This window comes from Calliopsis andreniformis, unplaced genomic scaffold, assembly GCF_051401765.1.
Source record: "Calliopsis andreniformis isolate RMS-2024a unplaced genomic scaffold, iyCalAndr_principal scaffold0111, whole genome shotgun sequence".
Classification (NCBI taxonomy): Eukaryota; Metazoa; Arthropoda; class Insecta; order Hymenoptera; family Andrenidae; genus Calliopsis; species Calliopsis andreniformis.
The window spans coordinates 1,098,831-1,170,919 of record NW_027480520.1 but is presented as its reverse complement, the minus strand read 5'-3'; positions in this window follow the sequence as shown (position 1 = coordinate 1,170,919).

The following is a 72,089-nucleotide window of genomic DNA, read 5'->3' as shown; positions in this document are numbered from 1 at the left end:
CCTCAGACCTAAAACATCAATACTCAACCCTCAGCCCTCGTCCGCAATCCACAACCCTCAATCCTCAATCCTCAATCTTCAATCATCAATATTCAATCTTCAATCATCAATCCTCAATCCTCTATCCTGAGTCCTCAATACTGAATGTTAAATCCTCAATACCCTATCCTCAACCTTCAATCCTCAATCCTCAATCCTCAATCCTCAAACCTCAATCCTCAGTCCTGAAACCTCAATACCGAATCCTCAATCCTGAAACCTCAATCTTCAGCCCTCAGTCCTCAACAATCAATTGTCAATCCTCAATCCTCAATAGAATATCCTCAATTCACAGTTTTCAATACTCAATCCCCATTCTTCAATCTTCAAATCTCAATCCACAAACATCAATTTTCATCACTCAACCCTCAACACTCAGTCCTCAATCTTCAATCCTCAATCCTAAATCCTCAATTTTCAATCCTCAATACTCAATCTTCAATCCTCAATCCTCAATTCTCTCTCCTCAATCCTCAATCCTCAATCCTCAATCCTCAATCAACAATCCTCAATACACAATCTTCAACTCTCAATCTTCAATCCTCAATCCTCTATCCTCATTCTTCAATCCTCAACACCCAACCCTTAATCTTCAATCCTCAATCCTCAATCCTCAATTCTCAATCCTCAATCCTCAATCCTCAGACCTCAAACATCAATACTCAACCCTCAGTCCTCGTCCGCAATCCACAACACTCAATCCTCAATCCTCAATCTTCAATCATCAATATTCAATCTTCAATCCTCAATCCTCAATCCTCTATCCTCAATCCTCAATCCTGAATGTTCAATACTCAATACCCAATCCTCAATATTTAATCCTCAATCCTCAACCGTCAACCCTCAATTCCCAATCCTCAATCTTCAATCCTCAATCCTCAATCCTGAATCCTGAATCCTGAACCTTCAATCCACAATACTCAATCTTTAACCCTGAATCTTCAATCCTCAATCCTCTATCCTCATTCTTCAATCCTCAACACCCAATCCTCAATCTTCAATCCTCAATCCTCAATCCTCAATTCTCAATCCTCAATCCTCAATCCTCAGACCTCAAACATCAATACTCAACCCTCAGTCCTCGTCCGCAATCCACAACCCTCAATCCTCCATCCTCAATCTTCAATCATCAATATGCAATATTCGATCCTCAATCCTCAATCCTCTATCCTCAATCCTCAATCCTGAGTGTTCAGTCCTCAATACCCAATCCTCAATCTTCAATCCTCAATACTCAATCCTCAATCCTCAATCCTCAATCCTCAGTCCTCAAACCTCAATCCTGAATCCTCAATCCTGAATCCTCAATCTTCAGCCCTCAGTCCTCAACAATCAATTGTCAGTCCTCAATCCTCAATAGAATATACCCAATTCACAGTTTTCAATACTCAATCCCCAATCTTGAATCTTCAAATATCAATCCACAAACATCAATTCTCATCACTCAACGCTTGACACTCAGTCCCCAATCCTCAATCTTCAATCCTGAATCCTCAACCCTCAATCCTCAATCCTCAACCTTCAATCCTCAATACTCAGTCTTCAATCCTCAATCCTCAATCCTGAACCCTCAATCCTCAATCCTCAATCCTCAATCGGCAATCTCCAATCCTGAATTGTCAATCTTCAATTCTCAATCCTCAATCCTCAATCCTCAATCCTCATTCTTCTATCCCCAATACCCAATCCTCAATCTTCCATCCTCAATCCTCAACCCTCAATTCTCAACACTCAATCCTCAATCCTCAGACCTCAAGGATCAATACTCAACCCTCAGTCCTCGTCCGCAATCCACAACCCTGAATCCTCAATCCTCAATCCTCAATCCTCAATCCTCAATCCCAAATCCTTAATCCTCAATCCTCAATCCTCAACCCACAATCCTCAGTCCTGATACCTCAATACCGAATCCTCAATCCTGAATCCTCAATCCTCAGCCCTCAGTCCTCAAGAATCAATTGTCAATCCTCAATCCTCCATAGAATATCTTCAATTAACAGTTTTCAATACTCAATCCCCATTCTTCAATCTTCAAATCTCAATCCACAAACATCAATTATCATCACACAACCCTCAACACTCAGTCCTCAATCTTCAATCGTCAATCCTAAATCCGCAATCTTCAATCCTCAATACTCAACCTTCAATCCTCAACCCTCAATCCTCAATCCTCAATACTCAATCCTCAATCTTCAATCCTCAATACTCAATGTTCAACCCTCAATCTTCAATCCTCAATCCTCTATCCTCATTCTTCAATCCTCAACACCCAATCCTCAATCTTCAATCCTCAATCCTCAATCCTCAATTCTCAATCATCAATCCTCAATCGTCAGACCTCAAACATCAATACTCAACCCTCAGTCCTCGTCCGCAATCCACAACCCTCAATCCTCAATCCTCAATCTTCAATCATCAATATTCAATCTTCAATCCTCAATCCTCAATCCTCTATCCTCAATCCTCAATCCTGAATGTTCAATCCTCAATACCCAATCCTCAATCTTCAATCCTCAATACTCAATCCTCAATCCTCAATCCACAATCCTCAGTCCTCAATCCTCAATTCTCAATCCTCAATCCTCAATCCTCAGACCTAAAACATCAATACTCAACGCTCAGCCCTCGTCCGCAATCCACAACCCTCAATCCTCAATCCTCAATCTTCAATCATCAATATTCAATCTTCAATCCTCAATCCTCAATCCTCTATCCTGAGTCCTCAATCCTGAATGTTCAATCCTCAATACCCTATCCTCAACCTTCAATCCTCAATCCTCAATCCTCAATCCTCAAACCTCAATCCTCAGTCCTGAAACCACAATACCGAATCCTCAATCCTGAATCCTCAATCTTCAGCCTTCAGTCCTCAACAGTCAATTGTCAATCCTCAATCCTCAATAGAATATCCTCAATTCACAGTTTTCAATACTCAATCCCCATTCTTCAATCTTCAAATCTCAATCCACAAACATCAATCTTCATCACTCAACCCTCAACACTCAGTCCTCAATCTTCAATCCTCAATCCTAAATCCTCAATTTTCAATCCTCAATACTCAATCTTCAATCCTCCATCTTGAATTCTCTATCCTCAATCCTCAATCCTAAATCCTCAATCCTCAATCTACAATCCTTAATACTCAATCTTCAACTCTCAATCTTCAATCCTCAATCCTCTATCCTCATTCTTCAATCCTCAACACCCAACCCTCAATCTTCAATCCTCAATCCTCAATCCTCAATTCTCAATCCTCGATCCTCATTCCTCAGACCTCAAACATCAATACTCAACCCTAAGTCCTCGTCCGCAATCCACAACACTCAATCCTCAATTCTCAATCTTCAATCATCAATATTCAATCTTCAATCCTCAATCCTCAATCCTCTATCCTCAATCCTCAATCCTGAATGTTCAATACTCAATACCCAATCCTCAATATTTAATCCTCAATCCTCAGCCGTCAACCCTCAATTCCCAATCCTCAATATTCAATCCTCAATCCTCAATCCTGAATCCTCAATCCTGAACCTTCAATCCACAATACTCAATCTTCAACCCTCAATCTTCAATCCTCAATCCTCTATCCTCATTCTTCAATCCTCAACACCCAATCCTCAATCTTCAATCCACAATCCTCAATCCTCAATTCTCAATCCTCAATCCTCAATCCTCAGACCTCAAACATCAATACTCAACCCTCAGTCCTCGTCCGCAATCCACAACCCTCAATCCTCAATCCTCAATCTTCAATCATCAATATTCAATATTCGATCCTCAATCCTCAATCCTATATCCTCAATCCTCAATCCTGAGTGTTCAGTCCTCAATACCCAATCCTCCATCTTCAATCCTCAATACTCAATCCTCAATCCTCAATCCTGAATCCTCAGTGCTCAAACCTCAATCCTGAATCCTCAATCCTGAATCCTCAATCTTCAGCCCTCAGTCCTCAACAATCAATTGTCAGTCCTCAATCCTCAATAGAATATACCCAATTCACAGTTTCCAATACTCAATCCCCAATCTTCAATCTTCAAATCTCAATCCACAAACATCAATTCTCATCACTCAACGCTCGACACTCAGTCCCCAATCCTCAATCTTCAATCCTCAATCCTCAACCCTCAATCCTCAATCCTCAACCTTCAATCCTCAATACTCAGTCTTCAATCCTCAATCCTCAATCCTGAACCCTCAATCCTCAATCCTCAATCCTCAATCGTCAATCTCCAATCCTGAATTGTCAATCTTCAATTCTCAATCCTCAATCCTCAATCCTCAATCCTCATTCTTCAATCCCCAATACCCAATCCTCAATCTTCAATCCTCAATCCTCAACCCTCAATTCTCAACACTCAATCCTCAATCCTCAGACCTCAAGAATCAATACTCAACCCTCAGTCCTCGTCCGCAATCCACAACCCTCAATCCTCAATCCTCAATCTTCAATCATCAATATTCAATCTTCAATCCTCAATACTCAATCCTCTATACTCAATCCTCAATCCTGAATGTTCAATCCGCAATACCCAATCCTGAATCTTCAATCCTCAATCCTCAATCCTCAATCCTCAATCCTCAATTCTCAATCCGCAATACTCAATCCTCAATCGTCAATCCTCAATCCTGAATCCTCAACATTCAATCCTCAATACTCAATCTTCAATACTCAATCCTCAATCCTCAATCCTCAATCCTCAATCCTCAATCCTCAATCCTCAATCCTCAATCCCAAGTCCTTAATCCTCAATCCTCAATCCTCAACCCACAATCCTCAGTCCTGACACCTCAATACCGAATCCTCAATCCTGAATCCTCAATCCTCAGCCCTCAGTCCTCAAGAATCAATTGTCAATCCTCAATCCGCAATAGAATATCTTCAATTAACAGTTTTCAATACTCAATCCCCATTCTTCAGTCTTCAAATCTCGATCCACAAACATGAATTATCATCACTCAACCCTCAACACTCAGTCCTCAATCTTCAATCCCCAATCCTAAATCCTCAATCTTCAATCCTCAATACTCAATCCTCAATCCTCAATCCACAATCCTCAGTCCTCAATCCTCAATTCTCAATCCTCAATCCTCAATCCTCAGACCTAAAACATCAATACTCAACGCTCAGCCCTCGTCCGCAATCCACAACCCTCAATCCTCAATCCTCAATCTTCAATCATCAATATTCAATCTTCAATCCTCAATCCTCAATCCTCTATCCTGAGTCCTCAATCCTGAATGTTCAATCCTCAATACCCTATCCTCAACCTTCAATCCTCAATCCTCAATCCTCAATCCTCAAACCTCAATCCTCAGTCCTGAAACCACAATACCGAATCCTCAATCCTGAATCCTCAATCTTCAGCCCTCAGTCCTCAACAGTCAATTGTCAATCCTCAATCCTCAATAGAATATCCTCAATTCACAGTTTTCAATACTCAATCCCCATTCTTCAATCTTCAAATCTCAATCCACAAACATCAATCTTCATCACTCAACCCTCAACACTCAGTCCTCAATCTTCAATCCTCAATCCTAAATCCTCAATTTTCAATCCTCAATACTCAATCTTCAATCCTCCATCTTGAATTCTCTATCCTCAATCCTCAATCCTAAATCCTCAATCCTCAATCTACAATCCTTAATACTCAATCTTCAACTCTCAATCTTCAATCCTCAATCCTCTATCCTCATTCTTCAATCCTCAACACCCAACCCTCAATCTTCAATCCTCAATCCTCAATCCTCAATTCTCAATCCTCAATCCTCATTCCTCAGACCTCAAACATCAATACTCAACCCTAAGTCCTCGTCCGCAATCCACAACACTCAATCCTCAATCCTCAATCTTCAATCATCAATATTCAATCTTCAATCCTCAATCCTCAATCCTCTATCCTCAATCCTCAATCCTGAATGTTCAATACTCAATACCCAATCCTCAATATTTAATCCTCAATCCTCAGCCGTCAACCCTCAATTCCCAATCCTCAATATTCAATCCTCAATCCTCAATCCTGAATCCTCAATCCTGAACCTTCAATCCACAATACTCAATCTTCAACCCTCAATCTTCAATCCTCAATCCTCTATCCTCATTCTTCAATCCTCAACACCCAATCCTCAATCTTCAATCCACAATCCTCAATCCTCAATTCTCAATCCTCAATCCTCAATCCTCAGACCTCAAACATCAATACTCAACCCTCAGTCCTCGTCCGCAATCCACAACCCTCAATCCTCAATCCTCAATCTTCAATCATCAATATTCAATATTCGATCCTCAATCCTCAATCCTATATCCTCAATCCTCAATCCTGAGTGTTCAGTCCTCAATACCCAATCCTCCATCTTCAATCCTCAATACTCAATCCTCAATCCTCAATCCTGAATCCTCAGTGCTCAAACCTCAATCCTGAATCCTCAATCCTGAATCCTCAATCTTCAGCCCTCAGTCCTCAACAATCAATTGTCAGTCCTCAATCCTCAATAGAATATACCCAATTCACAGTTTCCAATACTCAATCCCCAATCTTCAATCTTCAAATCTCAATCCACAAACATCAATTCTCATCACTCAACGCTCGACACTCAGTCCCCAATCCTCAATCTTCAATCCTCAATCCTCAATCCTCTATCCTCAATCCTCAATCCTGAATGTTCAATACTCAATACCCAATCCTCAATATTTAATCCTCAATCCTCAGCCGTCAACCCTCAATTCCCAATCCTCAATATTCAATCCTCAATCCTCAATCCTGAATCCTCAATCCTGAACCTTCAATCCACAATACTCAATCTTCAACCCTCAATCTTCAATCCTCAATCCTCTATCCTCATTCTTCAATCCTCAACACCCAATCCTCAATCTTCAATCCACAATCCTCAATCCTCAATTCTCAATCCTCAATCCTCAATCCTCAGACCTCAAACATCAATACTCAACCCTCAGTCCTCGTCCGCAATCCACAACCCTCAATCCTCAATCCTCAATCTTTAATCATCAATATTCAATATTCGATCCTCAATCCTCAATCCTATATCCTCAATCCTCAATCCTGAGTGTTCAGTCCTCAATACCCAATCCTCCATCTTCAATCCTCAATACTCAATCCTCAATCCTCAATCCTGAATCCTCAGTGCTCAAACCTCAATCCTGAATCCTCAATCCTGAATCCTCAATCTTCAGCCCTCAGTCCTCAACAATCAATTGTCAGTCCTCAATCCTCAATAGAATATACCCAATTCACAGTTTCCAATACTCAATCCCCAATCTTCAATCTTCAAATCTCAATCCACAAACATCAATTCTCATCACTCAACGCTCGACACTCAGTCCCCAATCCTCAATCTTCAATCCTCAATCCTCAACCCTCAATCCTCAATCCTCAACCTTCAATCCTCAATACTCAGTCTTCAATCCTCAATCCTCAATCCTGAACCCTCAATCCTCAATCCTCAATCCTCAATCGTCAATCTCCAATCCTGAATTGTCAATCTTCAATTCTCAATCCTCAATCCTCAATCCTCAATCCTCATTCTTCAATCCCCAATACCCAATCCTCAATCTTCAATCCTCAATCCTCAACCCTCAATTCTCAACACTCAATCCTCAATCCTCAGACCTCAAGAATCAATACTCAACCCTCAGTCCTCGTCCGCAATCGACAACCCTCAATCCTCAATCCTCAATCTTCAATCATCAATATTCAATCTTCAATCCTCAATACTCAATCCTCTATACTCAATCCTCAATCCTGAATGTTCAATCCGCAATACCCAATCCTGAATCTTCAATCCTCAATCCTCAATCCTCAATCCTCAATCCTCAATTCTCAATCCGCAATACTCAATCCTCAATCGTCAATCCTCAATCCTGAATCCTCAACATTCAATCCTCAATACTCAATCTTCAATACTCAATCCTCAATCCTCAATCCTCAATCCTCAATCCTCAATCCTCAATCCTCAATCCTCAATCCCAAGTCCTTAATCCTCAATCCTCAATCCTCAACCCACAATCCTCAGTCCTGACACCTCAATACCGAATCCTCAATCCTGAATCCTCAATCCTCAGCCCTCAGTCCTCAAGAATCAATTGTCAATCCTCAATCCGCAATAGAATATCTTCAATTAACAGTTTTCAATACTCAATCCCCATTCTTCAGTCTTCAAATCTCGATCCACAAACATGAATTATCATCACTCAACCCTCAACACTCAGTCCTCAATCTTCAATCCCCAATCCTAAATCCTCAATCTTCAAACCTCAATACTCAATCTTCAATCCTCAATCCTCAACTCTCAATCCTCAATACTCAATCCTCAATCGTCAATCCTCAATTCCCAATCGTCAATCTTCAATCCTCAATCCTCAATCTTCAATCCTTAATCCTCAGTCCTCGTCCGCAATCCACAACCCTCAGTCCTCAATCCTCAATCTTCAATCATCAATATTCAATCTTCAATCCTCAATCCTCAATCCTCAATCCTCAATCCTCAATCTTCAATCCTCAATACTCAATCATCAACCCTCAATCTTCAATCCTCAATCCTCTATCCTCATTCTTCAATCCTCAACACCCAATCCTCAATCTTGAATACTCAATCTTCAATCCTCAATTCTCAATCCTCAATCCTCAACCGTCAGACCTCAAACATCATTACTCAACCCTCAGTCCTCGTCCGCAATCCACAACCTTCAATCCTCAATCCTCAATCTTCAATCATCAATATTCAATCTTCAATCCTCAATCCTCAATCCTCTATCCTCAATCCTCAATCCTGAATGTTCAATCCTCAATACCCAATCCTCAATCTTCAATCCTCAATACTCAATCCTCAATCCTCAGTCCTCAATCCTCAATTCTCAATCCTCAATCCTCAATCCTCAGACCTAAAACATCAATACTCAACCCTCAGCCCTCGTCCGCAATCCACAACCCTCAATCCTCAATCTTCAATCATCAATATTCAATCTTCAATCATCAATCCTCAATCCTCTATCCTGAGTCCTCAATACTGAATGTTCAATCCTCAATACCCTATCCTCAACCTTCAATCCTCAATCCTCAATCCTCAATCCTCAAACCTCAATCCTCAGTCCTGAAACCTCAATACCGAATCCTCAATCCTGAATCCTCAATCTTCAGCCCTCAGTCCTCAACAATCAATTGTCAATCCTCAATCCTCAATAGAATATCCTCAATTCACAGTTTTCAATACTCAATCCCCATTCTTCAATCTTCAAATCTCAATCCACAAACATCAATTTTCATCACTCAACCCTCAACACTCAGTCCTCAATCTTCAATCCTCAATCCTAAATCCTCAATTTTCAATCCTCAATACTCAATCTTCAATCCTCAATCCTCAATTCTCTATCCTCAATCCTCAATCCTCAATCCTCAATCCTCAATCAACAATCCTCAATACACAATCTTCAACTCTCAATCTTCAATCCTCATCCTCTATCCTCATTCTTCAATCCTCAACACCCAACCCTCAATCTTCAATCCTCAATCCTCAATCCTCAATTCTCAATCCTCAATCCTCATTCCTCAGACCTCAAACATCAATACTCAACCCTAAGTACTCGTCCGCAATCCACAACACTCAATCCTCAATCCTCAATCTTCAATCATCAATATTCAATCTTCAATACTCAATCCTCAATCCTCTATCCTCAATCCTCAATCCTGAATGTTCAATACTCAATACCCAATCCTCAATATTTAATCCTCAATCCTCAACCGTCAACCCTCAATTCCCAATCCTCAATATTCAATCCTCAGTCCTCAATCCTGAATCCTCAATCCTGAACCTTCAATCCACAATACTCAATCTTCAACCCTCAATCTTCAATCCTCAATCCTCTATCCTCATTCTTCAATCCTCAACACCCAATCCTCAATCTTCAATCCACAATCCTCAATCCTCAATTCTCAATCCTCAATCCTCAATCCTCAGACCTCAAACATCAATACTCAACCCTCAGTCCTCGTCCGCAATCCACAACCCTCAATCCTCAATCCTCAATCTTCAATCATCAATATTCAATATTCGATCCTCAATCCTCAATCCTATATCCTCAATCCTCAATCCTGAGTGTTCAGCCCTCAATACCCAATCCTCCATCTTCAATCCTCAATACTCAATCCTCAATCCTCAATCCTCAATCCTCAGTGCTCAAACCTCAAACCTGAATCCTCAATCCTGAATCCTCAATCTTCAGCCCTCAGTCCTCAACAATCAATTGTCAGTCCTCAATCCTCAATAGAATATACCCAATTCACAGTTTCCAATACTCAATCCCCGATCTTCAATCTTCAAATCTCAATCCACAAACATCAATTCTCATCACTCAACGCTCGACACTCAGTCCCCAATCCTCAATCTTCAATCCTCAATCCTCAACCCTCAATCCTCAATCCTCAACCTTCAATCCTCAATACTCAGTCTTCAATCCTCAATCCTCAATCCTGAACCCTCAATCCTCAATCCTCAATCCTCAATCCTCAATCGTCAATCTCCAATCCTGAATTGTCAATCTTCAATTCACAATCCTCAATCCTCAATCCTCAATCCTCATTCTTCAATCCCCAATACCCAATCCTCAATCTTCAATCCTCAATCCTCAACCCTCAATTCTCAACACTCAATCCTCAATCCTCAGACCTCAAGAATAAATAATCAACCCTCAGTCCTCGTCCGCAATCCACAACCCTCAATCCTCAATCCTCAATCTTCAATCATCAATATTCAATCTTCAATCCTCAATATTCAATCCTCTATCCTCAATCCTCAATCCTGAATGTTCAATCCGCAATACCCAATCCTGAATCTTCAATCCTCAATCCTCAATCCTCAATCCTCAATCCTCAATCCTCAATCCTCAATCCCCAAACCTCATTCTTCAATCCTCAATACCAAATCCTCAATCTTCAATCCTCAACACTCAATCCTCAATACGCAATCCTCAATCCTCAATCCTCAATCCTCAATCCTCAGTCCTCAGTCCTCAAACCTAAATCCTCAACCCTCAACCCTCATCCTCAATCCTCAATCCTCGATCCTCAATCCTCAATCCTCAATCTTCAATCCTCAGTCCGCAATCCTCAATCTTCAATCCTCAATCCTCAATCCTGAATCCTCAATCTTCAGCCCTCAGTCCTCAACAATCAGTTGTCAATCCTTAATCCTCAATACAACATCATCAATTCACAGTTTTCAATACTCAATACTCAATCTGCAATCTTCAAATCTCTATCCACAAACATCAATGCTCATCACTCAACCCTCAGCACTCCGTCCCCAATCCTCAATCTTCAATCCTCAATACCCAAGCCTCAATCTTCAATCCTCAATCTTCAATCCACAATCCTCAATCCTCAATTCGCAATCCGCAATCCTCAATCCTCAGACCTCAAGCATCAATACCCAACCCTCAGTCCTCGTCCTGAATCCACAACCCTCAATCCTCAATCCTCAATCTTCAATCATCAATATTCAACCTTCAATCCTCAATCCACAATCCTCAATCCTCAACCCTCAATCCTCAGTCCTGAAACCTCAATCCCGAATCCTCAATCCTGAATCCGCAAAATTCAGTCCTCAGTCCTCAACAATCAATAGTCAATCCTCAATCCTCAATAGAATATCCTCAATTCACAGTTTTCAATACTCAATCCCCATTCTTCAATCTTCAAATCTCAATCCACAAACATCAATACTCATCACTCAGCCCTCAACACTCAGTCCTCAATCTTCAATCCTCAATCCTCAATCCTCAACCTTGAATACTCAATACTCAATCTTCAATCCTCAATCTTCAATCCTCTATCCTCAATCCTCAATCCTCAATCCTCAATCCTCAATCTTCAACACTCAATCCTCAATCTTCTATCCTCAATCCTCAATCCTCAGTCCTCAATCCTCAATCCTCAATCCTCAATCCTCAATCCTCAACCTTCTATCCTCAATATTCAATCTGCAATCCTCAATCCTCAATCCTCAATCCTCAATCCTAATTCGTCACTCCTCGAAACCCAGTCCTCAATCTTCAATCCTCAATCCTCAATCCTCAAGCCTCAATACTCAGTCCTGAAACCTCAATACCGAATCCTCAATCCTGAATCCTTAATCTTCAGCCCTCAGTCCTCAACAATCAATTGTCAATCCTCAATCCTCAATAGAATATCCTCAATTCACAGTTTTCAATACTCAATCCCCATTCTTCAAACTTCAAATCTCAATCCAAAAACATCAATTCTCTTCACTCAACCCTCAACACTCAGTCCTCAATCTTCAATCCTCAATCCTAAATCCTCAATCTTCAATCATCAATACTCAATCTTCAATCCTCAATCCTCAATTCTCAATCCTCAATACTCAATCCTCAATCGTCAATCCTCAATTCCCAATTCTCAATCTTCAATCCTCAATCCTCAATCTTCAATCCTTAATCCTCAATCCTCAATCCCCAATCCTCAATCTTCAATCCTCAATACACAATCTTCAATCCTCAATCCTCAATCCTCAATCCTCAATCCTCAATCCTCAATCCTCAATCTTCAATCCTCAATACTCAATCTTCAACCCTCAATCTTCAATCCTCAATCCTCAATTCTCATTCTTCAATCCTCAATCCTCAGTCCTCAAACCTCAATCCTGAATCCTCAATCCTGAATCCTCAATCTTCAGCCCTCAGTCCTCAACAATCAATTGTCAGTCCTCAATCCTCAATAGAATATATCCAACCCGCTGTTTTCAATACTCAATCCCCAATCTTCAATCTTCAAATCTCAATACACAAACATCAATTCTCATCACTCAACGCTCAACACTCAGTCCCCAATCCTCGATCTTCAATCCTCAATCCTCAATCCTCAATCCTCAATCCTCAATCTTCAATCCTCAGTACTCAAACTTCAATCCTCAATCCTCAATCCTCAGTCCTCAACACACAATCCTCAGTCCTGATACCTCAATACCGAATCCTCAATCCTGAATCCTCAATCCTCAGCCCTCAGTCCTCAAGAATCAATTGTCAATCCTCAATCCTCAATAGAATATCTTCAATTAACAGTTTTCAATACTCAATCCCCATTCTTCAATCTTCAAATCTCAATCCACAAACATCAATTATCATCACACAACCCTCAACACTCAGTCCTCATTCTTCAATCGTCAATCCTAAATCCGCAATCTTCAATCCTCAATACTCAACCTTCAATCCTCAACCCTCAATCCTCAATCTTCAATACTCAATCCTCAATCGTCAATCCTCAATTCCCAATCCTCAATCTTCAATACTCAATCCTCAATCTTCAATCCTGAATCGTCAATCCTCAATCCTCAATCCTCAATCTTCAATCCTCAATACTCAATCTTCAATTCTCAATCCTCAATCCTCAATCCTCAATCCTCAATCCTCAATCCTCAATCTTCAATCCTCAATACTCAATCATCAACCCTCAATCTTCAATCCTCAATCCTCTATCCTCATTCTTCAATCCTCAACACCCAATCCTCAATCTTGAATCCTCAATCTTCAATCCTCAATTCTCAATCCTCAATCCTCAATCGTCAGACCTCAAACATCAATACTCAACCCTCAGTCCTCGTCCGCAATCCACAACCCTCAATCCTCAATCCTCAATCTTCAATCATCAATATTCAATCTTCAATCCTCAATCCTCAATCCTCTATCCTCAATCCTCAATCCTGAATGTTCAATCCTCAATACCCAATCCTCAATCTCCAATCCTCAATACTCAATCCTCAATCCTCAATCCTCAATCCTCAGTCCTCAATCCTCAATTCTCAATCCTCAATCCTCAATCCTCAGACCTAAAACATCAATACTCAACCCTCAGCCCTCGTCCGCAATCCACAACACTCAATCCTCAATCCTCAATCTTCAATCATCAATATTCAATCTTCAATCATCAATCCTCAATCCTCTATCCTGAGTCCTCAATCCTGAATGTTCAATCCTCAATACCCTATCCTCAACCTTCAATCCTCAATCCTCAATCCTCAATCCTCAAACCTCAATCCTCAGTCCTGAAACATCAATACCGAATCCTCAATCCTGAATGCTCAATCTTCAGCCCTCAGTCCTCAACAATCAATTGTCAATCCTCAATCCTCAATAGAATATCCTCAATTCACAGTTTTCAATACTCAATCCCCATTTTTCAATCTTCAGATCTCAATCCACAAACATCAATTTTCATCACTCAACCCTCAACACTCAGTCCTCAATCTTCAGTCCTCAATCCTAAATCCTCAATTTTCAATCCTCAATACTCAATCTTCAATCCTCAATCCTCAATTCTCTATCCTCAATCCTCAATCCTCAATCCTCAATCCTCAATCCTCAATCAACAATCCTTAATACTCAATCTTCAACTCTCAATCTTCAATCCTCAATCCTCTATCCTCATTCTTCAATCCTCAACACCCAACCCTTAATCTTCAATCCTCAATCCTCAATCCTCAATTCTCAATCCTCAATCCTCAATCCTCAGACCTCAAACATCAATACTCAACCCTCAGTCCTCGTCCGCAATCCACAACACTCAATCCTCAATCCTCAATCTTCAATCATCAATATTCAATCTTCAATCCTCAATCCTCAATCCTCTATCCCCAATCCTCAATCCTGAATGTTCAATACTCAATACCCAATCCTCAATATTTAATCCTCAATCCTCAACCGTCAACCCTCAATTCCCAATCCTCAATCTTCAATCCTCAATCCTCAATCCTGAATCTTCAATCCTGAACCTTCAATCCACAATACTCAATCTTTAACCCTCAATCTTCAATCCTCAATCCTCTATCCTCATTCTTCAATCCTCAACACCCAATCCTCAATCTTCAATCCTCAATCCTCAATCCTCAATCCTCAATCCTCAATCCTCAATCCTCAGACCTCAAACATCAATACTCAACCCTCTGTCCTCGTCCGCAATCCACAACCCTCAATCCTCAATCCTCAATCTTCAATCATCAATATTCAATATTCGATTCTCAATCCTCTATCCTCTATCCTCAATCCTCAATCCTGAGTGTTCAGTCCTCAATACCCAATCCTCAATCTTCAATCCTCAATACTCAATCCTCAATCCTCAATCCTCAATCCTCAGTCCTCAAACCTCAATCCTGAATCCTCAATCCTGAATCCTCAATCTTCAGCCCTCAGTCCTCAACAATCAATTGTCAGTCCTCAATCCTCAATAGAATATACCCAATTCACAGTTTTCAATACTCAATCCCCAATCTTCAATCTTCAAATCTCAATCCACAAACATCAATTCTCATCACTCAACGCTCGACACTCAGTCCCCAATCCTCAATCTTCAATCCTCAATCCTCAACCCTCAATCCTCAATCCTCAACCTTCAATCCTCAATACTCAGTCTTCAATCCTCAATCCTCAATCCTGAACCCTCAATCCTCAATCCTCAATCCTCAATCGGCAATCTCCAATCCTGAATTGTCAATCTTCAATTCTCAATCCTCAATCCTCAATCCTCAATCCTCATTCTTCAATCCCAAATACCCAATCCTCAATCTTCCACCCTCAATCCTCAACCCTCAATTCTCAACACTCAATCCTCAATCCTCAGACCTCAAGCATCAATACTCAACCCTCAGTCCTCGTCCGCAATCCACAACCCTCAATGCTCAATCCTCAATCCTCAATCCTCAATCCCAAATCCTTAATCCTCAATCCTCAATCCTCAACCCACAATCCTCAGTCCTGATACATCAATACCGAATCCTCAATCCTGAATCCTCAATCCTCAGCCCTCAGTCCTCAAGAATCAATTGTCAATCCTCAATCCTCAATAGAATATCTTCAATTAACAGTTTTCAATACTCAATCCCCATTCTTCAATCTTCAAATCTCAATCCACAAACATCAATTATCATCACACAACCCTCAACACTCAGTCCTCAATCTTCAATCGTCAATCCTAAATCCGCAATCTTCAATCCTCAATACTCAACCTTCAATCCTCAACCTTCAATCCTCAATCCTCAATACTCAATCCTCAACCTTCAATCCTCAATACTCAATCCTCAACCCTCAATCTTCAATCCTCAATCCTCTATCCTCAATCTTCAATCCTCAGCACCCAATCCTCAATCTTCAATCCTCAATCCTCAATCCTCAATTCTCAATCCTCAATCCTCAATCGTCAGACCTCAAACATCAATACTCAACCCTCAGTCCTCGTCCGCAATCCACAACCCTCAATCCTCAATCCTCAATCTTCAATCATCAATATTCAATCTTCAATCCTCAATCCTCAATCCTCTATCCTCAATCCTCAATTCTGAATGTTCAATCCTCAATACCCAATCCTCAATCTTCAATCCTCAATACTCAATCCTCAATCCTCAATCCTCAATCCTCAGTCCTCAATCCTCAATTCTCAATCCTCAATCCTCAATGCTCAGACCTAAAACATCAATACTCAACGCTCAGCCCTCGTCCGCAATCCACAACCCTCAACCCTCAATCCTGAATCTTCAATCATCAATATTCAATCTTCAATCCTCAATCCTCAATCCTCTATCCTGAGTCCTCAATCCTGAATGTTCAATCCTCAATACCCTATCCTCAACCTTCAATCCTCAATCCTCAATCCTCAATCCTCAAACCTCAATCCTCAGTCCTGAAACCACAATACCGAATCCTCAATCCTGAATCCTCAATCTTCAGCCCTCAGTCCTCAACAGTCAATTGTCAATCCTCAATCCTCAATAGAATATCCTCAATTCACAGTTTTCAATACTCAATCCCCATTCTTCAATCTTCAAATCTCAATCCACAAACATCAATCTTCATCACTCAACCCTCAACACTCAGTCCTCAACCTTCAATCCTCAATACTCAGTCTTCAATCCTCAATCCTCAATCCTGAACCCTCAATCCTCAATCCTCAATCCTCAATCGGCAATCTCCAATCCTGAATTGTCAATCTTCAATTCTCAATCCTCAATCCTCAATCCTCAATCCTCATTCTTCTATCCCCAATACCCAATCCTCAATCTTCCATCCTCAATCCTCAACCCTCAATTCTCAACACTCAATCCTCAATCCTCAGACCTCAAGGATCAATACTCAACCCTCAGTCCTCGTCCGCAATGCACAACCCTGAATCCTCAATCCTCAATCCTCAATCCTCAATCCTCAATCCCAAATCCTTAATCCTCAATCCTCAATCCTCAACCCACAATCCTCAGTCCTGATACCTCAATACCGAATCCTCAATCCTGAATCCTCAATCCTCAGCCCTCAGTCCTCAAGAATCAATTGTCAATCCTCAATCCTCAATAGAATATCTTCAATTAACAGTTTTCAATACTCAATCCCCATTCTTCAATCTTCAAATCTCAATCCACAAACATCAATTATCATCACACAACCCTCAACACTCAGTCCTCAATCTTCAATCGTCAATCCTAAATCCGCAATCTTCAATCCTCAATACTCAACCTTCAATCCTCAACCCTCAATCCTCAATCCTCAATACTCAATCCTCAATCTTCAATCCTCAATACTCAATCTTCAACCCTCAATCTTCAATCCTCAATCCTCTATCCTCATTCTTCAATCCTCAACACCCAATCCTCAATCTTCAATCCTCAATCCTCAATCCTCAATTCTCAATCATCAATCCTCAATCGTCAGACCTCAAACATCAATACTCAACCCTCAGTCCTCGTCCGCAATCCACAACCCTCAATCCTCAATCCTCAATCTTCAATCATCAATATTCAATCTTCAATCCTCAATCCTCAATCCTCTATCCTCAATCCTCAATCCTGAATGTTCAATCCTCAATACCCAATCCTCAATCTTCAATCCTCAATACTCAATCCTCAATCCTCAATCCTCAATCCTCAGTCCTCAATCCTCAATTCTCAATCCTCAATCCTCAATCCTCAGACCTAAAACATCAATACTCAACGCTCAGCCCTCGTCCGCAATCCACAACCCTCAATCCTCAATCCTCAATCTTCAATCATCAATATTCAATCTTCAATCCTCAATCCTCAATCCTCTATCCTGAGTCCTCAATACTGAATGTTCAATCCTCAATACCCTATCCTCAACCTTCAATCCTCAATCCTCAATCCTCAATCCTCAAACCTCAATCCTCAGTCCTGAAACCTCAATACCGAATCCTCAATCCTGAATCCTCAATCTTCAGCCCTCAGTCCTCAACAATCAATTGTCAATCCTCAATCCTCAATAGAATATCCTCAATTCACAGTTTTCAATACTCAATCCCCATTCTTCAATCTTCAAATCTCAATCCACAAACATCAATTTTCATCACTCAACCCTCAACACTCAGTCCTCAATCTTCAATCCTCAATCCTAAATCCTCAATTTTCAATCCTCAATACTCAATCTTCAATCCTCAATCCTCAATTCTCTATCCTCAATCCTCAATCCTCAATCCTCAATCCTCAATCAACAATCCTCAATACACAATCTTCAACTCTCAATCTTCAATCCTCAATCCTCTATCCTCATTCTTCAATCCTCAACACCCAACCCTCAATCTTCAATCCTCAATCCTCAATCCTCAATTCTCAATCCTCAATCCTCATTCCTCAGACCTCAAACATCAATACTCAACCCTAAGTACTCGTCCGCAATCCACAACACTCAATCCTCAATCCTCAATCTTCAATCATCAATATTCAATCTTCAATACTCAATCCTCAATCCTCTATCCTCAATCCTCAATCCTGAATGTTCAATACTCAATACCCAATCCTCAATATTTAATCCTCAATCCTCAACCGTCAACCCTCAATTCCCAATCCTCAATATTCAATCCTCAGTCCTCAATCCTGAATCCTCAATCCTGAACCTTCAATCCACAATACTCAATCTTCAACCCTCAATCTTCAATCCTCAATCCTCTATCCTCATTCTTCAATCCTCAACACCCAATCCTCAATCTTCAATCCACAATCCTCAATCCTCAATTCTCAATCCTCAATCCTCAATCCTCAGACCTCAAACATCAATACTCAACCCTCAGTCCTCGTCCGCAATCCACAACCCTCAATCCTCAATCCTCAATCCTCAATCTTCAATCATCAATATTCAATATTCGATCCTCAATCCTCAATCCTATATCCTCAATCCTCAATCCTGAGTGTTCAGTCCTCAATACCCAATCCTCCATCTTCAATCCTCAATACTCAATCCTCAATCCTCAATCCTCAATCCTCAGTGCTCAAACCTCAAACCTGAATCCTCAATCCTGAATCCTCAATCTTCAGCCCTCAGTCCTCAACAATCAATTGTCAGTCCTCAATCCTCAATAGAATATACCCAATTCACAGTTTCCAATACTCAATCCCCGATCTTCAATCTTCAAATCTCAATCCACAAACATCAATTCTCATCACTCAACGCTCGACACTCAGTCCCCAATCCTCAATCTTCAATCCTCAATCCTCAACCCTCAATCCTCAATCCTCAACCTTCAATCCTCAATGCTCAGTCTTCAATCCTCAATCCTCAATCCTGAACCCTCAATCCTCAATCCTCAATCCTCAATCGTCAATCTCCAATCCTGAATTGTCAATCTTCAATTCACAATCCTCAATCCTCAATCCTCAATCCTCATTCTTCAATCCCCAATACCCAATCCTCAATCTTCAATCCTCAATCCTCAACCCTCAATTCTCAACACTCAATCCTCAATCCTCAGACCTCAAGAATAAATACTCAACCCTCAGTCCTCGTCCGCAATCCACAACCCTCAATCCTCAATCCTCAATCTTCAATCATCAATATTCAATCTTCAATCCTCAATACTCAATCCTCTATCCTCAATCCTCAATCCTGAATGTTCAATCCGCAATACCCAATCCTGAATCTTCAATCCTCAATCCTCAATCCTCAATCCTCAATCCTCAATCCTCAATCCTCAATCCCCAAACCTCATTCTTCAATCCTCAATACCAAATCCTCAATCTTCAATCCTCAACACTCAATCCTCAATACGCAATCCTCAATCCTCAATCCTCAATCCTCAATCCTCAGTCCTCAGTCCTCAAACCTAAATCCTCAACCCTCAACCCTCATCCTCAATCCTCAATCCTCGATCCTCAATCCTCAATCCTCAATCTTCAATCCTCAGTCCGCAATCCTCAATCTTCAATCCTCAATCCTCAATCCTGAATCCTCAATCTTCAACCCTCAGTCCTCAACAATCAGTTGTCAATCCTCAATCCTCAATACAACATCATCAATTCACAGTTTTCAATACTCAATACTCAATCTGCAATCTTCAAATCTCTATCCACAAACATCAATGCTCATCACTCAACCCTCAGCACTCCGTCCCCAATCCTCAATCTTCAATCCTCAATACCCAAGCCTCAATCTTCAATCCTCAATCTTCAATCCACAATCCTCAATCCTCAATTCGCAATCCGCAATCCTCAATCCTCAGACCTCAAGCATCAATACCCAACCCTCAGTCCTCGTCCTGAATCCACAACCCTCAATCCTCAATCCTCAATCTTCAATCATCAATATTCAACCTTCAATCCTCAATCCACAATCCTCAATCCTCAACCCTCAATCCTCAGTCCTGAAACCTCAATCCCGAATCCTCAATCCTGAATCCGCAAAATTCAGTCCTCAGTCCTCAACAATCAATAGTCAATCCTCAATCCTCAATAGAATATCCTCAATTCACAGTTTTCAATACTCAATCCCCATTCTTCAATCTTCAAATCTCAATCCACAAACATCAATACTCATCACTCAGCCCTCAACACTCAGTCCTCAATCTTCAATCCTCAATCCTCAATCCTCAACCTTGAATACTCAATACTCAATCTTCAACCCTCAATCTTCAATCCTCTATCCTCAATCCTCAATCCTCAATCCTCAATCCTCAATCTTCAACACTCAATCCTCAATCTTCAATCCTCAATCCTCAATCCTCAGTCCTCAATCCTCAATCCTCAATCCTCAATCCTCAATCCTCAACCTTCTATCCTCAATATTCAATCTGCAATCCTCAATCCTCAATCCTCAATCCTCAATCCTAATTCGTCACTCCTCGAAACCCAGTCCTCAATCTTCAATCCTCAATCCTCAATCCTCAAGCCTCAATCCTCAATCCTCAATCCTCAATCCTCAATCCTCAATCCTCAATCTTCAATCCTCAATACTCAATCTTCAACCCTCAATCTTCAATCCTCAATCCTCAATTCTCATTCTTCAATCCTCAATCCTCAGTCCTGAAACCTCAATACCGAATCCTCAATCCTGAATCCTTAATCTTCAGCCCTCAGTCCTCAACAATCAATTGTCAATCCTCAATCCTCAATAGAATATCCTCAATTCACAGTTTTCAATACTCAATCCCCATTCTTCAAACTTCAAATCTCAATCCAAAAACATCAATTCTCTTCACTCAACCCTCAACACTCAGTCCTCAATCTTCAATCCTCAATCCTAAATCCTCAATCTTCAATCATCAATACTCAATCTTCAATCCTCAATCCTCAATTCTCAATCCTCAATACTCAATCCTCAATCGTCAATCCTCAATTCCCAATTCTCAATCTTCAATCCTCAATCCTCAATCTTCAATCCTTAATCCTCAATCCTCAATCCCCAATCCTCAATCTTCAATCCTCAATACTCAATCTTCAATCCTCAATCCTCAATCCTCAATCCTCAATCCTCAATCCTCAATCCTCAATCTTCAATCCTCAATACTCAATCTTCAACCCTCAATCTTCAATCCTCAATCCTCAATTCTCATTCTTCAATCCTCAATCCTCAGTCCTCAAACCTCAATCCTGAATCCTCAATCCTGAATCCTCAATCTTCAGCCCTCAGTCCTCAACAATCAATTGTCAGTCCTCAATCCTCAATAGAATATATCCAACCCGCTGTTTTCAATACTCAATCCCCAATCTTCAATCTTCAAATCTCAATACACAAACATCAATTCTCATCACTCAACGCTCAACACTCAGTCCCCAATCCTCGATCTTCAATCCTCAATCCTCAATCCTCAATCCTCAATCCTCAATCTTCAATCCTCAGTACTCAAACTTCAATCCTCAATCCTCAATCCTCAGTCCTCAACACACAATCCTCAGTCCTGATACCTCAATACCGAATCCTCAATCCTGAATCCTCAATCCTCAGCCCTCAGTCCTCAAGAATCAATTGTCAATCCTCAATCCTCAATAGAATATCTTCAATTAACAGTTTTCAATACTCAATCCCCATTCTTCAATCTTCAAATCTCAATCCACAAACATCAATTATCATCACACAACCCTCAACACTCAGTCCTCATTCTTCAATCGTCAATCCTAAATCCGCAATCTTCAATCCTCAATACTCAACCTTCAATCCTCAACCCTCAATCCTCAATCCTCAATACTCAATCCTCAATCGTCAATCCTCAATTCCCAATCCTCAATCTTCAATACTCAATCCTCAATCTTCAATCCTGAATCGTCAATCCTCAATCCTCAATCCTCAATCTTCAATCCTCAATACTCAATCTTCAATCCTCAATCCTCAATCCTCAATCCTCAATCCTCAATCCTCAATCTTCAATCCTCAATACTCAATCATCAACCCTCAATCTTCAATCCTCAATCCTCTATCCTCATTCTTCAATCCTCAACACCCAATCCTCAATCTTGAATCCTCAATCTTCAATCCTCAATTCTCAATCCTCAATCCTCAATCGTCAGACCTCAAACATCAATACTCAACCCTCAGTCCTCGTCCGCAATCCACAACCCTCAATCCTCAATCCTCAATCTTCAATCATCAATATTCAATCTTCAATCCTCAATCCTCAATCCTCTATCCTCAATCCTCAATCCTGAATGTTCAATCCTCAATACCCAATCCTCAATCTCCAATCCTCAATACTCAATCCTCAATCCTCAATCCTCAATCCTCAGTCCTCAATCCTCAATTCTCAATCCTCAATCCTCAATCCTCAGACCTAAAACATCAATACTCAACCCTCAGCCCTCGTCCGCAATCCACAACACTCAATCCTCAATCCTCAATCTTCAATCATCAATATTCAATCTTCAATCATCAATCCTCAATCCTCTATCCTGAGTCCTCAATCCTGAATGTTCAATCCTCAATACCCTATCCTCAACCTTCAATCCTCAATCCTCAATCCTCAATCCTCAAACCTCAATCCTCAGTCCTGAAACATCAATACCGAATCCTCAATCCTGAATGCTCAATCTTCAGCCCTCAGTCCTCAACAATCAATTGTCAATCCTCAATCCTCAATAGAATATCCTCAATTCACAGTTTTCAATACTCAATCCCCATTCTTCAGTCTTCAGATCTCAATCCACAAACATCAATTTTCATCACTCAACCCTCAACACTCAGTCCTCAATCTTCAGTCCTCAATCCTAAATCCTCAATTTTCAATCCTCAATACTCAATCTTCAATCCTCAATCCTCAATTCTCTATCCTCAATCCTCAATCCTCAATCCTCAATCCTCAATCAACAATCCTCAATACTCAATCTTCAACTCTCAATCTTCAATCCTCAATCCTCTATCCTCATTCTTCAATCCTCAACACGCAACCCTTAATCTTCAATCCTCAATCCTCAATCCTCAATTCTCAATCCTCAATCCTCAATCCTCAGACCTCAAACATCAATACTCAACCCTCAGTCCTCGTCCGCAATCCACAACACTCAATCCTCAATCCTCAATCTTCAATCATCAATATTCAATCTTCAATCCTCAATCCTCAATCCTCTATCCTCAATCCTCAATCCTGAATGTTCAATACTCAATACCCAATCCTCAATATTTAATCCTCAATCCTCAACCGTCAACCCTCAATTCCCAATCCTCAATCTTCAATCCTCAATCCTCAATCCTGAATCTTCAATCCTGAACCTTCAATCCACAATACTCAATCTTTAACCCTCAATCTTCAATCCTCAATCCTCTATCCTCATTCTTCAATCCTCAACACCCAATCCTCAATCTTCAATCCTCAATCCTCAATCCTCAATCCTCAATCCTCAATCCTCAATCCTCAGACCTCAAACATCAATACTCAACCCTCTGTCCTCGTCCGCAATCCACAACCCTCAATCCTCAATCCTCAATCTTCAATCATCAATATTCAATATTCGATCCTCAATCCTCAATCCTCTATCCTCAATCCTCAATCCTGAGTGTTCAGTCCTCAATACCCAATCCTCAATCTTCAATCCTCAATACTCAATCCTCAATCCTCAATCCTCAATCCTCAGTCCTCAAACCTCAATCCTGAATCCTCAATCCTGAATCCTCAATCTTCAGCCCTCAGTCCTCAACAATCAATTGTCAGTCCTCAATCCTCAATAGAATATACCCAATTCACAGTTTTCAATACTCAATCCCCAATCTTCAATCTTCAAATCTCAATCCACAAACATCAATTCTCATCACTCAACGCTCGACACTCAGTCCCCAATCCTCAATCTCCAATCCTCAATCCTCAACCCTCAATCCTCAATCCTCAACCTTCAATCCTCAATACTCAGTCTTCAATCCTCAATCCTCAATCCTGAACCCTCAATCCTCAATCCTCAATCCTCAATCGGCAATCTCCAATCCTGAATTGTCAATCTTCAATTCTCAATCCTCAATCCTCAATCCTCAATCCTCATTCTTCAATCCCCAATACCCAATCCTCAATCTTCCACCCTCAATCCTCAACCCTCAATTCTCAACACTCAATCCTCAATCCTCAGACCTCAAGCATCAATACTCAACCCTCAGTCCTCGTCCGCAATCCACAACCCTCAATGCTCAATCCTCAATCCTCAATCCTCAATCCCAAATCCTTAATCCTCAATCCTCAATCCTCAACCCACAATCCTCAGTCCTGATACCTCAATACCGAATCCTCAATCCTGAATCCTCAATCCTCAGCCCTCAGTCCTCAAGAATCAATTGTCAATCCTCAATCCTCAATAGAATATCTTCAATTAACAGTTTTCAATACTCAATCCCCATTCTTCAATCTTCAAATCTCAATCCACAAACATCAATTATCATCACACAACCCTCAACACTCAGTCCTCAATCTTCAATCGTCAATCCTAAATCCGCAATCTTCAATCCTCAATACTCAACCTTCAATCCTCAACCTTCAATCCTCAATCCTCAATACTCAATCCTCAATCTTCAATCCTCAATACTCAATCCTCAACCCTCAATCTTCAATCCTCAATCCTCTATCCTCATTCTTCAATCCTCAGCACCCAATCCTCAATCTTCAATCCTCAATCCTCAATCCTCAATTCTCAATCCTCAATCCTCAATCGTCAGACCTCAAACATCAATACTCAACCCTCAGTCCTCGTCCGCAATCCACAACCCTCAATCCTCAATCCTCAATCTTCAATCATCAATATTCAATCTTCAATCTTCAATCCTCAATCCTCAATCCTCTATCCTCAATCCTCAATCCTGAATGTTCAATCCTCAATACCCAATCCTCAATCTTCAATCCTCAATACTCAATCCTCAATCCTCAATCCTCAATCCTCAGTCCTCAATCCTCAATTCTCAATCCTCAATCCTCAATCCTCAGACCTAAAACATCAATACTCAACGCTCAGCCCTCGTCCGCAATCCACAACCCTCAACCCTCAATCCTGAATCTTCAATCATCAATATTCAATCTTCAATCCTCAATCCTCAATCCTCTATCCTGAGTCCTCAATCCTGAATGTTCAATCCTCAATACCCTATCCTCAACCTTCAATCCTCAATCCTCAATCCTCAATCCTCAAACCTCAATCCTCAGTCCTGAAACCACAATACCGAATCCTCAATCCTGAATCCTCAATCTTCAGCCCTCAGTCCTCAACAGTCAATTGTCAATCCTCAATCCTCAATAGAATATCCTCAATTCACAGTTTTCAATACTCAATCCCCATTCTTCAATCTTCAAATCTCAATCCACAAACATCAATCTTCATCACTCAACCCTCAACACTCAGTCCTCAATCTTCAATCCTCAATCCTAAATCCTCAATTTTCAATCCTCAATACTCAATCTTCAATCCTCAATCTTCAATTCTCTATCCTCAATCCTCTATCCTCAATCCTCAATCCTCAATCTACAATCCTCAATACTCAATCTTCAACTCTCAATCTTCAATCCTCAATCCTCTATCCTCATTCTTCAATCCTCAACACCCAACCCTCAATCTTCAATCCTCAATCCTCAATCCTCAATTCTCAATCCTCAATCCTCATTCCTCAGACCTCAAACATCAATACTCAACCCTAAGTCCTCGTCCGGAATCCACAACACTCAATCCTCAATCCTCAATCTTCAATCATCAATATTCAATCTTCAATCCTCAATCCTCAATCCTCTATCCTCAATCCTCAATCCTGAATGTTCAATACTCAATACCCAATCCTCAATATTTAATCCTCAATCCTCAACCGTCAACCCTCAATTCCCAATCCTCAATATTCAATCCTCAATCCACAATCCTGAATCCTCAATCCTGAACCTTCAATCCACAATACTCAATCTTCAATCCTCAGTACCCAATCCCCAATCATCAATCCTCAATCCTCAATTCTGAATCCTCAACCTTCAGCCCGCAGTCCTCAACAATCAGTTGTCAATCCTCAATCCTCAATACAACAACATCAATTCACAGTTTTCAATACTCAATACTCAATCTGCAATCTTCAAATCTCTATCCACAAACATCAATGCTCATCACTCAACCCTCAACACTCCGTCCCCAATCCTCAATCTTCAGTCCTCAATCTTCCATCCTCAATCATCAATCCTCAATACCCAAGCCTCAGTCTTCAATCCTCAATCTTCAATCCTCAATCATCAATCCTCAATTCGCAATCCTCAATCCGCAATCCTCAATTCTCAATCCTCAATACTCAATCCTCAATCGTCAATCCTCAATTCCCAATCCTCAATCTTCAATCCTCAATCCTCAATCTTCAATCCTCAATCCTCAATCCTCAGTCCTCAATCCTCAATCCTCAATCCTCAATCGTCAATCTCCAATCCTGAATACTCAATCTTCAATCCTCAATCCTCAATCCTCAATCCTCAATCCTCATTCTTCAATCCTCAATACCCAATCCTCAATCTCCAATCCTCAATCCTCAATTCTCAACACTCAATCCTCAATCGTCAGACCTCAAGCATCAATACTGAACCCTCAGTACTCGTCCGCAATCCACAACCCTCAATCCTCAATCCTCAACCTTCAATCATCAATATTCAATCCTCAATCCACAATCATCAATCCTCTATACTCAATCCTCAATCCTGAATGTTCAATCCACAATACCCAATCCTCAATCTTCAATCCTCAATCCTCAATCCTCAATCCTCATTCCTCAATCCTCAATCCTCAATCCTCAATCCTCAATCCTCATTCTTCAATCCTCAATACCAAATCCTCAATCTTCAATCCTCAATCCTCAATCCTCAATTCGCAATCCTCAATCCGCAATCCTCAGACCTCAAGCATCAATACCCAACCCGCTGTCCTCGTCCTCAATCCACAACCCTTAATCATCAATCCGCAATCTTCAATCATCAATATTCAACATTCAATCCTCAATCCTCAATCCTCAATCCTCAATCCTCAATCCTCAATCCTCAAACCTCAATACCGGAGCCTCAATCCTCAATCCTCAATCCTCAATCCTCAATTCTCTATCCTCAATCCTCAATCCTCAATACTCAATCCGCAATCCTCAATCCTCAATCCTCAACACTCAATCCTCAGTCCTGAAACCTCAATCCCGAATCCTCAATCCCGAATCCGCAAACTTCAGTCCTTAGACCTCAACAATCAATTGTCAATCCTCAATTCTCAATAGTATATCCTCAATTCACAGTTTTCAATACTCAATCCCCATTCTTCAATCTACAAATCTCAATCCACAAACATCAATTCTCATCACTCAACCCTCAACACTCAGTCCACAATCTTCAATGCTCAATACTCAATCTGCAATCCTCAATCCTCAATCCTCAATCCTCAATCCTAATTCGTCACTCCTCGAAACCCAGTCCTCAATCTTCAACCTTCAATCCTCAATCCTCAATTCTCAATCCTCAATACACAATCCTCAATACTCAATCCTCAATCCTCAATCCCCAATCCTCAATCCTCAATCCTCAATTCTCAATCCTCAATCCCCAGTCCTCAGTCCTCAAACCTCAATCCTCAACCCTCAGCACTCATCCTCAATCCCCAATCCTCGATCCTCAATCCTCAATCCTCAATCTTCAATCCTCAATACTCAATCCACAATCTTCAATCCTCAATACTCAATCTTCAATACTAAATCCACAATCCTCAATCCTCAATCCTCAATCCTCAATCCTCAATCCTCATTCTTCAATCCTCAATCCTCAATCCTCAATCCTCAATCATCAATCCCGAATCCTCAATCCTGAATCCTCAATCTTCAGCCCTCAGTCCTCAACAGTCAGTTGTCAATCCTCAATCCTCAATAGAATATCAACAATTCACAGTTTTCAATACACAATACTCAATCTGCAATCTTGAAATCTCTATACACAAACATCAATTCTCATCACTCAACCCTCAACACTCAGTCCCCAATCCTCAATATTCAATCCTCAATCCTCAATCCTCAAACCTCAATCGTCAACCTTCAATCCTCAATGCTCAATCTTCAATCCTCAATCCTCAATCCTCAATCTTCGACCCACAATACTCAGTCTTCAATCCTCAATCCTCAATCCTCAATCCTCAAGACTCAATCCTCAATCCCAAATTCTCAATCCTCAATCCTCAATCCTCAATCCTCAACCGTCAATCCTCAGTCCTGAAACCTCAATCCCGAATCCTCAATCCTGAATCCTCAACCTTCAGACCTCAGTCCTCAATAATCAATTGTCAATCCTCAATCCTCGACAGAATATCCTCAATTCACAGTTTTCAATACTCAATCCCAATTCTTCAATCTTCAAGTCTCAATCCACATACATCAATTCTCATCACTCAACCCTCAACAATCAGTCCTCAATCTTCAATCCTCAATCCAAAATCCTCAATCTTCAATCCTCAATACTCAATCTTCAGTCCTCAATCCTCAATTCTCAATCCTCAATGCTCAATCCTCAATCGTCAATCCTCAATTCCCAATCCTCAATCTTCAATCCTCAATCCTCAATTGTCAATACTCAATCCTCAGTCCTCAGGCCTCAAACCTCAATCCTCAACCCTCAGCCCTCATCCTCATTCCTCAATTCTCAATCCTCAATCCTCAATCCTCAATCTTCAATCCTCGATACTCAATCTTCAATCCTCAATCCTCAGTCCTCAAACCTCAATTCTGAATCCTCAATCCTGAATGCTCAACCTTCAATCCTCAATCCTCAATCTTCAATCCTCAATACTCAATCTTTAATCCTCAATCCTCAGTCCTCAAACTTCAATTCTGAGTCCTCAGCCCTGAATCCTCAGTCCTCAAACATCAATCCTGAATCCTCAATCCTGAATCCTCAATCTTCAGCCCTCAGTCCTCAACATTCAGTTGCCAATCCTCAATCCTCAATAGAATATAACCAATTCACAGCTTTCAATACTCAATACTCAATCTGCCATCTTCAAATCTCTATCCACAAATATCAATTCTCATCACTCAACCCTCAGCACTCAGTCCTCAATGTTCATCGCTCAATCCTCAATACTCAATCTTCATTCATCAATATTCAATCTTCAATCCTCAATACTCAATCCTCAATCCTCAATCCTCAATCCTCAATCCTCAATCCTCAATCCTCAATTCGCAATCCTCTATCCTCAATCCTCAGACCTCAAGCATCAATACCCAACCCTCAGTCCTCGTCCTCAATCCACAACCCTTAATCCTCAATCCTCAATATTCATTCATCAATATTCAACCTTCAATCCTCAATCCTCAATCTTCAATCCTGAATCCTCAATCCTCTATCCTCAATCCTCGACAATCAATCCTCAATGCTCAATCTTCAATCCTCTACCCTCAATACGCAATCCTCAATTCTTAATCCTCAATCGTCAATCTTCAATCCTCTATATTCAATCTTCAATCCTCAGTCATCAATCCTCAATCCTCAATCCTCAATCTTCAATCCTCAATACTGAATCTTCAATCTTAAATCCTCAATCCTCAATCCTCAATCCTCAATCCTCAATCTTCAATCCTCAGTCCCCAATCCCCAATCATCAATCCTCAATCCTCAATTCTGAATCCTCAATCTTCAGCCCGCAGTCCTCAACAATCAGTTGTCAATCCTCAATCCTCAATACAACAACATCAATTCACAGTTTTCAATACTCAATACTCAATCTGCAATCTTCAAATCTCTATCCACAAACATCAATTCTCATCACACAACCCGCAACACTCCGTCCCCAATCCTCAATCTTCAATCCTCAATCTTCAATCCTCAATACTCAATCCTCAATCCTCAATCGTCAATACTCAATACTCAATCATCAATCCTCAATCCCCAATCCTCAACCTTCAATCCTCTATCCTCAATCCTCAATCCTCAATCCTCAATCTTCAATCCTGAATAATCAATCTTCAATCCTCAATCCGCAATCCTCAGTCCTCAAACCTCAATCCTCAATCCTCAATCCTCAATCCTCAATCCTCAATCCTCAACCCTCAATCCTCAGTCCTGAAACCTCAATCCCGAGTCCTTAATCCTGAATCCTCAAACTTCAGTCCTCTGACCTCAACAATCAATTTTCAATCCTCAATCCTCAATAGAATATCCTCAATTCACAGTTTTCAATACTCAATCCCCATTCTTCAATCTTCAAATCTCAATCCACAAACATCAATTCTCATCACTCAACCCTCAACACTCAGTCCACGATCATCAATCCTCAATCCTCAATCCTCAATCTTGAATCCTCAATACTCAACCTTCAATCCTGAATCCTCAATACTCAATCCTCAACACTCAATCCTCAATCGTCAATCCTCAATCCCCAATCCTCAATCTTCAATCCTCTATCCTCAATCCTCAATCCTCAATCCTCAATCTTCAATCATCAATATTCAATATTCAATCCTCAATCCTCAATCCTCTATCCTCAATCCTCAATCCTGAATGTTCAATCCTCAATACCCAATCCTCAACCTTCAATCCTCAATCCTCAATCCTCAATCCTCAATTCCCAATCCTCAATCTTAGTCCTCAATCCTCAATATTCAATCCTGAATCGTCAATCCTCAATCCTCAATCTTCAATCCTCAATCCTCAATCCTCAATCTTGAATCCTCAATACTCAATCTTCAATCGTGAATCCTCAACTCTCAATCCTCAACACTCAATCCTCAATCGTCAATCCTCAATCCCCAATCCTCAATCCTCTATCCTCTATCCTCAATCCTCAATCGTCAATACTCAATCCTCAATCTTCAATACTCAATACTCAATCTTCAATCCTCAATCCTCAATCCCAAATCCTCAATCCTCAATCCTCAACCCTCAACCCTCAATCCTCAGTCCTGAAACATCAATACCGAATCTTCAATACTGAATCCTCAATCTTCAGACCTCAGTCCTCAACAATCAATTGTCAATTCTCAATCCTCAATAGAATATCCTCAATTCACAGTTTTCAATACTCAATCCCCATTCTTCAAACTTCAAATCTCAATACACAAACATCAATTCTCTTCACTCAACCCTCAACACTCAGTCCTCAATCGTCAATCGTCAATCCTAAATCCGCAATCTTCAATCGTCAGTACTCAACATTCAATCCTCAACCCTCAATCCTCAATCCTGAATGCTCAATCCTCAATCGTCAGTCCTCAATTCCCAATCCTCAATCTTCAATCCTCAATCCTCAATATTCAATCCTGAATCGTCAATCCTCAATCCTCAATGCTCAATCTTCAATCCTCAATACTCAATCTTCAACCCACAATACACAGTCCTGATACCTCAATACCGAATCCTCAATCCTGAATCCTCAATCCTCAGACCTCAGTCCTCAACAATCAATTGTCAATCCTCAATCCTCAATAGAATATATTCAATTCACAGTTTTCAATACTCAATCCCCATTCTTCAATCTTCAAATCTCAATCCACAAACATCAATTATCATCACTCAACCCTCAACACTCAGTCCTCAATCGTCAATCGTCAATCCTAAATCCGCAATCTTCAATCGTCAATACTCAACATTCAATCCTCAACCCTCAATCCTCAATCCTGAATGCTCAATCCTCAATCGTCAGTCCTCAATTCCCAATCCTCAATCTTCAATCCTCAATCCTCAATATTCAATCCTGAATCGTCAATCCTCAATCCTCAATGCTCAATCTTCAATCCTCAATACTCAATCTTCAATCGTCAATCCTCAATCCTCAATCCTCAATCCTCAATCCTCAATCCTCAATCATCAATCTTCAATCCCCAATACTCAATCTTCAACCCTCAATCTTCAATCCTCAAACCTCTATCCTCATTCTTCAATCCTCAACACCCAATTCTCAATCTTCAATCCTCAATCCTCAATCCTCAATTCTCAATCCTCAATCCTCAATCCTCAGACCTCAAACATCAATACTCAACCCTCAGTCCTCGTCCGCAATCCACAAACCTCAATCCTCAATCCTCAATCTTCAATCATCAATATTCAATCTTCAATCCTCAATCCTCAATCCTCTATCCTCAATCCTCGATCCTTAATGTTCAATCCTCAATACCCAATCCTCAATCTTCAATCCTCAGTACTCAATCCTCAATCCTCAATCCTCAATCCTCAGTCCTCAATCCTCAATTCTCAATCCTCAATCCTCAATCCTCAGACCTCAAACATCAATACTCAACCCTCAGCCCTCGTCCGCAATCCACAACCCTCAATCCTCAATCCTCAAACTTCAATCATCAATCCTCAATCCTCAATCCTCAATTCTCAATCCTCAATCCTCAATCCTCAATCCTCAATCTTCAATCCTTAATCCTCAATCCTCAATTCTCAATCCTCAATCCTCAATCGTCAATCCTCAATTCCCAATCCTCAATCTTCAATCCTCAATCCTCAATTCTCAATCCTCAGTCCTCAATCCTCAGACCTCAAGCATCAATACTCAACCCTCAGTCCTCGTCCGCAATCCACAACCCTCAATCCTCAATCCTCAATCTTCAATCATCAATATTCAATCTTCAATCCTCAATCCTCAATCCTCAATTCTCAATCCGCAATACTCAATCCTCAACCGTCAATCCTCAACCCTGAATCCTCAACCTTCAATCCTCAATACTCAATCTTCAATACTCAATCCTCAATCCTCAATCCTCAATCCTCAATCCTCAATCCTCAATCCTCAATCCCAAATCCTTAATCCTCAATCCTCAATCCTCAACCCACAATCCTCAGTCCTGATACCTCAATACCGAATCCTCAATCCTGAATCCTCAATCCTCAGCCCTCAGTCCTCAACAATCAATTGTCAATCCTCAATCCTCAATAGAATATCTTCAATTCACAGTTTTCAATACTCAATCCATATTCTTCAATCTTCAAATCTCAATCCACAAACATCAATTATCATCACTCAACTCTCAACAGTCAGTCCTCAATCTTCAATCGTCAATCCTAAATCCGCAATCTTCAATCCTCAATTCTCAATATTCAATCCTCAACCCTCAATCCTCAATCCTCAATGCTCAATCCTCAATCGTCAATCCTCAATTCCCAATCCTCAATCTTAGTCCTCAATCCTCAATATTCAATCCTGAATCGTCAATCCTCAATCCTCAATCCTCAATCTTCAATCCTCAATACTCAATCTTCAATCCTCAATCCTCAATCCTCAATCCTCAATCCTCAATCCTCAATCCTCAATCCTCAACCTTCAATCCTCAATACTCAATCTTCAACCCTCAATCTTCAATCCTCAGTCCTCTATCCTCATTCTTCAATCCTCAACACCCAATCCTCAATCTTCAATCCTCAATCCTCAATCCTCAATTCTCAATCCTCAATCCTCAATCCTCAGACCTCAAACATCAATACTCAACCCTCAGTCCTCGTCCGCAATCCACAAACCTCAATCCTCAATCCTCAATCTTCAATCATCAGTATTCAATCTTCAATCCTCAATCCACAATCCTCTATACTCAATCCTCAATCCTGAATGTTCAATCCTCAATACCCAATCCTCAATCTTCAATCCCCAATACTCAATCCTCAATCCTCAATCCTCAATCCTCAGTCCTCAATCCTCAATTCTCAATCCTCAATCCTCAATCCTCAGACCTCAAAAATCAATACTCAACCCTCAGCCCTCGTCCGCAATCAACAACCCTCAATCCTCAATCCTCAATCTTCAATCATCAATATTCAATCTTCAATCTTCAATCCTCAATCCTCAATCTTCAATACTCAATCCTCAATCCTCAATCCTCAATCCTGAATTTTCAATCCTCAATACTCAATCTACAGTCCTCAATCCTCAATCCTCAATCCTCAATCCTCAATCCTCAATCCTCAACCCTCAATCCTCAGCCCTGAAACCTCAATCCCGAATCCTCAATCCTGAATCCGCAAACCTCAGTCCTCAGTCCTCAACAATCAATTGTCAATCCTCAATCCTCAATAGAATATCCTCAATTCAGAGTTTCCAATACTCAATCCCCATTCTTCAATCTTCAAATCTCAATCAACAAACATCAATTCTCATCACTCAACCCTCAACACTCAGTCCACAATCTTCAATCCTCAATCCTCAATCCTCTATCTTGAATCCTCAATACTCAATCTTCAATCCTCAATCCTCAATTCTCAATCCTCAACACTCAATTCTCAATCGTCAATCCTCAATCCCCAATCCTCAATCTTCAATCCTTTATCCTCAATCCTCAACCCTCAATCCTCAATCCTCAATCCTCAATCTTCAATCATCAATATTCAATCTTCAATCCTCAATCCACAATCCTCTATCCTCAATCCTCAATCCTGAATGTTCAATCCTCAATACCCAATCCTCAATCTTCAATCCCCAATACTCAATCCTCAATCCTCAATCCTCAATCCTCAGTCCTCAATCCTCAATTCTCAATCCTCAATCCTCAATCCTCAGACCTCAAAAATCAATACTCAACCCTCAGCCCTCGTCCGCAATCAACAACCCTCAATCCTCAATCCTCAATCTTCAATCATCAATATTCAATCTTCAATCTTCAATCCTCAATCCTCAATCTTCAATACTCAATCCTCAATCCTCAATCCTCAATCCTGAATTTTCAATCCTCAATACTCAATCTACAGTCCTCAATCCTCAATCCTCAATCCTCAATCCTCAATCCTCAATCCTCAACCCTCAATCCTCAGCCCTGAAACCTCAATCCCGAATCCTCAATCCTGAATCCGCAAACCTCAGTCCTCAGTCCTCAACAATCAATTGTCAATCGTCAATCCTCAATAGAATATCCTCAATTCAGAGTTTCCAATACTCAATCCCCATTCTTCAATCTTCAAATCTCAATCAACAAACATCAATTCTCATCACTCAACCCTCAACACTCAGTCCACAATCTTCAATCCTCAATCCTCAATCCTCTATCTTGAATCCTCAATACTCAATCTTCAATCCTCAATCCTCAATTCTCAATCCTCAACACTCAATTCTCAATCGTCAATCCTCAATCCCCAATCCTCAATCTTCAATCCTTTATCCTCAATCCTCAACCCTCAATCCTCAATCCTCAATCTTCAATACTCAATACTCAATCTTCAATCCTGAATCCTCAATCCTCAGTCCTCAATCCTCAATCCTCAATCCTCAATCCTCAATCTTCTATCCTCAATACTCAATCTGCAATCCTCAATCTTCAATCCTCAATCCTCAATCCTCAATCCTCAATCCTCATTCTTCAATCCTCAATACACAATTCTCAATCTTCAATCCTCAATCCTCAATTCTCAACACTCAATCCTCAATCGTCAGACTTCAAGCATCAATACTCAACCCTCAGTAGTCGTCCGCAATCCACAACCCTCAATCCTCAATCCTCAACCTTCAATCATCAATATTCAATCTTCAATCCTCAATCATCAATCCTCTATACTTAATCCTCAATCCTGAATGTTCAATCCACAATACCCAATCCTCAATCTTCAATCCTCAATCCTCAATCCTCAATCCTCAATCCTCAATCCTCAATCCTGAATCCTCAATCCTCATTCTTCAATCCTCAATACCAAATCCTCAATCCTCAATCCTCAATCCTCAATCATCAATTCGCAATCCTCAGTCCTCAATCCTCAGACCTCAAGGATCAATACCCAACCCTCTGAACTCGTCCTCAATCCACAACCCTTAATCCTAAATCCGCAATCTTCAATCATCAATATTCAACCTTCAATCCTCAATCCTCAAACCTCAATCCTCAATCCTCAATCCTCAATCCTCAAACCTCAATACCGGGGCCCCAATCTTCAATCCTCAATCCTCAATCCTCAATTCTCTATCCTCAATCCTCAGTCCTTAGTCCTGAAACCTCAATCCTCAACCCTCAACCCTCATCCTCAATCCTCAATCCTCAATCCTCAATCATCAATCCTCAATTTTCAATCCTCAATACTCAATCCTCAATCCTCAATCCTCAATACTCAATCCACAATCCTCAATCCTCAATCCTCGACCCTCAATCCTCAGTCCTGAAACCACAATCCCGAATCCTCAATCCTGAATCCGCAAACTTCAGTCCTCAGACTTCAACAATCAATTGTCAATCCTCAATCCTCAATAGAATATCCTCAATTCACAGTTTTCAATACTCAATCCCCATTCTTCAATCTTCAAATCTCAATCCACAAACATCAATTCTCATCACTCAACCCTCAACACTCAGTCCACGGTCTTCAATCCTCAATCCTCAATCCTCAATCTTGAATCCTCAATACTCAATCTTCAATCCTGAATCCTCAACTCTCAATCCTCAACATACAATCCCCAATCGTCAATCCTCAATCCCCAATCCTCAATCTTCTATCCTCTATCCTCAATCCTCAATCGTCAATCCACAATCCTCAATCTTCAATACTCAATACTCAATCTTCAATCCTCAATCCTCAATCCTCAGTCCTCAGTCCTCAATCCTCAATCCTCAATCCTCAATCTTCTATCCTCAATACTCAATCCGCAATCCTCAATCCTCAATCCTCAATCCTCAATCCTAATTCGTCACTCCTTGAAGACCAGTCCTCAATCTTCAATCCTCAATCCTCAATCCTCAATTCTCAATCCACAATACTCAATCCTCAATCCTCAACCTTCAATCCACAACACTCAACCTTCAATACTCAATCCTCAATCCTCAATCCTCAATCCTCAATCCTCAATCCTGAATCCCAAATCCTCAATCCTCAATCCTCAATCCTCAACCCTCAATCCTCAGTCCTGAAACATCAATTCCGAATCCTCAATCCTGAATCCTCAACCTTCAGCCCTCAGTCCTCAACAATCAGTTGTCAATCCTCAATCCTCAATAGAATATCCTCAATTCACAGCTTTCAATACTCAATCCCCATTCTTCAATCATCAAATCTCAATCCACAAACATCAATTCTCATCACTCAACCCTCAACACTCGGTCCTCAATCTTCAATCCTCAATCCTAAATCCTCAATCTTCAATCCTCAATGCTCAATCTTCAATCCTCAATCCTCAATTCTCAATCCTCAATACTCAATCCTCAATCGTCAATCCTCAATTCCCAATCGTCAATCTTCAATCCTCAATCCTCAATCTTCAATCCTTAATCCTCAATCCTCCATCCCCAATCCTCAATCTTCAATCCTCAATACTCAATCTTCAATCCTCAATCCTCAATCCTCAATGCTCAATCCTCAATCCTCAATCATCAATCTTCAATACTCAATACTCAATCTTCAACCCTCAATCTTCAATCCTCAATCCTCTATCCTCATTCTTCAATCCTCAACACCCAATCCTCAATCTTCAATCCTCAATCCTCAATCCTCAATTCTCAATCCTCAGTCCTCAATCCTCAGACCTCAAGCATCAATACTCAACCCTCAGTCCTCGTCCGCAATCCACAACCCTCAATCCTCAATCCTCAATCTTCAATCATCAATATTCAATCTTCAAACCTCAATCCTCAATCCTCTATCCTCAATCCTCAATCCTGAATGTTCAATCCTCAATACAGAATCCTCAATCTTCAATCCTCAATACTCAATCCTCAATCCTCAACCCTCAATCCTCAGTCCTCAAACCTCAATCCTGAATCCTCAATCCTGAATCCTCAATCTTCAGCCCTCTGTCCTCAAAAATCAGTTTTCAATCCTCAATCCTCAATAGAATATCACCAATTCACAGTTTTCGATCCTCAATACTCGATCTGCAATCTTCAAATCTCTATTCACAGACATCAATTCTCATCACTCAGCCCTCAACACTCAGTCCCCAAACCTCAATCTTCAATCCTCAATCCTCAATCCTGAATCCTCAACCTTCAGCACTCAGTCTTCAACAATCAGTTGTCAATCCTCAATCCTCAATACAACATCACCAATGCACAGTTTTCAATACTCAATACGCAATCTGCAATCTTCAAATCTCTATACACAAGCATCAATTCTCATCACTCAACCCTCAACCCTCCGTCCCCAATCCTGAATCTTCAATCCTCAATCCTCAATCCTCAATCCTCAATCCTCAATTTTCAATCCTCAATACTCAATCTTCAATTCTCAATCCTCAATCCTCAATCCTCAATCCTCAATCCTCAATCCTCAACCCTCAATCCTCAGCCCTGAAACCTCAATCCCGAATCCTCAATCCTGAATCCGCAATCCTCAGTCCTCAGTCCTCAACAATCAATTGTCAATCCTCAATCCTCAATAGAATATCCTCAATTCACAGTTTTCACTACTCAATCCCCATTCTTCAATCTTCAAATCTCAATCAACAAACATCAATTCTCATCACTCAACCCTCAACACTCAGTCCACAATCTTCAATCCTCAATCCTCAATCTTGAATCCTCAATACTCAATCTTCAATCCTCAATCCTCAATCCTCAACCTTCAATCCTCAATCTTCAATCCTCAATCCTCAATCTTCAACCCTCAATCCTCAATCCTCGATCCTCAATCCTCAATCCTTAATCTTCAATCCTCAATACTCAATCTTTAATCCTCAATCCTCAGTCCTCAAACCTCAATTCTGAGTACTCAGTCCTGAATACTCAACCTTCAGCCCTCAGTCCTCAACAATCAGTTACCAATCCTCAGTCCTCAATAGAATATCCTCAATTCACAGCTTTCAATACTCAATACTCAATCTGCATTCTTCAAATCTCTATCCACAAACATCAATTCTCATCACTCAACCCTCAACACTCAGTCCTCAATGTTCAGTCCTCAATCCTCAATTCTCAATATTCAATCCTCAATTCTGAATCTTCAATCCTAATTCCTCAATCCTCAATTCTCAATCCTCAATCCTCAATCTTCAATCCTCAGTCCCCAAACCTCAATCTTCAATCCTCAATCCTCAATCCTGAATCCTCAACCTTCAGCACTCAGTCTTCAACGATCAGTTGTCAATCCTCAATCCTCAATACAACATCACCAATGCACAGTTTTCAATACTCAATACGCAATCCTCAATCTTGAATCCTCAATACTCAATCTTCAATCCTCAATCCTCAATTCTCAATCCTCAACACACAATCCTCAATCGTCAATCCTCTATCCCCAATCCTCAATCTTCAATCCTTTATCCTCAATCCTCAACCCTCAATCCTCAATCCTCAATCTTCAATACTCAATACTCAATCTTCAATCCTCAATCATCAATCCTCAGTCCTCAATCCTCAATCCTCAATCCTCAATCCTCAATCTTCTATCCTCAATACTCAATCTGCAATCCTCAATCCTCAATCCTCAATCCTCAATCCTAATTCGTCACTCCTCGAAACCCAGTTCTCAATCTTCAATCCTCAATCGTCAATCCTCAATTCTCAATCCTCAATCCTCAGTCCTCAATTTTCAATCCTCAATACTAAATCTTCAATACTCAATCCTCAATCCTCAATCCTCAATCCTCAATCCTCAATCCTCAATCCCAAATCCTCAATCCTCAATCCTCAACCATCAACCCTCATTCCTCAGTCCTGAAACATCAATACCGAATCTTCAATACTGAATCCTCAATCTTCAGACCTCAGTCCTCAACAATCAATTGTCAATCCTCAATCCTCAATAGAATATCCTCAATTCACAGTTTTCAATACTCAATCCCCATTCTTCAAACTTCAAATCTCAATCCACAAACATCAATTCTCTTCACTCAACCCTCAACACTCAGTCCTCAATCTTCAATCCTCAATCCTAAATCCTCAATCTTCAATCCTCAATACTCAATCTTCAATCCTCAATCCTCAATTCTCAATCCTCAATACTCAATCCGCAGTCGTCAATCCTCAATCCTCAATCCTCATTCTTCAGTCCTCAATACCAAATCCTCAATCCTCAATCCTCAATCCTCAATCCTCAATCCCAAATCCTCAATCCTCAATCCTCAATCCTCAACCCTCAATCCTCAGTCCTGAAACATCAATTCCAAATCCTCAATCTTGAATCCTCAACCTTCAGCCCTCAGTCCTCAACAATCAGTTGTCAATCCTCAATCCTCAATAGAATATCCTCAATTCACAGCTTTCAATACTCAATCCCCATTCTTCAATCATCAAATCTCAATCCACAAACATCAATTCTCATCACTCAACCCTCAACACTCAGTCCTCAATCTTCAATCCCCAATCCTAAATCCTCAATCTTCAATCCGCAATACTCAATCTTCAATCCTCAATCCTCAATTCTCAATCCTCAATACTCAATCCTCAATCCTCAATCCTCAATCCTCAAACCTCAATACCGGAGCCTCAATCCTCAATTCACAATCCTCAACACTCAATTCTCAATCGTCAATCCTCAATCCCCAATCCTCAATCTTCAATCCTCTATCCTCAATCCTCAAACCTCAATCCTCAATCCTCAACCTTCAATACCCAATACTCTATCTTCAATCCTCAATCCTCAATCCTCAGTCCTCAATCCTCAATCCTCAATCCTCAATCCTCAACCTTCAATCCTCAATACTCAATCTGCAATCCTCAATCCTCATTCTTCAATCCTCAACACCCAATCCCCAATCCTCAATCTTCAATCCTCTATCCACAATCCTCAATCCTCAATCCTCAATCCTCAATCTTCAATACTCAATACTCTATCTTCAATCCTCAATCCTCAATCCTCAATCCTCAATCTTCAATACTCAATACTCTATCTTCAATCCTCAATCCTCAATCCTCAATCCTCAATCTTCTATACTCAATACTCAATCCGCGATCCTCAATCCTCAATCCTCAATCCTCAATCCTAATTCGCCACTCCATGAAGCCCAGTCCTCAATCTTCAATCCTCAATCCTCAGTCATCAATTCTCAATCCTCAATCCTGAATCCTCAATCCTCAACCTTCAATCCTCAATACTCAACCTTCAATACTCAATCCTCAATCCTCAATACTCAATCCTCAATCCCCAATCCTCAATCCCAAATCCTCAATCCTCAATCCTCAACCCTCAATCCTCAGACCTGAAACATCAATTCCGAATCCTCAATCCTGAATCCTCAACCTTCAGCCCTCAGTCCTCAACAATCAGTTGTCAATCCTCAATCCTCAATAGAATATCCTCAATTCACAGCTTTCAATGCTCAATCCCCCTTCTTCAATCATCAAATCTCAATCCACAAACATCAATTCTCATCACTCAACCCTCAACACTCGGTCCTCAATCTTCAATCCTCAATCCTAAATCCTCAATCTTCAATCCTCAATACTAAATCGTCAATCCTCAATCCTCAATTCTCAATCCTCAATACTCAATCCTCAATCTTCAACCCTCAATTCCCAATCCTCAATCTTCAACCCTCAATCCACAATCTTCAATCCTTAATCCTCAAACCTCCATCCCCAATCCTCAATCTTCAATCCTTAATACTCAATCTTCAATCCTCAATCCTCAATCCTCAATCCTCAATCCTCAATCCTCAATCCTCAATCTTCAATCCTCAATCCTAATTCGTCACTCCATGAAGGCCAGTCCTCAATCTTCAATCCTCAATCCTCAGTCATCAATTCTCAATCCTCAATCCTCAATCCTCAATCCTCAACCTTCAATCCTCAATACTCAACCTTCAATACTCAATCCTCAATCCTCAACCCTCAATCCTCAGTCCTGAAACATCAATTCCGAATCCTCAATCCTGAATCCTCAACCTTCAGCCCTCAGTCCTCAACAATCAGTTGTTAATCCTCAATCCTCAATAGAATATCCTCAATTCACAGCTTTCAATACTCAATCCCCATTCTTCAATCATCAATCTCAATCCACAAACATCAATTCTCATCACTCAACCCTCAACACTCGGTCCTCAATCTTCAATCCTCAATCCTAAATCCTCAATCTTCAATCCTCAATACTAAATCGTCAATCCTCAATCCTCAATTCTCAATCCTCAATACTCAATCCTCAATCTTCAACCCTCAATTCCCAATCTTCAATCTTCAATCCTCAATCCTCAATCTTCAATCCTTAATCCTCAAACCTCCATCCCCAATCCTCAATCTTCAATCCTCAATACTCAATCTTCAATCCTCAATCCTCAATCCTCAATCCTCAATCCTCAATCCTCAATCCTCAATCTTCAATCCTCAATCCTAATTCGTCACTCCATGAAGGCCAGTCCTCAATCTTCAATCCTCAATCCTCAGTCATCAATTCTCAATCCTCAATCCTCAATCCTCAATCCTCAACCTTCAATCCTCAATACTCAACCTTCAATACTCAATCCTCAATCCTCAATCCTCAATCCTCAATCCCCAATCCTCAATCCCAAATCCTCAATCCTCAATCCTCAATCCTCAACCCTCAATCCTCAGTCCTGAAACATCAATTCCGAATCCTCAATCCTGAATCCTCAACCTTCAGCCCTCAGTCCTCAACAATCAGTTGTCAATCCTTAATCCTCAATAGAATATCCTCAATTCACAGCTTTCAATACTCAATCCCCATTATTCAATCATCAAATCTCAATCCACAAACATCACTTCTCATCACTCAACCCTCAGCACTCGGTCCTCAATCTTCAATCCTCAATCCTAAATCCTCAATCTTGAATCCTCAATACTCAATCTTCAATCCTCAATCCTCAATTCTCAATCCTCAATACTCAATCCTCAATCTTCAACCCACAATTCCCAATCCTCAATCTTCAATCCTCAATCCTCAATCTTCAATCCTTAATCCTCAATCCTCCATCCCCAATCCTCAATCTTCAATCCTCAATACTCAATCTTCAATCCTCAATACTCAATCCTCAATCCTCAACCCTCAATCCTCAGTCCTCAAACCTCAATCCCGAATCCTCAATCCTGAATCCGCAAACCTCAGTCCTCAGCCCTCAACAATCAATTGTCAATCCTCAATCCTCAATAGAATATCCTCAATTCACAGTTTTCAATACTCAATCCCCATTCTTCAATCTTCGAATCTCAATCCACAAACATCAATTCTCATCACTCAACCCTCGACACTCAGTCCACGGTCTTCAATCCTCAATCCTCTAATCCTCAGTCTTGAATCCTCAATACTCAATCTTCAATCCTCAATCCTCAATTCTCAATCCTCAATACTCAATCCTCAATCGTCAATCCTCAATTCCCAATCGTCAATCTTCAATCCTCAATCCTCAATCTTCAATACTTAATCCTCAATCCTCCATCCCCAATCCTCAATCTTCAATCCTCAATACTCAATCTTCAATCTTCAATCCTCAATCCTCAATCCTCAATCCTCATACCTCAACCATCAATCTTCAATCCTCAATACTCAATCTGCAACACTCAATCTTCAATCCCCAATCCTCAATCCTCATTCTTCAATCCTCAACACCCAATCCTCAATCTTCAATCCTCAGTCCTCAATCCTCAATTCTCAATCCTCAGTCCTCAATCCTCAGACCTCAAGCATCAATACTCAACCCTCAGTCCTCGTCCGCAATCCACAACCCTCAATCCTCAATCCTCAATCCTCAATCCTCAATCCTCAATCTTCAATCCTCAATACTCAATCCTCAATCCTCAATTCTCAATCCGCAATACAAAATCCTCAATCGTCACTCCTCAACACCCAATCCTCAATCTTCAATCCTCAACCTTCAGTCCTCAGTCCTCAAACCTCAATCCTGAATCCTCAATCCTGAATCCTCAATCTTCAGCCCTCAGTCCTCAACAATCAATAGTCAGTCCTCAATCCTCAATAGAATATACCCAATTCGCAGTTTTCAATACTCAATCCCCAATCTTCAATCTTCAAATCTCAATCCACAAACATCAATTCTCATCACTCAACGCTCAACACTCAGTCCCCAATCATCAATCTTCAATCCTCAATCCTCAATCCTCAATCCTCAATCCTCAATCTTCAATCCTCAGCACTCAACCTTCAATCCTCAATCCTCAATCCTCAGTCCTCAATCCTCAATCCTCAATCCTCAATCGTCAATCTCCAATCCTGAATACTCAATCTTCAATCCTCAATCCTCAATCCTCAATCCTCAATCCTCATTCTTCAATCCTCAATACACAATTCCCAATCTTCAATCCTCAATCCTCAATTCTCATCACTCAATCCTCAATCGTCAGACTTCAAGCATCAATACTCAACCCTCAGTAGTCGTCCGCAATCCACAACCCTCAATCCTCAATCCTCAACCTTCAATCATCAATATTCAATCTTCAATCCTCAATCATCAATCCTCTATCCTCAATCCTCAATCCTGAATGGTCAATCCTCAATACAGAATCCTCAATCTTCAATCCTCAATACTCAATCCTCAATCCTCAACCCTCAATCCTCAGTCCTCAAACCTCAATCCTGAATCCTCAATCCTGAATCCTCAATCTTCAGCCCTCTGTCCTCAAAAATCAGTTTTCAGTCCTCAATCCTCAATAGAATATCACCAATTCACAGTTTTCGATCCTCAATACTCAATCTGCAATCTTCAAATCTCTATCCACAAACATCAATTCTCATCACTCAACCCTCAACACTCAGTCCCCAATCCTCAATATTCAATCCTCAATACTCAATCCTCGATCCTCAATCCTCAACCTTCAATCCTCAATACTCAATCTTCAATCCTCAATCCTCAATACTCAATCTTCAATCCTCAATCCTCAATCCTCAATCCTCAATCTTCAATCCTCAATACTCAATCTTCAACCCTCAATTCCCAATCTTCAATCTTCAATCCTCAATCCTCAATCTTCAATCCTTAATCCTCAAACCTCCATCCCCAATCCTCAATCTTCAATCCTCAATACTCAATCTTCAATCCTCAATCCTCAATCCTCAATCCTCAATCCTCAATCCTCAATCCTCAATCTTCAATCCTCAATCCTAATTCGTCACTCCATGAAGGCCAGTCCTCAATCTTCAATCCTCAATCCTCAGTCATCAATTCTCAATCCTCAATCCTCAATCCTCAATCCTCAACCTTCAATCCTCAATACTCAACCTTCAATACTCAATCCTCAATCCTCAATCCTCAATCCTCAATCCCCAATCCTCAATCCCAAATCCTCAATCCTCAATCCTCAATCCTCAACCCTCAATCCTCAGTCCTGAAACATCAATTCCGAATCCTCAATCCTGAATCCTCAACCTTCAGCCCTCAGTCCTCAACAATCAGTTGTCAATCCTTAATCCTCAATAGAATATCCTCAATTCACAGCTTTCAATACTCAATCCCCATTATTCAATCATCAAATCTCAATCCACAAACATCACTTCTCATCACTCAACCCTCAGCACTCGGTCCTCAATCTTCAATCCTCAATCCTAAATCCTCAATCTTGAATCCTCAATACTCAATCTTCAATCCTCAATCCTCAATTCTCAATCCTCAATACTCAATCCTCAATCTTCAACCCACAATTCCCAATCCTCAATCTTCAATCCTCAATCCTCAATCTTCAATCCTTAATCCTCAATCCTCCATCCCCAATCCTCAATCTTCAATCCTCAATACTCAATCTTCAATCCTCAATACTCAATCCTCAATCCTCAACCCTCAATCCTCAGTCCTCAAACCTCAATCCCGAATCCTCAATCCTGAATCCGCAAACCTCAGTCCTCAGCCCTCAACAATCAATTGTCAATCCTCAATCCTCAATAGAATATCCTCAATTCACAGTTTTCAATACTCAATCCCCATTCTTCAATCTTCAAACCTCAATCCACAAGCATCAATTCTCATCACTCAACCCTCAACACTCAGTCCCCAATCCTCAATCTTCAATCCTCAATCTTCAACCCTCAATCCTCAATCCTCGATCCTCAATCCTCAATCCTTAATCTTCAATCCTCAATACTCAATCTTTAATCCTCAATCCTCAGTCCTCAGTCCTCAAACCTCAATTCTGAGTACTCAGTCCTGAATACTCAACCTTCAGCCCTCAGTCCTCAACAATCAGTTGCCAATCCTCAGTCCTCAATAGAATATTCTCAATTCACAGCTTTCAATACTCAATACTCAATCTGCATTCTTCAAATCTCTATCCACAAACATCAATTCTCATAACTCAACCCTCAACACTCAGTCCTCAATGTTCAGTCCTCAATCCTCAATTCTCAATATTCAATCCTCAATTCTGAATCTTCAATCCTAATTCCTCAATCCTCAATTCTCAATCCTCAATCCTCAATCTTCAATCCTCAGTCCCCAAACCTCAATCTTCAATCCTCAATCCTCAATCCTGAATCCTCAACCTTCAGCACTCAGTCTTCAACAATCAGTTGTCAATCCTCAATCCTCAATACAACATCACCAATGCATAGTTTTCAATACTCTATACTCAATCTGCAATCTTCAAATCTCTATCCACAAGCATCAATTCTCATCACTCAACCCTCAACCCTCCGTCCCCAATCCTCAATCTTCAATTCTCAATCCTCAATCCTCAATCCTCAATCCTCAATTTTCAATTCTCAATACTCAATCTTCAATCCTCAATCCTCAATCCTCAACGCTCAATCCTCAGTCCTGAAACCTCAATCCCGAATCCTCAATCCTGAATCCGCAAACTTCAGTCCTCAGACCTCAACAATCAATTGTCAATCCTCAATCCTCAATAGAATATCCTCAATTCACAGTTTTCAATACTCAATCCCCATTCTTCAATCTTCAAATCTCAATCCACAAACATCAATTCTCATCACTCAACCCTCAACACTCAGTCCACGGTCTTCAATCCTCAATCCTCAAACCTCAATCTTGAATCCTCAATACTCAATCTTCAATCCTGAATCCTCAACTCTCAATCCTCAACACTCAATCCTCAATCGTCAATCCTCAATCCCCAATCCTCAATCTTCTATCCTCTATCCTCAATCCTCAATCGTCAATCCTCAATCCTCAATCTTCAATACTCAATACTCAATCTTCAATCCTCAATCCTCAATCCTGAGTCCTCAGTCCTCAATCCTCAATCCTCAATCCTCAATCTTCTATCCTCAATACTCAATCCGCAATCCTCAATCCTCAATCCTCAATCCTCAATCCTCAACCTTCAATCGTCAATACTCAACCTTCAATACTCAATCCTCAATCCTCAATCCTCAAACCTAATTCGTCACTCCTCGAAACCCAGTCCTCAATCTTCAATCCTCAATCCTCAATCCGCAATCTTGAATCCTCAATACTCAATCTTCAATCCTCAATCCTCAATTCACAATCCTCAACAATCAATCCTCAATCGTCAATCCTCAATCCCCAATCCTCAATCTTCAATCCTCTATCCTCAATCCTCAATCCTCAATCCTCAATTCTCAATCCTCAATACTCAATCCTCAATCGTCAATCCTCAATCCTCAATTCTCAATCCTCAATACTCAATCCTCAATCTTCAACCCTCAATTCCCAATCATCAATCTTCAATCCTCAATCCTCAATCTTCAATCCTTAATCCTCAAACCTCCATCCCCAATCCTCAATCTTCAATCCTCAATACTCAATCTTCAATCCTCAATCCTCAATCCTCAATCCTCTATCTTCTATACACAATACTCAATCCGCAATCCTCAATCCTAATTCGTCACTCCATGAATCCCAGTCCTCAATCTTCAATCCTCAATCCTCAGTCATCAATTCTCAATCTTCAATCCTCAATCCTCAATCCTCAACCTTCAATCCTCAACACTCAACCTTCAATACTCAATCCTCAATCCTCAATCCTCAATCCTCAATCCCCAATCCTCAATCCCAAATCCTCAATCCTCAATCCTCAATCCTCAACCCTCAATCCTCAGTCCTGAAACATCAATTCCGAATCCTCAATCCTGAATCCTCAACCTTCAGCCCTCAGTCCTCAACAATCAGTTGTCAATCCTCAATCCTCAATAGAATATCCTCAATTCACAGTTTTCAATACTCAATCCCCATTCTTCAATCTTCGAATCTCAATCCACAAACATCAATTCTCATCACTCAACCCTCGACACTCAGTCCACGGTCTTCAATCCTCAATCCTCTAATCCTCAGTCTTGAATCCTCAATACTCAATCTTCAATCCTCAATCCTCAATTCTCAATCCTCAATACTCAATCCTCAATCGTCAATCCTCAATTCCCAATCGTCAATCTTCAATCCTCAATCCTCAATCTTCAATACTTAATCCTCAATCCTCCATCCCCAATCCTCAATCTTCAATCCTCAATACTCAATCTTCAATCTTCAATCCTCAATCCTCAATCCTCAATCCTCATACCTCAACCATCAATCTTCAATCCTCAATACTCAATCTGCAACACTCAATCTTCAATCCCCAATCCTCAATCCTCATTCTTCAATCCTCAACACCCAATCCTCAATCTTCAATCCTCAGTCCTCAATCCTCAATTCTCAATCCTCAGTCCTCAATCCTCAGACCTCAAGCATCAATACTCAACCCTCAGTCCTCGTCCGCAATCCACAACCCTCAATCCTCAATCCTCAATCCTCAATCCTCAATCCTCAATCTTCAATCCTCAATACTCAATCCTCAATCCTCAATTCTCAATCCGCAATACAAAATCCTCAATCGTCACTCCTCAACACCCAATCCTCAATCTTCAATCCTCAACCCTCAGTCCTCAGTCCTCAAACCTCAATCCTGAATCCTCAATCCTGAATCCTCAATCTTCAGCCCTCAGTCCTCAACAATCAATAGTCAGTCCTCAATCCTCAATAGAATATACCCAATTCGCAGTTTTCAATACTCAATCCCCAATCTTCAATCTTCAAATCTCAATCCACAAACATCAATACTCATCACTCAACGCTCAACACTCAGTCCCCAATCATCAATCTTCAATCCTCAATCCTCAATCCTCAATCCTCAATCCTCAATCTTCAATCCTCAGCACTCAAACTTCAATCCTCAATCCTCAATCCTCAGTCCTCAATCCTCAATCCTCAATCCTCAATCGTCAATCTCCAATCCTGAATACTCAATCTTCAATCCTCAATCCTCAATCCTCAATCCTCAATCCTCATTCTTCAATCCTCAATACACAATTCCCAATCTTCAATCCTCAATCCTCAATTCTCAACACTCAATCCTCAATCGTCAGACTTCAAGCATCAATACTCAACCCTCAGTAGTCGTCCGCAATCCACAACCCTCAATCCTCAATCCTCAACCTTCAATCATCAATATTCAATCTTCAATCCTCAATCATCAATCCTCTATCCTCAATCCTCAATCCTGAATGGTCAATCCTCAATACAGAATCCTCAATCTTCAATCCTCAATACTCAATCCTCAATCCTCAACCCTCAATCCTCAGTCCTCAAACCTCAATCCTGAATCCTCAATCCTGAATCCTCAATCTTCAGCCCTCTGTCCTCAAAAATCAGTTTTCAGTCCTCAATCCTCAATAGAATATCACCAATTCACAGTTTTCGATCCTCAATACTCAATCTGCAATCTTCAAATCTCTATCCACAAACATCAATTCTCATCACTCAACCCTCAACACTCAGTCCCCAATCCTCAATATTCAATCCTCAATACTCAATCCTCGATCCTCAATCCTCAACCTTCAATCCTCAATACTCAATCTTCAATCCTCAATCCTCAATACTCAATCCTCAATCCTCAATCCTCAATCCTCAATCCTCAATCTTCAATCCTCAATACTCAATCTTCAACCCTCAATCCTCAATCTTCAATCCTCAATCCTCAATCCTCAATTCTCAATCCTCAATCCTCAGTCCTGAGTCCTCAGACCTCAATCCTCAACCCTCAGCCCTCATCCTCAATCCTCAATCCTCGATCCTCAATCCTCAATCCTTAATCTTCAATCCTCAATACTCAATCTTTAATCCTCAATCCTCAGTCCTCAAACCTCAATTCTGAGTACTCAGTCCTGAATACTCAACCTTCAGCCCTCAGTCCTCAACAATCAGTTGCCAATCCTCAGTCCTCAATAGAATATCCTCAATTCACAGCTTTCAATACTCAATCCCCATTCTTCAATCATCAAATCTCAATCCACAAACATCAATTCTCATCACTCAACCCTCAACACTCGGTCCTCAATCTTCAATCCTCAATCCTATATCCTCAATCTTCAATCCTCAATACTCAATCTTCAATCCTCAATCCTCAATTCTCAATCCTCAATACTCAATCCTCAATCGTCAATCCTCAATTCCCAATCGTCAATCTTCAATCCTCAATCCTCAATCTTCAATCCTTAATCCTCAATCCTCCATCCCCAATCCTCAATCTTCAATCCTCAATACTCAATCTTCAATCCTCAATCCTCAATCCTCAATGCTCAATCCTCAATCCTCAATCATCAATCTTCAATACTCAATACTCAATCTTCAACCCTCAATCTTCAATCCTCAATCCTCTATCCTCATTCTTCAATCCTCAACACCCAATCCTCAATCTTCAATCCTCAATCCTCAATCCTCAATTCTCAATCCTCAGTCCTCAATCCTCAGACCTCAAGCATCAATACTCAACCCTCAGTCCTCGTCCGCAATCCACAACCCTCAATCCTCAATCCTCTATCCTCAATCCTCAATCCTGAATGTTCAATCCTCAATACAGAATCCTCAATCTTCAATCCTCATTACTCAATCCTCAATCCTCAACCCTCAATCCTCAGTCCTCAAACCTCAATCCTGAATCCTCAATCCTGAATCCTCAATCTTCAGCCCTCTGTCCTCAAAAATCAGTTTTCAATCCTCAATCCTCAATAGAATATCACCAATTCACAGTTTTCGATCCTCAATACTCAATCTGCAATCTTCAAATCTCTATCCACAGACATCAATTCTCATCACTCAACCCTCAACACTCAGTCCCCAAACCTCAATCTTCAATCCTCAATCCTCAATCCTGAATCCTCAACCTTCATCACTCAGTCTTCAACAATCAGTTGTCAATCCTCAATCCTCAATACAACATCACCAATGCACAGTTTTCAATACTCAATACGCAATCTGCAATCTTCAAATCTCTATACACAAGCATCAATTCTCATCACTCAACCCTCAACCCTCCGTCCCCAATCCTCAATCTTCAATCCTCAATCCTCAATCCTCAATCCTCAATCCTCAATTTTCAATCCTCAATACTCAATCTTCAATCCTCAATCCTCAATCCTCAATCCTCAATCCTCAATCCTCAATCCTCAACCCTCAATCCTCAGCCCTGAAACCTCAATCCCGAATCCTCAATCCTGAATCCGCAAACCACAGTCCTCAGTCCTCAACAATCAATTGTCAATCCTCAATCCTCAATAGAATATCCTCAATTCACAGTTTTCACTACTCAATCCCCATTCTTCAATCTTCAAATCTCAATCCACAAACATCAATTCTCATCACTCAACCCTCAACACTCAGTCCACGGTCTTCAATCCTCAATCCTCAATCCTCAGTCTTGTATCCTCAATACTCAATCTTCAATCCTCAATCCTCAATTCTCAATCCTCAATACTCAATCCTCAATCGTCAATCCTCAATTCCCAATCGTCAATCTTCAATCCTCAATCCTCAATCTTCAATACTTAATCCTCAATCCTCCATCCCCAATCCTCAATCTTCAATCCTCAATACTCAATCTTCAATCTTCAATCCTCAATCCTCAATCCTCAATCCTCATACCTCAATCATCAATCTTCAATCCTCAATACTCAATCTGCAACACTCAATCTTCAATCCCCAATCCTCAATCCTCATTCTTCAATCCTCAACACCCAATCCTCAATCTTCAATCCTCAGTCCTCAATCCTCAATCCTCAATTCTCAATCCTCAATACTCAATCCTCAATCCTCAACCTTCAATCCTCAATACTCAACCTTCAATACTCAATCCTCAATCCTCAATCCTCAATCCTCAATCCTCAATCCTGAATCCCAAATCCTCAATCCTCAATCCTCAATCCTCAACCCTCAATCCTCAGTCCTGAAACACCAATTCCGAATCCTCAATCCTGAATCCTCAACCTTCAGCCCTCAGTCCTCAACAATCAGTTGTCAATCCTCAATCCTCAATAGAATATCCTCAATTCACAGCTTTCAATACTCGATCCCCATTCTTCAATCATCAAATCTCAATCCACAAACATCAATTCTCATCACTCAACCCTCAACACTCGGTCCTCAATCTTCAATCCTCAATCCTAAATCCTCAATCTTCAATCCTCAATACTCAATCTTCAATCCTCAATCCTCAATTCTCAATCCTCAATACTCAATCCTCAATCGTCAATCCTCAATTCCCAATCGTCAATCTTCAATCCTCAATCCTCAATCTTCAATCCTTAATCCTCAATCCTCCATCCCCAATCCTCAATCTTCAATCCTCAATACTCAATCTTCAATCCTCAATCCTCAATCCTCAATGCTCAATCCTCAATCCTCAATCATCAATCTTCAATACCCAATACTCAATCTTCAACCCTCAATCTTCAATCCTCAATCCTCTATCCTCATTCTTCAATCCTCAACACCCAATCCTCAATCTTCAATCCTCAATCCTCAATCCTCAATTCTCAATCCTCAGTCCTCAATCCTCAGACCTCAAGCATCAATACTCAACCCTCAGTCCTCGTCCGCAATCCACAACCCTCAATCCTCAATCCTCAATCTTCAATCATCAATATTCAATCTTCAAACCTCAATCCTCAATCCTCTATCCTCAATCCTCAATCCTGAATGTTCAATCCTCAATACAGAATCCTCAATCTTCAATCCTCATTACTCAATCCTCAATCCTCAACCCTCAATCCTCAGTCCTCATACCTCAATCCTGAATCCTCAATCCTGAATCCTCAATCTTCAGCCCTCTGTCCTCAAAAATCAGTTTTCAATCCTCAATCCTCAATAGAATATCACCAATTCACAGTTTTCGATCCTCAATACTCAATCTGCAATCTTCAAATCTCTATCCACAGACATCAATTCTCATCACTCAACCCTCAACACTCAGTCCCCAAACCTCAATCTTCAATCCTCAATCCTCAATCCTGAATCCTCAACCTTCAGCACTCAGTCTTCAACAATCAGTTGTCAATCCTCAATCCTCAATACAACATCACCAATGCACAGTTTTCAATACTCAATACGCAATCTGCAATCTTCAGATCTCTATACACAAGCATCAATTCTCATCACTCAACCCTCAACCCTCCGTCCCCAATCCTCAATCTTCAATCCTCAATCCTCAATCCTCAATCCTCAATCCTCAATTTTCAATCCTCAATACTCAATCTTCAATCCTCAATCCTCAATCCTCAATCCTCAGTCCTCAATCCTCAATCCTCAACCCTCAATCCTCAGCCCTGAAACCTCAATCCCGAATCCTCAATCCTGAATCCGCAAACCTCAGTCCTCAGTCCTCAACAATCAATTGTCAATCCTCAATCCTCAATAGAATATCCTCAATTCACAGTTTTCACTACTCAATCCCCATTCTTCAATCTTCAAATCTCAATCCACAAACATCAATTCTCATCACTCAACCCTCAACACTCAGTCCACGGTCTTCAATCCTCAATCCTCAATCCTCAGTCTTGTATCCTCAATACTCAATCTTCAATCCTCAATCCTCAACTCTCAATCCTCAATACTCAATCCTCAATCGTCAATCCTCAATTCCCAATCGTCAATCTTCAATCCTCAATCCTCAATCTTCAATACTTAATCCTCAATCCTCCATCCCCAATCCTCAATCTTCAATCCTCAATACTCAATCTTCAATCTTCAATCCTCAATCCTCAATCCTCAATCCTCATACCTCAATCATCAATCTTCAATCCTCAATACTCAATCTGCAACACTCAATCTTCAATCCCCAATCCTCAATCCTCATTCTTCAATCCTCAACACCCAATCCTCAATCTTCAATCCTCAGTCCTCAATCCTCAATCCTCAATTCTCAATCCTCAATACTCAATCCTCAATCCTCAACCTTCAATCCTCAATACTCAACCTTCAATACTCAATCCTCAATCCTCAATCCTCAATCCTCAATCATCAATCTTCAATACTCAATACTCAATCTTCAACCCTCAATCTTCAATCCTCAATCCTCTATCCTCATTCTTCAATCCTCAACACCCAATCCTCAATCTTCAATCCTCAATCCTCAATCCTCAATTCTCAATCCTCAGTCCTCAATCCTCAGACCTCAAGCATCAATACTCAACCCTCAGTCCTCGTCCGCAATCCACAACCCTCAATCCTTAATCCTCAATCTTCAATCATCAATATTCAATCTTCAAACCTCAATCCTCAATCCTCTATCCTCAATCCTCAATCCTGAATGTTCAATCCTCAATACAGAATCCTCAATCTTCAATCCTCAATACTCAATCCTCAATCCTCAACCCTCAATCCTCAGTCCTCAAACCTCAATCCTGAATCCTCAATCCTGAATCCTCAATCTTCAGCCCTCTGTCCTCAAAAATCAGTTTTCAATCCTCAATCCTCAATAGAATATCACCAATTCACAGTTTTCGATCCTCAATACTCAATCTGCAATCTTCAAATCTCTATCCACAGACATCAATTTTCATCACTCAACCCTCAACACTCAGTCCCCAAACCTCAATCTTCAATCCTCAATCCTCAATCCTGAATCCTCAACCTTCAGCACTCAGTCTTCAACAATCAGTTGTCAATCCTCAATCCTCAATACAACATCACCAATGCACAGTTTTCAATACTCAATACGCAATCTGCAATCTTCAAATCTCTATACACAAGCATCAATTCTCATCACTCAACCCTCAACCCTCCGTCCCCAATCCTCAATCTTCAATCCTCAATCCTCAATCCTCAATCCTCAATCCTCAATCCTCAACCCTCAATCCTCAGCCCTGAAACTTCAATCCCGAATCCTCAATCCTGAATCCGCAAACCTCAGTCCTCAGTCCTCAACAATCAATTGCCAATCCTTAATCCTCAATAGAATATCCTCAATTCACAGTTTTCACTACTCAATCCCCATTCTTCAATCTTCAAATCTCAATCCACAAACATCAATTCTCATCACTCAACCCTCAACACTCAGTCCACGGTCTTCAATCCTCAATCCTCAATCCTCAGTCTTGAATCCTCAATACTCAATCTTCAATCCTCAATCCTCAATTCTCAATCCTCAATACTCAATCCTCAATCGTCAATCCTCAATTCCCAATCGTCAATCTTCAATCCTCAATCCTCAATCTTCAATACTTAATCCTCAATCCTCCATCCCCAATCCTCAATCTTCAATCCTCAATACTCAATCTTCAATCTTCAATCCTCAATCCTCAATCCTCAATACTCATACCTCAATCATCAATCTTCAATCCTCAATACTCAATCTGCAACACTCAATCTTCAATCCCCAATCCTCAATCCTCATTCTTCAATCCTCAACACCCAATCCTCAATCTTAAATCCTCAGTCCTCAATCCTCAATTCTCAATCCTCAGTCCTCAATCCTCAGACCTCAAGCATCAATACTCAACCCTCAGTCCTCGTCCGCAATCCACAACCCTCAATCCTCAATCCTCAATCTTCAATCATCAATATTCAATCTTCAATCCTCAATCCTCAATCCTCAATTCTCAATCCGCAATACTCAATCCTCAATCGTCAATCCTCAATCCTGAATCCTCAACATTCAATCCTCAATACTCAATCTTCAACACTCAATCCTCAATCCTCAATCCTCAATCCTCAATCCTCAATCCTCAATCTTCAATCCTTAATCCTCAATCCTCAATCCCCAATCCTCAATCTTCAATACTCAATCTTCAATCCTCAATCCTCAATCCTCAGTCCTCAATCCTCAATCCTCATTCTTCAATACTCAACACCCAATCCTCTATCTTCAATCCTCAATCCTCAGTCCTCAATTCTCAATCCTCAGTCCTCAATCCTCAGACCTCAAGCATCAATACTCAACCCTCAGTCCTCGTCCGCAATCCACAACCCTCAATCCTCAATCCTCAATCCTCAATCTTCAATCCTCAATACTCAATCCTCAATCCTCAATTCTCAATCCGCAATACTCAATCCTCAATCGTCACTCCTCAACACCCAATCCTCAATCTTCAATCCTCAACCCTCAGTCCTCAGTCCTCAAACCTCAATCCTGAATCCTCAATCCTGAATCCTCAATCTTCAGCCCTCAGTCCTCAACAATCAATAGTCAGTCCTCAATCCTCAATAGAATATACCCAATTCGCAGTTTTCAATACTCAATCCCCAATCTTCAATCTTCAAATCTCAATCCACAAACATCAATTGTCATCACTCAACGCTCAACACTCAGTCCCCAATCATCAATCTTCAATCCTCAATCCTCAATCCTCAATCCTCAATCCTCAATCTTCAATCCTCAGTACTCAACCTTCAATCCTCAATCCTCAATCCTCAGTCCTCAATCCTCAATCCTCAATCCTCAATCTTCAATCCTCAATACTCAATCTTCAACCCTCAATCCTCAATCTTCAATCCTCAATCCTCAATCCTCAATTCTCAATCCTCAATCCTCAGTCCTGAGTCCTCAGACCTCAATCCTCAACCCTCAGCCCTCATCCTCAATCCTCAATCCTCGATCCTCAGTCCTCAATCCTTAATCTTCAATCCTCAATTCTCAATCTTTAATCCTCAATCCTCAGTCCTCAACCCTCAATCCTCAGCCCTGAAACCTCAATCCCGAATCCTGAATCCTGAATCCGCAAACCTCAGTCCTCAGTCCTCAACAATCAATTGTCAATCCTCAATCCTCAATAGAATATCCTCAATTCACAGTTTTCAATACTCAATCCCCATTCTTCAATCTTCAAATCTCAATACACAAACATCAATTCTCATCACTCAACCCTCAACACTCAGTCCACGGTCTTCAATCCTCAATCCTAAATCCTCAATCTTCAATCCTCAATACTCAATCTTCAATCCTCAATCCTCAATTCTCAATCCTCAATACTCAATCCTCAATCGTCAATCCTCAATCCCCAATCCTCAATCTTCTATCCTCTATCCTCAATCCTCAATCGTCAATCCTCAATCCTCAATCTTCAATACTCAATACTCAATCTGCAATCCTCAATCCACAATCCTCAGTCCTCAGTCCTCAATCCTCAATCCTCAATCCTCAATCTTCTATCCTCAATACTCAATCCGCAATCCTCAACCCTCAATCCTCAGTCCTGAAACATCAATTCCAATTCCTCAATATTGAATCCTCAACCTTCAGCCCTCAGACCTCAACAATCAGTTGTCAATCCTCAATCCTCAATAGAATATCCTCAATTCACAGCTTTCAATACTCAATCCCTATTCTTCAATCATCAAATCTCAATCCACAAACATCAATTCTCATCACTCAACCCTTAACACTCAGTCCTCAATCTTCAATCCCCAATCCTAAATCCTCAATCTTCAATCCTCAATACTCAATCTTCAATCCTCAATCCTCAATTCTCAATCCTCAATACTCAATCCTCAATCGTCAATCCTCAATTCCCAATCGTCAATCTTCAATCCTCAATCCTCAAACTTCAATCCTCAATACTCAGTCTTCAATCCTCAGTCCTCAATCCTGAACCCTCAATCCTCAATCCCCAATCCTCAATCGTCAATCTCCAATCCTGAATTGTCAATCTTCAATCCTCAATCCTCAATCCTCAATCCTCAATCCTCATTCTTCAATCCCCAATTCCCAATCTTCAATCTTCAATCCTCAATCCTCAATCCTCTATCCTCAATCCTCGATCCTGAATGTTCAATCCTCAATACCCAATCCTCAACCTTCAATCCTCAGTACACAATCCTCAATCCCCAATCCTCAATCCTCAGTCCTCAATCCTCAATTCTCAATCCACAATCCTCAATCCTCAGACCTCAAACATCAATACTCAACCCTCAGCCCTCGTCCGCAATCCACAACCCTCAATCCTCAATCCTCAAACTTCAATCATCAATCCTCAATCCTCAATCCCCAATTCTCAATCCTCAATCCTCAATCCCCAATCCTCAATCTTCAATCCTTAATCCTCAATCCTCAATTCTCAATCCTCAATCCTCAATCGCCAATCCTCAATTCCCAATCCTCAATCTTCAATCCTCAATCCTCAATCTTCAATCCATAATCCTCAATCCTCAATCCCCAATCCTCAATCTTCAATACTCAACCTTCAATCCTCAATCCTCAATCCTCAGTCCTCAATCCTCAATCCTCATTCTTCAATACTCAACACCCAATCCTCTATCTTCAATCCTCAATCCTCAATCCTCAATTCTCAATCCTCAGTCCTCAATCCTCAGACCTCAAGCATCAATACTCAACCTTCAGTCCTCGTCCGCAATCCACGACCCTCAATCCTCAATCCTCAATCTTCAATCAGCAATATTCAATCTTCAATCCTCAATCCTCAATCCTCAATTCTCAATCCGCAATACTCAATCCTCAATCGTCAATCCTCAACCCTGAATCCTCAACCTTCAATCCCCAATACTCAATGTTCAATACTCAATCCTCAATCCTCAATCCTCAATCCTCAATCCTCAATCCTCAATCCCAAATCCTTAATCCACAATCCTCAATCCTCAACCCACAATCCTCAGTCCTGATACCTCAATACCGAATCCTCAATCCTGAATCCTCTATCCTCAGCCCTCAGTCCTCAACAATCAATTGTCAATCCTCAATCCTCAATAGAATATCTTCAATTCACAGTTTTCAATACTCAATCCCCATTCTTCAATCTTCAAATCTCAATCCACAAACATCAATTATCATCACTCAACTCTCAACACTCAGTCCTCAATCTTCAATCGTCAATCCTAAATCCGCAATCTTCAATCCTCAATACTCAATATTCAATCCTCAACCCTCAATCCTCAATCCTCAATGCTCAACCCTCAATCGTCAATCCTCAATTCCCAATCCTCAATCTTAGTCCTCAATCCTCAATATTCAATCCTGAATCGTCAATCCTCAATCCTCAATCCTCAATCTTCAATCCTCAATACTCAATCTTCAATCCTCAATACTCAATCTTCAACCCTCAATCTTCAATCCTCAATCCTCTATTCTTATTCTTCAATCCTCAACACCCAATCCTCAATCTTCAATCCTCAACCCTCAATCCTCAGTCCTGAAACCTCAATCCCGAATCCTCAATCCCGAATCCGCAAACTTCAGTCCTCAGACCTCACAATCAATTGTCAATCCTCAATCCTCAATAGAATATCCTCAATTTACAGTTTTCAATACTCAATCCCCATTCTTCAATCTTCAAATCTCAATCCACAAACATCAATTCTCATCACTCAACCCTCAACACTCAGTCCACGGTCTTCAATCCTCAATCCTCAATCCTCAATCTTGAATCCTCAATACTCAATCCGCAATCCTCAATCCTCAATCCTCAATCCTCAATCCTCAATCCTCAATCTTCAATACTCAATACTCAATCTTCAATCCTCAATCCTCAATCCTCAGTCCTCAGTCCTCAATCCTCAATCCTCAATCCTCAATCTTCTATCCTCAATACTCAATCCGCAATCCTCAATCCTCAATCCTCAATCCTCAATCCTAATTCGTCACTCCTTGAAGCCCAGTACTCAATCTTCAATCCTCAATCCTCAATCCTCAATTCTCAATCCTCAATACTTAATCCTCAATCCTCAACCTTCAATCGTCAGGACTCAACCTTCAATACTCAATCCTCAATCCTCAATCCTCAATCCTCAATCCTCAATCCTCAATCCCAAATCCTCAATCCTCAATCCTCAATCCGCAACCCTCAATCCTCAGTCCTGAAACCTCAATCCCGAATCCTCAATCCTGAATCCGCAAACTTGAGTCCTCAGACCTCAACAATCAATTGTCAATACTGAATCCTCAATAGAATATCCTCAATTCACAGTTTTCAATACTCAATCCCCATTCTTCAATCTTCAAATCTCAATCCACAAACATCAATTCTCATCACTCAACCCTCAACACTCAGTCCACGGTCTTCAATTCTCAATCCCCAATCCTCAATCTTCTATCCTCTATCCTCAATCCTCAATCCTCAATCGTCAATCCTCAATCCTCAATCCTCAATCTTCAATACTCAATACTCAATCTTCAATCCTCAATCCTCAATCCTCAGTCCTCAGTCCTCAATCCTCAATCCTCAATCCTCAATCTTCTATCCTCAATACTCAATCCGCAATCCTCAATCCTCAATCCTCAATCCTCAATCCTAATTCGTCACTCCTTGAAGCCCAGTCCTCAATCTTCAATCCTCAATCCTCAATCCTCAATTCTCAATCCTCAATACTCAATCCTCAATCCTCAACCTTCAATCCTCAATACTCAACCTTCAATACTCAATCCTCAATCCTCAATCCTCAATCCTCAATCCTCAACCCTGAATCCCAAATCCTCAATCCTCAATCCTCAATCCTCAACCCTCAATCCTCAGTCCTGAAACATCAATTCCAAATCCTCAATCTTGAATCCTCAACCTTCAGCCCTCAGTACTCAACAATCAGTTGTCAATCCTCAATCCTCAATAGAATATCCTCAATTCACAGCTTTCAATACTCAATCCCCATTCTTCAGTCATCAAATATCTCAATCCACAAACATCAATTCTCATCACTCAACCCTCAACACTCAGTCCTCAATCTTCAATCCCCAATCCTAAATCCTCAATCTTCAATCCTCAATACTCAATCTTCAATCCTCAATTCTCAATTCTCAATCCTCAATACTCAATCCTCAATCGTCAATCCTCAATTCCCAATCGTCAATCTTCAATCCTTAATCCTCAATCTTCAATCCTTAATCCTCAATCCTGCATCCCCAATCCTCAATCTTCAACCCTCAATACTCAATCTTCAATCTTCAATCCTCAATCCTCAATCCTCAATCCTCAAACCTCAAACATCAATCTTCAATCCTCAATACTCAATCTTCAACACTCAATCTTCAATCCCCAATCCTCAATCCTCATTCTTCAATCCTCAACACCCAATCCTCAATCTTCAATCCTCAGTCCTCAATCCTCAATTCTCAACCCTCAGTCCTCAATCCTCAGACCTCAAGCATCAATACTCAACCCTCAGTCCTCGTCCGCAATCCACAACCCTCAATCCTCAATCCTCAATCTTCAATCATCAATATTCAATCTTCAATCCTCAATCCTCAATCCTCTATTCTCAATCCTCAATCCTGAATGTTCAATCCTCAATACCCAACACTCAGTCTTCAATCCTCAATACTCAATCCTCAATCCTCAATCCTCAATCCTCAGTCCTCAATCCTCAATTCTCAATCCTCAATCCTCAATCCTCAGACCTCAAACGTCAATACTCAACCCTCAGCCCTCGTCCGCTATCCACAACCCTCAATCCTCAATCCTCAATCTTCAATCATCAATCCTCAATCCTCAATCCTCAATTCTCAATCCTCAATCCTCAATCCTCAATCCTCAATCTTCAATCGTCAATCCTCAATCCTCAATCCTCAATCCTCAATCCTGAATCGTCAATCCTCAATTCCCAATTCTCAATCTTCAATCCTCAATCCTCAATCTTCAATCCTTAATCCTCAATCCTCAATCCCCAATCCTCAATCTTCAATACTCAATCTTCAATCCTCAATCCTCAATCCTCAGTCCTCAATCCTCAATCCTCATTCTTCAATCCTCAACACCCAATCCTCAATCTTCAATCCTCAATCCTCAAACCTCAATTCTCAATCCTCAGTCCTCAATCCTCAGAACTCAAGCATCAATACTCAACCCTCAGTCCTCGTCCGCAATCCACAACCCTCAATCCTCAATCCTCAATCTTCAATCATCAATATTCAATCTTCAATTCTCAATCCTCAATGCTCAATTCTCAATCCGCAATACTCAATCCTCAATCGTCAATCCTCAATCCTGAATTCTCAACCTTCAATCCTCAATACTCAGTCTTCAATACTCAATCCTCAATCCTCAATCCTCAACCCTCAATCCTCAATCCTCAATCTCAAATCCTTAATCCTCAATCCTCAATCCTCAACCCACAATCCACAGTCCTGATACCTCAATACCGAATCCTCAACCCTGAATCCTCAATCCTCAGCCCTCAGTCCTCAACAATCAATTGTCAATCCTCAATCCTCAATAGAATGTCTTCAATTCACAGTTTTCAATACTCAATCCCCATTCTTCAATCTTCAAATCTCAATCCACAAACATCAATTATCATCACTCAACCCTCAACACTCAGTCCTCAATCTTCAATCGTCAATCCTAAATCCGCAATATACAATCCTCAATACTCAACATTCAATCCTCAACCCTCAATCCTCAATCCTCAATGCTCAATCCTCAATCGTCAATCCTCAATTCCCAATCATCAATCTTCAATCCTCAATCCTCAATATTCAATCCTGAATCGTCAATCCTCAATCCTCAATGCTCAATCTTCAATCCTCAATACTCAATCTTCAATCGTCAATCCTCAATCCTCAATCCTCAATCCTCAATCCTCAATCCTCAATCATCAATCTTCAATCCACAATACTCAATCTTCTACCCTCAATCTTCAATCCTCAATCCTCTATCCTCATTCTTCAATCCTCAACACCCAATCCTCAATCTTCAATCCTCAATCCTCAATCCTCAATCCTCAATCCTCAATCCTCAATCCTCATTCTTCAATCCTCAATACCAAATCCCCAATCCTCAATCCTCAATTCTCAATCCTCAATTCGCAATCCTCAGTCCTCAATCCTCAGACCTCAAGCATCAATACCCAACCCTCTGACCTCGTCCTCAATCCACAACCCTTAATCCTAATTCCGCAATCTTCAATCATCAATATTCAACCTTCAATCCTCAATCCTCAATCCTCAATCCTCAATTCTCAATCCTCAATACTCAATCCTCAATCCTCAACCTTCAATCCTCAATACTCAACCTTCAATACTCAATCCTCAATCCTCAATCCTCAATCCTCAATCCTCAACCCTGAATCCCAAATCCTCAATCCCCAATCCTCAATCCTCAACCCTCAATCCTCAGTCCTGAAACATCAATTCCAAATCCTCAATCTTGAATCCTCAGCCTTCAGCCCTCAGTACTCAACAATCAATTGTCAATCCTCAATCCTCAATAGAATATCCTCAATTCAGAGTTTTCAATACTCAATCCCCATTCTTCAATCTTCAAACCTCAATCCACAAACATCAATTCTCATCACTCAACTCTCAACACTCAGTCCTCAATCTTCAATCCTCAATCCTCAATCCTCAATCTTGAATCCTCAATACTCAATCTTCAATCCTCAATCCTCAATTGTCAATCCTCAACACTCAATCCTCAATCGTCAATCCTCAATCCCCAATCCTCAATCTTCAATCCTCTATCCTCAATCCTCAATCCTCAATCCTCAATCCTCAATCATCAATCTTCAATACTCAATACTCAATCTTCAATCCTCAATCCTCAGTCCTCAGTCCTCAATCCTCAATCCTCAATCCTCAATCCTCAATCCTCAATCCTCAATCCTAATTCGTCACTCCTTGAAGCCCAGTACTCAATCTTCAATCCTCAATCCTCAATCCTCAATTCTCAATCCTCAATACTTAATGCTCAATCCTCAACCTTCAATCGTCAGGACTCAACCTTCAATACTCAATCCTCAATCCTCAATCCTCAATCCTCAATCCTCAATCCTCAATCCCAAATCCTCAATCCTCAATCCTCAATCCTCAACCCTCAATCCTCAGTCCTGAAACATCAATTCCAAATCCTCAATCTTGAATCCTCAACCTTCAGCCCTCAGTCCTCAACAATCAGTTGTCAATCCTCAATCCTCAATAGAATATCCTCAATTCACAGCTTTCAATACTCAATCCCCATTCTTCAATCACCAAATCTCAATCCACAAACATCAATTCTCATCACTCAACCCTCAACACTCAGTCCTCAATCTTCAATCCCCAATCCTAAATCCTCAATCTTCAATCCTCAATACTCAATCTTCAATCCTCAATCCTCAATCCTCAATCCTCAATTCTCAATCCTCAGTCCTCAATCCTGAGACCTCAAGCATCAATACTCAACCTTCAGTCCTCGTCCGCAATCCACGACCCTCAATCCTCAATCCTCAATCTTCAATCAGCAATATTCAATCTTCAATCCTCAATCCTCAATCCTCAATTCTCAATCCGCAATACTCAATCCTCAATCGTCAATCCTCAACCCTGAATCCTCAACCTTCAATCCTCAATACTCAATGTTCAATACTCAATCCTCAATCCTCAATCCTCAATCCTCAATCCTCAATCCTCAATCCTCAACACCCAATCCTCAATCTTCAATCCTCAACCCTCAATCCTCAGTCCTCAAACCTCAATCCTGAATCCTCAATCCTGAATCCTCAATCTTCAGCCCTCAGTCCTCAACAATCAATAGTCAGTCCTCAATCCTCAATAGAATATACCCAATTCGCAGTTTTCAATACTCAATCCCCAACCTTCAATCTTCAAATCTCAATTCACAAACATCAATTCTCATCACTCAACGCTCAACACTCAGTCCCCAATCCTCAATCTTCAATCCTCAATCCTCAATCCTCAATCCTCAATCCTCAATCTTCAATCCTCAGTACTCAACCTTCAATCCTCAATCCTCAATCCTCAGTCCTCAATCCTCAATCCTCAATCCTCAATCGTCAATCTCCAATCCTGAATACTCAATCTTCAATCCTCAATCCTCAATCCTCAATCCTCAATCCTCATTCTTCAATCCTCAATACACAATTCTCAATCTTCAATCCTCAATCCTCAATTCTCAACACTCAATCCTCAATCGTCAGACCTCAAGCATCAATACTCAGCCCTCAGTAGTCGTCCTCAATCCACAACCCTCAATCCTCAATCCTCAACCTTCAATCATCAATATTCAATCTTCTATCCTCTATCATCAATCCTCTATACTCAATCCTCAATACTGAATGCTCAATCCACAATACCCAATCCTCAATCTTCAATCCTCAATCCTCAATCCTCAATCCTCAATCCTCAATCCTCAATCCTCAATCCTCAATCCTCATTCTTCAATCCTCAATACCAAATCCTCAATCCTCAATCCTCAATCCTCAATCCTCAATTCGCAATCCTCAGTCCTCAATCCTCAGACCTCAAGCATCAATACCCAACCCTCTGACCTCGTCCTCAATCCACAACCCTTAACCCTAAATCCGCAATCTTCAGTCATCAGTATTCAACCTTCAATCCTCAATCCTCAATCCCCAATTCTTAATCCTCAATCCTCAATCCTCAAACCTCAATACCGGAGCCCCAATCTTCAATCCTCAATCCTCAATCCTCAATTCTCTATCCTCAATCCTCAGTCCTTAGTCCTGAAACCTCAATCCTCAACCCTCAACCCTCATCCTCAATCCTCAATCCTCAATCCTCAATCATCAATCCTTAATTTTCAATCCTCAATACTTAATCCTCAACCCTCAATCCTCAATACTCAATCCACAATCCTCAATCCTCAATCCGCAACCCTCAATCCTCAGTCCTGAAACCTCAATCCCGAATCCTCAATCCTGAATCCGCAAACTTGAGTCCTCAGACCTCAACAATCAATTGTCAATACTCAATCCTCAATAGAATATCCTCAATTCACAGTTTTCAATACTCAATCCCCATTCTTCAATCTTCAAATCTCAATCCACAAACATCAATTCTCATCACTCAACCCTCAACACTCAGTCGACGGTCTTCAATTCTCAATCCCCAATCCTCAATCTTCTATCCCCTATCCTCAATCCTCAATCGTCAATCCTCAATCCTCAATCCTCAATCTTCAATACTCAATACTCAATCTTCAATCCTCAATCCTCAATCCTCAGTCCTCAGTCCTCAATCCTCAATCCTCAATCCTCAATCTTCTATCCTCAATACTCAATCCGCAATCCTCAATCCTCAATCCTCGATCCTCAATCCTAATTCGTCACTCCTTGAAGCCCAGTCCTCAATCTTCAATCCTCAATCCTCAATCCTCAATTCTCAATCCTCAATACTCAATCCTCAATCCTCAATCCTCAATCCTCAACCCTCAATCCTCAGTCCTGAAACATCAATTCCAAATCCTCAATCTTGAATCCTCAACCCTCAGCCCTCAGTACTCAACAATGAGTTGTCAATCCTCAATCCTCAATAGAATATCCTCAATTCACAGCTTTCAATACTCAATCCCCATTCTTCAGTCATCAAATATCTCAATCCACAAACATCAATTCTCATCACTCAACCCTCAACACTCAGTCCTCAATCTTCAATCCCCAATCCTAAATCCTCAATCTTCAATCCTCAATACTCAATCTTCAATCCTCAATTCTCAATTCTCAATCCTCAATACTCAATCCTCAATCGTCAATCCTCAATTCCCAATCGTCAATCTTCAATCCTTAATCCTCAATCTTCAATCCTTAATCCTCAATCCTGCATCCCCAATCCTCAATCTTCAATCCTCAATACTCAATCTTCAATCTTCAATCCTCAATCCTCAATCCTCAATCCTCAAACCTCAAACATCAATCTTCAATCCTCAATACTCAATCTTCAACACTCAATCTTCAATCCCCAATCCTCAATCCTCATTCTTCAATCCTCAACACCCAATCCTCAATCTTCAATCCTCAGTCCTCAATCCTCAATTCTCAATCCTCAGTCCTCAATCCTCAGACCTCAAGCATCAATACTCAACCCTCAGTCCTCGTCCGCAATCCACAACCCTCAATCCTCAATCCTCAATCTTCAATCCTCAATCCTCAATCCTCTATTCTCAATCCTCAATCCTGAATGTTCAATCCTCAATACCCAACCCTCAATCTTCAATCCTCAATACTCAATCCTCAATCCTCAATCCTCAATCCTCAGTCCTCAATCCTCAATTCTCAATCCTCAATCCTCAATCCTCAGACCTCAAACGTCAATACTCAACCCTCAGCCCTCGTCCGCTATCCACAACCCTCAATCCTCAATCCTCAATCTTCAATCATCAATCCTCAATCCTCAATCCTCAATTCTCAATCCTCAATCCTCAACCCTCAATTCTCAATCTTCAATCGTCAATCCTCAATTCCCAATCATCAATCTTCAATCCTCAATCCTCAATATTCAATCCTGAATCGTCAATCCTCAATCCTCAATGCTCAATCTTCAATCCTCAATACTCAATCTTCAATCGTCAATCCTCAATCCTCAATCCTCAATCCTCAATCCTCAATCCTCAATCATCAATCTTCAATCCTCATTCTTCAATCCTCAATACCAAATCCCCAATCCTCAATCCTCAATTCTCAATCCTCAATTCGCAATCCTCAGTCCTCAATCCTCAGACCTCAGGCATCAATACCCAACCCTCTGACCTCGTCCTCAATCCACAACCCTTAATCCTAATTCCGCAATCTTCAATCATCAATATTCAACCTTCAATCCTCAATCCTCAATCCTCAATCCTCAATTCTCAATCCTCAATACTCAATCCTCAATCCTCAACCTTCAATCCTCAATACTCAACCTTCAATACTCAATCCTCAATCCTCAATCCTCAATCCTCAATCCTCAACGCTGAATCCCAAATCCTCAATCCCCAACCCTCAATCCCCAACCCTCAATCCTCAGTCCTGAAACATCAATTCCAAATCCTCAATCTTGAATCCTCAACCTTCAGCCCTCAGTACTCAACAATCAGTTTTCAGGCCTCAATCCTCAATAGAATATCCTCAATTCACAGCTTTCAATACTCAATCCCCATTCTTCAGTCATCAAATCTCAATCCACAAACATCAATTCTCATCACTCAACCCTCAACACTCAGTCCTCAATCTTCAATCCCCAATACTAAATCCTCAATCTTCAATCCTGAATACTCTATCTTCAATCCTCAATCCTCAATTCTCAATCCTCAATACTCAATCCTCAATCGTCAATCCTCAATTCCCAATCGTCAATCTTCAATCCTTAATCCTCAATCTTCAATCCTTAATCCTCAATCCTCAATCCTCAATCGTCAATCCTCAATTCCCAATCCTCAATCTTCAATCCTCAATCCTCAATCTTCAATCCTTAATCCTCAATCCTCAATCCCCAATCCTCAATCTTCAATCCTCAATCCTCAATCCTCAATCCTCAATCCTCATTCTTCAATCCTCAGTACACAATTCTCAATCTTCAATCCTCAATCCTCAATTCTCAACACTCAATCCTCAATCGTCAGACCTCAAGCATCAATACTCAACCCTCAGTAGTCGTCCGCAATCCACAACCCTCAATCCTCAATCCTCAACCTTCAATCATCAATATTCAGTCTTCTCTCCTCTATCATCAATCCTCTATACTCAATCCTCAATACTGAATGTTCAATCCACAATACCCAATCCTCAATCTTCAATCCTCAATCCTCAATCCTCAATCCTCAATCCTCAATCCTCAATCCTCAATCCTCAATCCTCATTCTTCAATCCTCAATACCAAATCCTCAATCCTCAATCCTCAATCCTCAATCCTCAATTCGCAATCCTCAGTCCTCAATCCTCAGACCTCAAGCATCAATACCCAACCCTCTGACCTCGTCCTCAATCCACAACCCTTAACCCTAAATCCGCAATCTTCAGTCATCAATATTCAACCTTCAATCCTCAATCCTCAATCCTCAATTCTCAATCCTCAATCCTCAATCCTCAAGCGTCAATACCGGAGCCCCAATCTTCAATCCTCAATCCTCAATCCTCAATTCTCTATCCTCAATCCTCAGTCCTTAGTCCTGAAACCTCAATCCTCAACCCTCAACCCTCATCCTCAATCCTCAATCCTCAATCCTCAATCATCAATCCTCAATTTTCAATCCTCAATACTCAATCCTCAATCCTCAATCCTCAATACTCAATCCACAATCCTCAATCCTCAATCCGCAACCCTCAATCCTCAGTCCTGAAACCTCAATCCCGAATCCTCAATCCTGAATCCGCAAACTTCAGTCCTCAGACCTCAACTATCAATTGTCAATACTCAATCCTCAATAGAATATCCCCAATTCACAGTTTTCAATACTCAATGCCCATTCTTCGATCTTCAAATCTCAATCCACAAACATCAATTCTCATCACTCAACCCTCAACACTCAGTCCACGGTCTTCAATTCTCAATCCTCAATCCTCAATCTTGAATCCTCAATACTCACTCTTCAATCCTGAATCCTCAACTCTCAATCCTCAACACTCAATCCTCAATCGTCAATCCTCAATCCCCAATCCTCAATCTTCTATCCTCTATCCTCAATCCTCAATCGTCAATCCTCAATCCTCAATCTTCAATACTCAATACTCAATCTTCAATCCTCAATCCTCAATCCTCAGTCCTCAGTCCTCAATCCTCAATCCTCAATACTCAATCCTCAATCGTCAATCCTCAATTCCCAATCGTCAATCTTCAATCCTTAATCCTCAATCTTCAATCCTTAATCCTCAATCCTCAGTCCTCAGTCCTCAATTCTCAATCCTCAATCCTCAATCCTCAGACCTCAAACGTCAATACTCTACCCTCAGCCCTCGTCCGCAATCCACAACCCTCAATCCTCAATCCTCAATCTTCAATCATCAATCCTCAATCCTCAATCCTCAATTCTCAATCCTCAAACCTCAATCCTCAACCCTGAATCCCAAATCCTCAATCCTCAATCCTCAATCCTCAACCCTCAATCCTCAGTCCTGAAACATCAATTCCAAATCCTCAATCTTGAATCCTCAACCTTCAGCCCTCAGTACTCAACAATCAGTTGTCAATCCTCAATCCTCAATAGAATATCCTCAATTCACAGCTTTCAATACTCAATCCCCATTCTTCAGTCATCAAATCTCAATCCACAAACATCAATTCTCATCACTCAACCCTCAACACTCAGTCCTCAATCTTCAATCCCCAATCCTAAATCCTCAATCTTCAATCCTGAATGCTCAATCTTCAATCCTCTATCCTCAATTCTCAATCCTCAATACTCAATCCTCAATCGTCAATCCTCAATTCCCAATCGTCAATCTTCAATCCTTAATCCTCAATGTTCAATCCTTAATCCTCAATCCTCAGTCCTCAATCCTCAATTCTCAATCCTCAATCCTCAATCCTCAGACCTCAAACGTCAATACTCAACCCTCAGCCCTCGTCCGCAATCCACAACACTCAATCCTCAATCCTCAATCTTCAATCATCAATCCTCAATCCTCAATCCTCAATTCTCAATCCTCAAACCTCAATCCTCAATCCTCAATCTTCAATCGTCAATCCTCAATCCTCAATCCTCAATCCTCAATCCTCAATCGTCAATCCTCAATTCCCAATTCTCAATTTTCAATCCTCAATACTCAATCTTCAATCCTCAATCCTCAATCCTCAATCCTCAATCCTCAATCCTCAATCCTCAATCCTCAACCCTCAATCCTCAGCCCTGAAACCTCAATCCCGAATCCTCAATCCTGAATCCGCAAACCTCAGTCCTCAGTCCTCAACAATCAATTGTCAATCCTCAATCCTCAATACAATATCCTCAATTCAGAGTTTTCAATACTCAATCCCCATTCTTCAATCTTCAAACCTCAATCCACAAACATCAATTCTCATCACTCAACTCTCAACACTCAGTCCTCAATCTTCAATCCTCAATCCTCAATCCTCAATCTTGAATCCTCAATACTCAATCTTCAATCCTCAATCCTCAATCCTCAGTCCTCAATCCCCAATCCTCAATCCTCAATCCTCAATCTTCTACCCTCAATACTCAATCTGCAATCCTCAATCCTCAATCCTCAATCCTCAAACCTAATTCGTCACTCCTCGAAACCCAGTCCTCAATCTTCAATCCTCAATCCTCAATCCGCAATCTTGAATCCTCAATACTCAATCTTCAATCCTCAATCCTCAATTCACAATCCTCAACACTCAATCCTCAATCGTCAATCCTCAATCCCCAACCCTCAATCTTCAATCCTCTATCCTCAATCCTCAATCCTCAATCCTCAATCCTCAACCTTCAATACCCAATACTCAATCTTCAATCCTCAATCCTCAATCCTCAGTCCTCAATCCTCAATCCTCAATCCTCAATCCTCAATCTTCAATCCTCAATACTCAATCTGCAATCCTCAGACCTCAAACATCAATACTCAACCCTCAGTCCTCGTCCGCAATCCACAAACCTCAATCCTCAATCCTCAATCTTCAATCATCAATATTCAATCTTCAATCC